The sequence below is a fragment of the Pelobates fuscus genome, chromosome 9 (genome assembly GCF_036172605.1).
Source record: "Pelobates fuscus isolate aPelFus1 chromosome 9, aPelFus1.pri, whole genome shotgun sequence".
NCBI classification, from domain to species: domain Eukaryota; kingdom Metazoa; phylum Chordata; class Amphibia; order Anura; family Pelobatidae; genus Pelobates; species Pelobates fuscus.
Window position 1 is genome coordinate 10,513,842 of NC_086325.1, and position 60,948 is coordinate 10,574,789.

The window sequence follows — 60,948 nt, forward strand, 5'->3', positions numbered from 1 at the left end:
ACGACAATCACCGCCAGGTAGGTAAAGCCGCCGTTTAGTAGTTAATCCCCCTTCTCCAGAAATGCAGTTTTAATTCAGCCGATCGTCAAACTCCCGAACGGAGCATACGAACACGGCAACTCCCGATCAGCAATCCAGTCGAACTCCTTCCACAGCTAAAAATAACGAAAGCGCTGTTCCAATAGTAATTCCCCTTCCCCACAAACGAGACAGAATTTCCGTATTGAGGGTCAAACAAGATCTGGCTTTACTGTGGGCTACCCGCCCGTATTTATGCGGGTCTCCCACTTGGTGGACACTCCCCTAGGGGACCAAATGGAAGACTGTAATTACAGTAGGACAAAAGTACATTCCAGACATACAGTCACAGACTTCTCCCACAATGCATTATGTTTCCCTCCCCTCTGCCCTGGAGATAAGTGGGAAGTAATGCAATTGTCTCCAGGACAAAGGCACATCGCCATTTTAAACATAAACACAGAAAGTACATAAAAATATATAACTTTATAATAACCGAATATTCGTATCATTCGTATCACATATCCCCAGATAGCCTGGATCTGAGGGCATATTATTGACGAATAGCGCTCAGATCCTATGCGTATAGTTCCATCGCTATGGAGGCAAAGTTCGTACAGTCCTTCGGTATGCGATTGACTCCATGGGAAGGCTACCTGAGGTCAGTACTTTCGTATGCAGTAAAGCTCCCGAACATCCGGTGTTCGTACGTGATCGTCGAGACAGCTAAGCAGAACGAGTGTCCATTTTTAGTTCCATGAAATCCGTGCTGAACACCACTGGGCTTTCGTGCGTTTTAAAATGGCCGCTGCCTCGTGGTCGACATACGAACGATGACCACCCTGAAGTCGGTCTAATTGAGAAGTGTCTGCGGTTAACCACAACGTTGGGATCAAAAGGTTAACCAGCAGCACACTTCTATTCTGGGTGGCCATCCGTTCGGTAGCTTTGTTCGGTTAAATTAGTCATTCGTACGGTTGGGCTATGGGAAACAGCCATTATATGCACGGACAGCCAAATAGACGAATCCACCATAACAGACAAACGGATAGTTTTGTCACATTATTAATATTGATTATATTGCTTTGTTACAGCTTGCAGTATAGCTATAGATTATTTTATTACAATGTAATATATTATTATTATTGATTATATTGCTTTGTTACAGCTTGCAGTATAACTATAGATTATTATTTTATTACAATGCAATATATTATTAATATTGATTATATTACAGTATAGCTATAGATTATTATTTTATTACAATGCAATATATTATTAATATTGATTATATTACATTGTTATAGCTTGCAGTATAACTATAGATTATTATTTTATTACAATGTAATATATTATTAATATTGATCATATTACATTGTTACAGCTTGCAGTATAACTATAGATAATATTGATCATATTACATTGTTACAGCTTGCAGTATAACTATAGATTGTTATTTTATTACAATGTAATATATTATTAATATTGATTATATTGCATTGTTACAGCTTGCAGTATAATTATGGAATATTATTTTATGACAATGTAATATATTATTAATATTGATTATATTGCTTTGTCACAGCTTGCAGTATAGCTATAGATTATTATTTTATTACAATGTAATATATTATTAAAATTGATTATATTGCATTGTTACAGCTTGCAGTATAGCTATAGATTATTATTTTATTACAATGCAATATATTATTAATATTGAGTATATTGCTTTGTCACAGCTTGCAGTATAGCTATAGATTATTATTTTACTACAATGCAATATATTATTAATATTGATTATATTACATTGTTACAGCTTGCAGTATAACTATAGATTATTATTTTATTACAATGCAATATATTATTAATATTGAGTATATTGCTTTGTCACAGCTTGCAGTATAGCTATAGATTATTATTTTACTACAATGCAATATATTATTAATATTGATTATATTACATTGTTACAGCTTGCAGTAAAACTATAGATTATTATTTTATTACAATGCAATATATTATTAATATTGAGTATATTGCTTTGTCACAGCTTGCAGTATAGCTATAGATTATTATTTTATTACAATGTAATATATTATTAAAATTGATTATATTGCATTGTTACAGCTTGCAGTATAGCTATAGATTATTATTTTATTACAATGCAATATATTATTAATATTGATTATATTACATTGTTACAGCGTGCAGTATAACTATAGAATATTATTTTATGACAATGTAATATATTATTAATATTGAGTATATTGCTTTGTCACAGCTTGCAGTATAGCTATAGATTATTATTTTACTACAATGCAATATATTATTAATATTGATTATATTACAGTATAGCTATAGATTATTATTTTATTACAATGCAATATATTATTAATATTGATTATATTACAGTATAGCTATAGATTATTATTTTATTACAATGCAATATATTATTAATATTGATTATATTGCTTTGTTACAGCTTGCAGTATAACTATAGATTATTATTTTATTACAATGCAATATATTATTAATATTGAGTATATTGCTTTGTCACAGCTTGCAGTATAGCTATAGATTATTATTTTACTACAATGCAATATATTATTAATATTGATTATATTACAGTATAGCTATAGATTATTATTTTATTACAATGCAATATATTATTAATATTGATTATATTACAGTATAGCTATAGATTATTATTTTATTACAATGCAATATATTATTAATATTGATTATATTGCTTTGTTACAGCTTGCAGTATAACTATAGATTATTATTTTATTACAATGCAATATATTATTAATATTGATTATATTACAGTATAGCTATAGATTATTATTTTATTACAATGCAATATATTATTAATATTGATTATATTACATTGTTACAGCTTGCAGTATAACTATAGATAATTATTTTATTACAATGTAATATATTATTAATATTGATTATATTGCATTGTTACAGCTTGCAGTATAACTATAGATAATTATTTTATTACAATGTAATATATTATTAATATTGATTATATTACATTGTTACAGCTTGCAGTATAACTATAGATTATTATTTTATTACAATGTAATATATTATTAATATTGATTATATTGCTTTGTCACAGCTTGCAGTATATCTATAGATTATTATTTTATTACAATGTAATATATTATTAATATTGATAATATTACATTGTTACAGCTTGTAGTATAGCTATAGATTATTATTTTATTACAATGCAATATATTATTAATATTGATTATATTGCTTTGTTACAGCTTGTTGTATAATTACAGTTTATTGTTTTGGATATGTTGCCAGGAAGCAAATTTACCTTTCAGATATTAAAGGGACAAAATTGGCACTTTAACTCTTCCATAAAAATATAATTAGTTAAAGTAGGCGCTAATAACTTTTAAAGCATAGAGACAGACTAACTAAAACGCTAAAACAAAGCAGCAGCTTAACGTACACTAGCCCAATAAATACACGCCACAGAATTTTTTATTTTTTTTTAAATAAAGGTGCGCTGTGTCTTTAAGAAGCAAACCCCATATATATGTATGTAGTGCAATTACAAATAAAAACAATTGTCAAGGTTCAAAGTGCTAAATGTGCAGATCCAGGGACCCTCATTCAGTGTTAAACTCCTTGAAAATGGATCAACACTAAATGGAGGGACAGCACCAGGGGACTTCAAGTACTATAACCACTTCAATGAGATGCAATAGTTATAGTGCCTACAGTGTCCCTTTAACATTTTGGGCTATTGTTTTTAATCTGCAGAGCCCACATTACTCACTGGATAAGGAATGATTGCTTTCTTACTAAGCTGCCCAAGTAATCAGATTATTAGATCCTCGTTTTAGGTTTTTGGTATTTGTATCTACACTCCAGGATACTGACACAATCGTTTTATTTCAATTACTTTTTAATAGTTGAGCTGTATGAATAGCACAGCGCCAGATATTGGTAAGCATTGCAATTCTTATCGTATCAAGTTACAATTATTTGGAGACAGAATGTTAGGTTATTAAAGCTAGGAATGTGTTTTGGGATGATATGGAAGCTTTTTTTGTGTTTATTTGTGTTTATAGAATACATAAAATATTCGAAAATTGAAAAACAAAGCACCAAATAGTAAAGAGAGTCACCGGAATAACAGCAGGTGGCAGTGTTAGTGTATGTTCTGGGTGAATAGCGCAGGTTGTAAAATCAGGCTGATAAACAGGCAATCCTGGGTCATATAATAATAATTATTTTATCTGTTATCCATGGAATTCCAGAAGCTTGGGGCAGTGTAATCAGTGTCAGGACTATCTGTAGTTGGTGTTAAGAAATGCCTCAAAATCTCATCTCATCTCACTGAACTGTAAGGATGGGAGGAGGTAAAATTATCTAAATCACAGAAACTACAATACGGCAAAGTACCGCACAGGTGAAAGAGAGAGAGGAGAATGAACAGAATAATAGAGGAAAAAAGATAGAAAATAGAAAATAGTCCATGGTTCGAAAAGCAGTAAAGAAAGAGAATAAGAGCAGATAGTACGTCCGTTATAGTCTGTCACGTTTATCGTAGTAGGAGTGTGTATGTAAGCAACATGACGTCAGTTAAGGAGTTCTGTGTCACATGGCCAGGGGTCCCATATTGGTTTGGGAAGCCAGACGTAGGGGTCCAGAGGGATGAAGGAGTTGAGAAAGAATATTAGCTATTTTACGTCACAGTGAAGCTACTCGAGGGTCATCTCACTAAGTTCCCTTAAAACAAAATCCAAAGAAAAATAAGTTACTTGCGCTCTCTCCTTAATCCCCATGTATATTTAAACAAATGGAGGTCATTTAGTTACTCCAATGGCCATTGGAGGGAATGCCCGCCTGCCAACGTCAAGGCAGACCCCCCTAGACAGGTCCTGCACTGACCCTTCACCTTGCTTCCTTGAGCTTCTTGCAAAGATATCTCTAATGAGACAGAGAGGGGTATTTTTTTTATACACCCCTATATACTTATTAACCCTTAATAGGGAACACATTGAATGGGCAGCAGCATTGTAACAAAGCTGTGTGATACAATAGGACCGTATATTGTTCTACTGTTTGATATGTTTTGGGATTACAATGTTGTCTGAAGCTGTATGTACTGTATGTACTGTCTAATAACAAAGATCTTCCTACCTGAAATCCTCATAGATAGTAAGCTTGGTTTCCCTGCCTATACTGTGGTAAGTTAATGCACTTTACTAACTTTATCGATTTTGAAATGTATACTATAGCGGAGAGCTAGTCTTTCACAGGTTAACTCCACTAAAGATCCTAGTGAGGCTCAGGAACAAGTAATAAAATACCATATAACAATAATCTCAGCAAGCAAAGTAATCCACGAATATCCCAATACGGATCCCAATGACTGGACGACACACAGCATCAGGAGCAGAACTAACTTTTATCCCACAGCCTCCTTTTAAAAGATTCTCCCATGCAAGGGAGGGATTTGCAGTAATTAGGACAGTAGCCAATAATGTGACAGTTACCTCCCACACATCTCCTCCCCTCAGTGTGACACATAATCCCATTAAATGTGCTGTACTTTTCCCAAAACCTGGATGTACCCTAAAACAAGCAGATAGCCTAATACTTAGGGTACCCCCAGGTAACCCTGCTCTGGGTGACTAACATACCTAAAATTCACCCAGATCGGACCAGGGGTTCGGGAGTTAGGTGGAGGGTAAAGTTTGACCGACTGCACACGAGGTGGTATCTGAAAAAGGCTCCATGTGCTTTGGCCCTGCGGTCGGTCTCCGTTCGGCAGTTAAATCCCATAGTAATCCTTGCCATCCACAGCTAATATTACATTCGTCTTTATTCCCTTGTTCGGTACATTGTTTTTACCGAACGGGGGGCTGACTAGTCCCTCCATTTAGGAGTTATGGAACTCTGGAGGTCTCAGCGGTGTTCGGGTGTTTGAGTGTCTGATTTGAGTTCCAGACACTCGATGCCCAAACACCACTGAGATTTTTGTGCGTAAGATGGCCGCCGCGCGTGATTCGTATGCCGAATGGCGACCACACAGGCTTAATTAGGCTGCGGTTTAGAAAGTGTGAATGCTTAACGAGGCGCATACTTCTCACTGGGGTGGTCTGATGGTTTGGTAGTTTCATTCGTATGAAAACTACCGAACCCTCATACGGAAATTACACACACTTTTCCTATACACATCGATACAATTATACGAATGCATTTTTACACGAATTCTATAGGACAGGCTTAATACAATCTGCTACAGACATGTTACAAATCAACCGAATACATAGAACTAAATGCAATTTTTAGGACAGCCCAATGCCATCCGCTACATATAAATCTTCTAATTTGCTATAATTGACAAATACAGACAAAGGAAAAGTTGTTCCCAATCATCCCTAGAGAAACTAGCAAAAAAAATGTGTGCCACCTGGTGAAATATCATGAGTATGACACAGGAAGACATTATTTTATCACTGAGAATTAAATGATTAGTTTTCATTTTATTCAAGTAAAAAAAAAAAAGTTTCCTGAACACTATCCCAAATCCGTATGCACATATAAATAACAGGAAGTTTTTTTTTAGATTAAAATTTTTTTTATTTTGCAATAGTAAAAAATAAAAGGGGATACAGAAAGAAGAAAGAAGGGGTAGGGGATGCACAAGATTCCATCGAATCATTCCAGTATAATATGTAGCATTTTACATTATGGAACATCACATCAACAATGCTTACATGTTTTTTTTTTTTTTTTCCATGTACAGTGTTCCAATGAAGAAATTTTTGCAAGGGGGGGAGGGGAGGGGGCGGGGGGGGGGGGGGAGGTGCAAAAGGGAGAAGCGGGGTCGGGGGTAGGGATATCAGAGATTACAATAATACAGCTTGGCATGCATTGTATGTAATACAGAACCTTTGGTATGTGGGTTACATTATATGCAAATACAGATCATTACAAGCTTAGGTTGTTTCTGGAATTGTAGTATTACCTTAATTGTATAGCTCTTAGTCAGAAGCTGAGGATGTTGGGCTGTTAAACGGCCCTCCTTGGTGGGCCGAGGAGGGTGGGTGCGTAAGTTGCCCCTCCCAGTATGTGACCCATGGGGCCCAGGTTGATAAGACACATAACCTTTGTGTCGCCGTTTGAGCGGAGAAACACTCATGGGTGTAGTACTGGTGAATTTTGGCCATGAGTAGGGTCTTAGAGGGGCAATTTGTCTGCTTCCAATAATTTGCGATTAGGTTTCTCACCGCTAAAGCCGTGAGCGCCATGATAGTTTTAACTCGTTTCGGTATTAAGTTGGGATACGTTAAGAATATGCCTGTTTGCATGTCTAGGGGCGGTCCAGTGATACCTATAGTTTGCAGGATAGTTTGTGCTTCCTGCCAAAGCGGCCGGATACGGGGGCATGACCACCAAATATGCATCATTGTGCCGCTTTCTGTTCCACACCTCCAACAGAACGGGGGGACCGTTTTGTACATTTTGTGAAGTCTCTGGGGCGTTAGGTACCACCTATACACTAGTTTTTTATGTGCTTCAATATGAAAATAGCATTGTGTGAGTCCTTTGAGTGCATTGAGAGATTGCAGTATTTCCGTGTTAGAGGTTGTGTCACATTCTATGAGCCACTGTGTCATAAATGTAGGGGGCGGAGGCGGTGATGTTCGCAGATGTTCAATGTTAAGAGGATGTCGTCCGCAAACATGGACAATTTATATTCAGACTTACCTACCGCTATGCCCTTAATTGTAGGTTGACATCTAATTATATGTGCCAGTGGCAGGACAAATAGTAGCTGGGATAAGGGACATCCCTGGCGAGTTCCATTTGTTATTTTGAATGGGGTGGAGAGGAAACCTGCATTGGAAACGTGAGCTGTCGGGGCATTGTAGAGTGCCATGATACCTAGGATTATGGCCGTAGAGAAACCAAACACTCGTAAGACATGTTGCATATAGTTCCAATTAAGCCTGTCAAAGGCCTTCTCTGCATCCAGTGCTAAGAGAAGGCCTTGTCCGTTCTTGGTGTGTGAGTGAGATAAGATGTTCAGGATCTTCCTGGTATTGTCTGAGCCCTGTCTCGTTTTGACAAACCCGGACTGGTCATTATGTATTAACGTAGGGAGAATGGAGGATAGACGGTTGGCCATGAGTTTAGCGTAGAGTTTCACATCCAGATTTAATAAGGATATGGGTCTAAAATTTTGGCATTGTGTTTGAGGCTTACCTGGTTTTGGGAGAGTGGAGATGTGGGCCTTTAGCATTTCGGAGGGTAAAGCTCCCTGCGAGTAGCAGCGGTTGAACAGTGTGGATAGGTGTGGTGATAGGACAGACACAAAGGTTTGGTTTGGGCCAGGCGCTTTGTGTTTGGGAAGCTTCTTAATTGTTGCGTCTATTTCTTGGGTAGTAAATGGGGTGGTGAGAGAGGTTATGTCGTCCGGGGAGAGTTTAGGTAAATCAGTTCGTGCTAAGAAGTCAAGAATATCTTGTGTGGCTGGCGGTTCTATCTTGGGGTCATCCTTAAGGTTGTAGAGCTCGCTGTAGTAGGCTGCAAATGCATCTACAATGTTTTGAGGGTTGGTGAGTTTTTGTTTTGTCGCTGTGGTAATGTATGCTATCCTGGAATGGGCTGTTCGAGCTCTAAGACGTGCCGCTAACAGTGCTCCCGCTCTGTTCCCTTGCGAGAAAAAATTATGTTTGTAGCGCTGAAGTATGTGGGTGGTTTTGGCCAATTCTATGTTTCTGAGTTCTGTATGCAGTATAGAAAGTTCATGACGCAGTGTATGCGTGGGACTTGTTTTATTTTTGTGTGTAAGGTCAGTGATCTTGGCGATTAGAGTGGAATAATCTTTAAGTCTCTGCCTTTTAGCGTAGCTCCCTGCTCTTATCAGAAGGCCTCTTATTACCGCTTTGTGGGCGAGCCAGACAGTGGTCAGGTCTACGTCGGGGGTGAGGTTCGTTTCAAAGTAATCAGTAAGATCCGCCTTGATTTGGTCTGCAATTTTAGGGTCACGTAGCAGGGAGTCATTTAGCCTCCATGTTCCTTTGCCCGCAGTGGCACATCTTTCTGATAAGGTTAGGGTGATTGGGGCATGGTCTGACCAGGTTACAAGACCTATTGTCGTCTTTTGGACCGCTTGCATGAGCGTGGTTGGGATTAAGAACCTGTCAATTCTAGTATATGTATTATGTGCTAGGGAATGGAAGGTGTCATCTCTCTCCAATGGGTGGAGGACCCTCCAAGGATCTAGGAAATTGTGTTGGAGAATTTGTTCGCACAGCAGTGATGAGGTTTTGTGTGATCTACGCGCAGATGCTTTGGTTAGTCTGTCTGTGGATGTGGAGTCTAGAGAACAGTCCAGGAGAAAGTTGGTATCTCCTCCGATTACCGTAGTTCCAAATCTATGTGCACTCGCTAGGGCGAATATTTTGTCCGCAAATTCCACTTGGTTAGTGTGTGGGCCATAAATGTTGATGAGCGTGTAAGGTTCATTGTTTATATAGCATTGGAGTAATAAATATCTACCGTGTTTGTCACCTGTTTTCTTAATTAGCGAGAAGGCTTTTCCAATCAGAATCGATACCCCTCGTTTTTTCTTTTTGTAACACGAATGAAAATCGAGGGGGTATGCTATAGAGCAGAATTTGGGACGTGCACCCCACTTAAAATGGATCTCTTGGAAGAAGGTGACTTGAGCTTTGTGTTTTTTTGCTTCTTCCAGTGCTAGTCTCCGCTTATGAGGTGAATTTAGGCCTTTCGTGTTCAGGGATAGGACATTAAGTGTCATTGAGATGGAGGAGTGGTTGCTGTGTCAGTGACTGATGGGGATAGAGTCGACAGCGGGGGACAACCAGTGTCCCTAAAATAGAGCGTGGATCGGTGTGTCGGTGTGTCCCTGCATGATGCGATGAGGGTGGGCCGTGTGGGGGCCACAACATCCTCCTGCAGACAGGCTGGGCATATGTGACCTGTACTAGCATTGTACGTTTGCATTTGTGGTATAGATACATACTGCTCACAAGTATAGAGGCAGTCATTGTCAGTGTATTAAATGTTAGCAAAGCATTTCCAGCAGCGTGCAATAATTGTTTGTGGGAAAGGAAGTAGGGAAGGAGGTAACAAGAATATAACAGGTATTGAAACATATTAATATAAAAAACTATATACAGAAAACCGCCGGTTGGGGTGCTCTGGGGCATAGGCGGTAGTGAAAAGGCTCTGGTGAGCCTAGTGGGGTAGCGGGAGTTGACAGTGTCACGATTCGGGGAACCCAACACGCTAACACACACAAAGACACACACACAGAAAGTGTGCAGTACCGGTCCTTAGAGTGGCCGGGCTAAGCACACACAGAATAGTCAGGAGACAAGCCGAGTAAGGGGAACCAGAAAACAGAATAACGAGAAACAAGCCGAGGTCAAAGGGTAGGAGAAAGTCACAAAGTCAGTATAACAAGCCAGAGAGTACGTAACCAGAAATCACACGTTCAGTATCAATACTATAAAGCAAAGACCACAACAGGGCAGGGAGGAACAGGAAAGGTAAGTATTTAAACCATCAGGTTAATTCTGATTGGATAATTTCCAATCAGAATTAACAATCACACGTGGGAGATATCTAAACCTCCCACTGTGATTGAGGCACTGTGCCTTTAATGCCGGGTCAGGTGACTGACCCCGGCGTGACATATCTTTGGCAGTCTTCCAGCTTGCAGCGTCATGCATGCTGCCGCTGGGGGGCGTGGAGGAAGACGCGGGCGGCATCCGAGGCTGGAGGGATGCCGCTCGCCGAGCCCACGTGGAGAAGGGGACCGCGGACGGCTGGAGGGTGAGTGCCGCGAGCGGACTGCAGCCTCCCCTTGCAGCCGCCCGCGGGATCCTGACATTACCCCCCCTCGAAGACCGCCCAGAGGGCGGGAAGCAGAAGGCTTCAAAGGAAACCGGGCATGAAAGGAGCGGACCAAAGAGGGAGCGTGCAGATCAGAGCACGAAACCCAAGATCGGTCCTCAGGGCCGTACCCCTTCCAATCCACCAGATATTGCAGCCGACCCCTAGAAACACGAGAGTCGAGAAGGGCAGCCACTTCGTACACATCACTGGGGACAGCGCGAGGGGAAACAGGCCACCCGAGGGGACGAGAGAACCGGTTGCAAAGCAAGGGCTTCAAAAGCGAAACGTGAAACGTGTTCGGAATGCCCATGGAAGAAGGCAAGTCCAGGGAGTAGAAAACGGGGTTAACCCTACGTAACACCTTGTAGGGACCAAGGAACCTGGGAGCGAACTTCATCGAGGGAACCTTGAGGCGGAGGTTCCTGGAGGACAGCCATACCCTATCACCCGGAACATAGGAAGGGGCCGCACCCCTATGGCGATCAGCAAACTTCTTCTGAGCTGCCGCTGAACGGGACAACGCAACATGGACCTGATCCCACATCTTCCGCAAAGAGGCGAGGTGCTGGTCCAAAGCGGGCATTCCCTTGTCGGAGAATGCACCGGGAAGGACGGTAGGCCGAAACCCATAAGCAACCTCAAAAGGACTTAAGCCAGTAGACGAATGAGACACTGTATTCCTGGCAAATTCAGCCCACGGAAGGAGGCGAGACCAGTCATCCTGGTGCGCATTAGTGAAGCAGCGCAAATACAATTCCACAGACTGATTAGCACGTTCGGCTGCACCATTAGATTGCGGGTGATAGGAGGAAGTAAACGACAAGGAGACCCCCATCTCAGCACAAAAACCCCTCCAAAACCCAGAGACAAATTGAGGACCCCTGTCAGATACTATATCTTGAGGTACCCCATGCAAGCGGAACACTTCCTTGGCAAACACCTGAGCAAGTTGAATTGCAGAAGGCAGTTTCCTAAGCGGAACAAAGTGTGCCATTTTAGAGAACCTATCCGTCACAGTTAATATCACTGTCTGACCATCGGAAGGAGGAAGGTCTACAATAAAATCCATGGATAAGTGGGTCCATGGTTTCTTGGGTACCGATAGAGGCATCAGGAGACCCTGGGGTCTCACATTAGGGGACTTACACTGTGTACAGACCCGACAAGCCTGCACAAAATCCACTACGTCTTGCTTGAGTGAAGGCCACCAGAACTGTTGAAGGAGGCCCTTATAAGTCTTGGTAACCCCCCGGATGACCAGCAGTTTTGGCGGTGTGAAATAAAGATAACAACTTCTTTCTGTCATTCACTTTAACGTATAGTCTGCCAACAGGCGTCTCAGGGGGTGCTTGAGTTTGGTATGTCTTAATATCATCAAGAACAAGAGACGAAACAACCAAACGGGTAGCAGCTATTATCTGAGATGCAGGTACAATAGGTTCAGGGGTCGGGTTAACAGATTCTAGAGGTTCATACTGTCGATAGAGCTTTGGCATTACGGCAACCAGGTCTATAGGTAATAACGTATTGGAAGCGTGAAAGAAATAGAGACCATCTAGCCTGCCGGGCGGACAACCTTCTAGCATCAGCTATATAGGAGAGGTTCTTATGATCTGTTATAACCATGATTTTGTGTTTAGAACCCTCCAATAAGTACCTCCATTCCTTAAAAGCTAACACAATAGCTAATAGTTCCCTGTTCCCAACATCGTAATTCTTTTCCGGATCAGATAACCTTTTTGAAAAGTAGCAACAGGGATGGAGGGGTTCGTCATACGATGACCTCTGTGACAGTACTGCTCCCACACCTGATTCAGAAGCGTCCACTTCCATAACAAAGGGAAGAGAAGGATCAGGGTGGCGTAGTACTGGAGCAGAGGCAAATGCCTTCTTGAGAGTGTCGAAGGCCTTAAGGGCTTCAGGAGTCCAAACCCTAGGGTGTAGACCTTTCTTAGTCAGCTTCGTTATAGGGGAGATAAGTGGTGAAAAGTTTCTTATAAATTTCCTGTAATAGTTGGCAAATCCTATAAAACGCTGGATAGCCTTAAGACCTTGGGGAAGCGGCCAGGATAGTATGGCTTCTAATTTAGCAGGATCCATACTGAAACCCTGTTCGGAAATTATATATCCTAGAAATTGCACCGAGGTCTGATCGAACAAACATTTTTCTAATTTACAATAAAGTCCGTTCTGTAATAACCTTTCAAGCACCATCCTAACATGATTATGATGTGTCTGTAAATCAGGGGAATATACAAGGATGTCGTCAAGGTACACCACGGCACAGACATGCAATAGATCCCTGAGGACATCGTTTATGAGGTCCTGAAACACAGCGGGAGCAATACACAGTCCAAAAGGCATGACTAGATACTCAGAATGTCCGCTACGTGTATTGAATGCTGTTTTCCACTCATCATTCTCCTTTATACGAACAAGGTTATAAGCCCCCCTGAGGTCTAATTTAGTGAAGTATTTAGAACCTTTGACCCGGTCAAACAACTCCGTGATGAGGGGAATAGGGTAGGCGTTTTTAATTGTTATATTGTTCAGGCCCCTGTAGTCTATACAAGGCCGTAGGTCACCCTCCTTTTTGGCAACGAAAAAGAAACCAGCCCCAGCAGGAGAGGAGGACCTTCTGATAAAACCTTTACTTAAGGCTTCCTGTATGTACTCCTCCATTACCTGGTTCTCTTTTTCAGAAAGAGGGTATACCTTACCCCTAGGCGGCATAGCACCAGGTAAGAGGTTTATGGCACAATCATATTCACGGTGCGGGGGTAGTTTATCTGCCTCCCTTTTTTCAAACACCTTAGCTAGGTCTGCATACACAGGAGGAACATAAACAGATAGTGGTTTGGCTGTGGGTACATTAAGCAAGCCAACAGGACAAACACGAGTCATACATTCCCTTTGACAAGATTTCCCCCAGGAGAGAATCTCCAAACAACCCCAATCAATCATCGGATTGTGTTTAACCAACCAGGGGAAGCCCAAAACGATAGAGGCTGTAGGGAGTTGATTATTTGAAAGGACAATCTTTCCTTGTGCAAGGCACCCACAGACATAACCAGTTCTTTGGTCTCATGGGTCACCAGAGGTTTCACCAGTGGTCTACCGTCTATGGCCTCCACAGCCAAGGGAGTGACCTTTTGGATCAGAGTCAACGATGTGGTTTTAGCAAAACACTCATCCATAAGATTGTCAGCAGCCCCTGAATCTATCAAGGCTTTGGTAATCACGGTAGTATTTACAACAAAAAGGGTAACCATAATAAACGGTCTAGTAATGGGGACGTGAGGGGTAAACGACATAACACCCGAGGCCGACCCCTCTATAGGCCTTGGGTGCTGCAGTTTTCCCCGCAATTCAGGGCAGGTTCTTAGAAGATGTCCCCTTTTCCCACAGTAAAGGCATAACCCTTCCCTTCTTCGGTATGATTTTTCTACCTCAGTTAACCCAGTAACACCCAATTGCAAGGTTTTAGGAGGAGGTTGGCTAGAAGGGGGTAATGCCAGTAACGCAGTACTGGGTAAAGCAGGTAACATCTGTGTATACATACGCCTCTGACTACGTCTCTCTCTAATACGATTATCAATACGGATGATATAATCTATAAGATCGTCCAGAAGGACAGGCAATTCCCTGGACGCTATTTCGTCCAGGATGTAAGCGGCCAAACCCTCCTGAAAGGCTGTAACGAGGGCATCATTATTCCAAACCACCTCAGCTGCTAGAGTGCGGAATTCGATAGTGTAATCCGCTACAGATCTGTTAACCTGTCGGACCCTAAGCAGAGCTTTGCCAGCAGAAGCAACCCTACCGGGTTGATCAAACGTGCGTTTGAAAGCTGTCAGAAAATCTGCGAAGGACATAGGAGATGTATTCTCCCACATGGGGTTGGCCCATGCTAAAGCTCTCCCAGACAAGTGGTTTATCAAAAAGGCAATTTTAGTTCTGTCAGTGGGATAGGAACGTGGATTCATTACCAAATGGATGTCAATTTGATTGAGGAAACCACGACACAAAGCTGGGTCACCACTATAGCGCTGTGGCGGTGTCATATGGACTACATGAGCAGGAACGGGTACTGGAGTGGCAATAGGTTCGGGCACAGCAGCAGCCACCTCCTGGACGGCAGGCTGCAAGTGTGCAGTACGAACCAGTATGGTCTGTAAGGCTTGAGCAAACTGATCCATACGGTGGTCCAAGCCATCCATTCTAGCCTCCTGATTAACTAAATGCTGGGGTATGTCAGCAGGTTCCATTATGGCCCTGTTGTAATGTCACGATTCGGGGAACCCAACACGTTAACACACACACAGACACACACACAGAAAGTGTGCAGTACCGGTCCTTAGAGTGGCCGGGCTAAGCACACACAGAATAGTCAGGAGACAAGCCGAGTAAGGGGAACCAGAAAACAGAATAACGAGAAACAAGCCGAGGTCAAAGGGTAGGAGAAAGTCACAAAGTCAGTATAACAAGCCAGAGAGTACGTAACCAGAAATCACACGTTCAGTATCAATACTATAAAGCAAAGACCACAACAGGGCAGGGAGGAACAGGAAAGGTTAGTATTTAAACCATCAGGTTAATTCTGATTGGATAATTTCCAATCAGAATTAACAATCACACGTGGGAGATATCTAAACCTCCCACTGTGATTGAGGCACTGTGCCTTTAATGCCGGGTCAGGTGACTGACCCCGGCGTGACATATCTTTGGCAGTCTTCCAGCGTGCAGCGTCATGCATGCTGCCGCTGGGGGGCGTGGAGGAAGACGCGGGCGGCATCCGAGGCTGGAGGGATGCCGCTCGCCGAGCCCACGTGGAGAAGGGGACCGCGGACGGCTGGAGGGTGAGTGCCGCGAGCGGACTGCAGCCTCCCCTTGCAGCCGCCCGCGGGATCCTGACAGACAGACCCTACAACCCTGGTGCGCTAGGCAGTGTGAGACAATCGCTTTATTTTTTTGTTTGTTTTCTTTTTTTTCTCTTTGTTTGTTTGTTTGTTCTTTCTTCTCTCCATTTTTTATTTTTTTATTTTTTTTTTTATTTTTTTTTTCATTTTTTGTTGTTCTTTTCCTTCCCTTCCCTTTTTTTTTTTAATTGTTTTTAATTTTTTATTTATTTATTTATTTATTTTTTTGGTTCTTGAGTTTGCGGGGCAAGGTGATCTCATGGGCAGTGCGGGTCGGAAAGTGACACGGCCCAAGTGACATGGCTCAAGCCTACCCTGGTGTGGAGTATGCAAGGCAGCTGTAATACAGCAACCACTCCAGCGGCGTCAGTGGCGGGGGACACGTGTTTTCAAGAGCGTATGAGCAAAGCATGAAGCATGTTCAGATACATCAGGCAACACATGTTACGGAGTCCCATATATCGCACTACAATCCAGTCCCCCCATACTTGGAGCGTCGCTGCCATGGCCGGGCCCCACCCAAGGGCCCCGGCATGGCAGCAAGGCCCAGCCTCAGACACCTCCTCAGAAACACCAGGAAGTGAGGCGCTGATGAGAGGGAAAGAGCGCGAGACCTATACAAATGTAACGGACAGTATACGTTAGGGAGCCCTAGAGGTTGTACAAAATTCCGATCCCACCATACCCGGTGCGTCGCTGTCGTGGCCGGGCCCAGGCCAAGGGCCCCGGCATGGCAGCAAGGCCCAGCCTCCGGCATTTACCCAAAAAACACTGATTAATAAATTATCAGTAAGAGGAAAAGAGCGTGGGACATACATAGATACATCAGGTAGTTTGCGTTAGAGAGTCCTGGGGATTACACAGAAATTTAACCCCGCTATACACAGTGCGTCACCGCCATGGCCGGGCCCAGGACAGGGGCCCCGGCATGGCAGCAAGGCAAGCATCAAATATTTTCCCAAAAATAATCATGAAAAGAAAAGAAAACAAAACACAACAAAAAACAAAGGCATTTGCGCGGTGAGAAAAATTAGCCCACAGTCAGACATGAGATCAGAGGGCAGGAGGGGAGCAAACGGCATGTATAGAGGGCATGTATATCGGGCTAGTGCGCCCAATTATGATAGAAAAAAAGGGGAACCGTTCAGTTCACTTATCTGCCGACACCATGTTCCAATCTGTGGAGACCTTCCTCGGGGACCGTGATCTCTGCGGTTTCGCTTGGGCAGCCTGTCCAGGCGTATGCGATAGGGCAATGTTCCATTCTTGCAGGAGCTTCATGCCTTCCTCGACAGAGGTGATGTGACGGTCAGCTCCATTACGGCGGATGGTCAGGCGGGCCGGGAACCCCCATCTGTATAGGACATCGGCGTCTCTCAGGGATTTGGTGATGCAGGCCAACTCCCTTCGCTTCAGCAAAGTTGCGGCGGACAAATCGGTGAAAAGGAGTACGCCTGTGAATCCTTCTGGTGGAGACTTTGTGCTTCTCGCGGCTCGCATCACTTTGTCCTTGCTGGTATAATAATGGAATTTCGCAATGGTGTCTCGAGGGACCGAAGCTGGGAGGGATTTCGGCTTCGGTAGGCGATGTATGCGGTCGAGGAGGCAGTCCTGGAGCGTCAGATCAGGGACTAAGGCCTGGAACAGGCGGACAGCATAGGCTGGCAAGTCTTGCGGGAGGACCTCTTCAGGGATGCCGCGGAGGCGGATGTTGCTCCGCCTGTCCCTATCCTCATGGTCCGCAACTTTGTCGGTGAGGTGATCTAATTTGGCCCCCAGCTCTGCATAGGCATCCGCCAGAGTATTATGGGCGGAGATGAGTTCCTCCGTCTTGTCTTCGAGGTGCGCCGTTCTATCACCAAGCGCCTGAATCTCCATTTTTATGTCTCGTGACATCTTTGTCATATCGGCCTGGAGAGATGTTTGCAGGGCCTTAAGCATCTTGTGGATGGATAGATTGGTTGCGGGTGTCGCCGCTGTCCCGATATCGAGGTAAGGTCACTGCCATCCGAATACGCGGAAGGTGAGTTTGGCGTGCCGGCGCCATCTTGGGCCTGTGCGCGTGGCGGTGTCAACGCCGAAACCTGTAGTGCCGTCTGCTTGTGTCTTATTTTCTTGGCAGACTTGGATGCCATGTTGCTCACAAGTATTGCTGTACGTTTATGCGGGAGTCTGGGGAGCTCACTGCTGTTCAAATCGCTGTGCATGGTTGATGTCTCACGGAGCTAACAGCTCATGCAACCGTTCTGTTGAGCTGTCAGGCCACGCCCCCAACAGGAAGTTTTTTTAATGTAGCGACTGGTTAGCAAGCGCTGACTAGCCGTCACATAATTAACCCTTGTCCCTGCTATGGCAGTAATGGGCAACTAGTTCTTCAAATTATCATTTACCTGCAATAAGCAATGAACGAGAATTTGCAAATGTCAGATACATTCAGTTTATCCATGCAGTGCAAATCCCTGTGCTTTAACCCCTTAAGGACACATGACATGTATGACATGTCATGATTCCCTTTTATTCCAGAAGTTTGGTCCTTAAGGGGTTAAATTGGTTCGAAAGCGAATATTAGTGATTTTCCAAGAGTTTCCGAATGATTTTGGTAATCTTCACTGGGTCATGTCCATTCGGACAAAATCCAATCCTTAGTGAAAAACCCTGTATATGCTCAAAATAAAATATAGGCTTTGGATTCAGTATTCCAACCAATAGTTTTCGTTTCCTGATAAGCCTTTAACTGCCGTATTTAAATCGATCAGAACCAATGAATGGCTGATTGGGAGCCGATAAGCTGCTAATGGACACGATTGACTGAAATTAAATTGAGTCCTATATCAGTTGTAGAGATTTCTGTAAAAGTGCTGGATATCTGACTTTTAACCCTTTTCCTACCAAAATTAAGCAAACACATTTTTTTTATTTTAATTTGAATAATTAGACAATTATACAGGAAATATTTCTCGTCCAGGTATCCTACATTCCAACATGGTCTCCAAACATGTGGTTCCATCTGCATCAAAAATAATTAGATCTGCAATGAAAGAAATGTCACTTCAATTACTACAATGCTGGAATTTATTTATAATTTGGAAATTAATTAATAAACTAAATAGAGCTAAATTGTGACAGCCAAACATTTAAAGTTTAAGAAACACCTGTCTATGTTTATAAATACAAGAGATGTCAAGAATAGAGGAGACCTATGGTGGGGAGAACAGTATGGGTGAAGGACAACCCTAACTTTTATTAATGAACTAAGGTGATGATAACAAAGTTCATATGACATACAAGTGTCAAACAGGAGAGCCATACAAAACAAAACAAAGCAAGACCCCTTAGACTCCAATGTGATGGATAAACCCAGGACAAGACTATTTTGAGTCCTAGGCAAGACCAGCAAGATGCACCCCCCCAAAAAAAAAAAAAAATTGTCAACATTTTGTCTCATTTTCTCCTCCAAGCCCCTTTGTGTCTAATTTTCCCACCAACTCCTTTGTTTGCCACCCCCTTACCCAGACCCTTTGTGTCTCTCTACCCCCAGTGCCCTTGTGGGTCTCTTCCCATCCTTCAGCCCCCCAGTGTCTCTCTTCACCCAGCTCCTTTGTGTGTCTATTTTCTCCCCCAGTCCCTCTGTATGTGTCTTTGCCCCCCCCCAGTCCCTCTGTGTATCTCTTTGTCCCCCAAGCTTTCTGTCTGTCTCTTTTTAACCTAGCTCCTCTGTGTGTCTCTTTGTCCCCCCAGCCCCTCTGTGTGTCTACATAACCCCTCTAAGCCCCTCTGTGTGTCTCTTTGTCCCCCTAAGTCCCTTTCTGTGAGCCTTGTTACCACCCTCCGCCCTTTGTTTGCCTCTCCTCTTCCTCAGCCCTCTATGTGCTTCTTCCTCCCCCCTCAGCACTCTGTGTGCCTCTTCTCACTCCCCACCCCAAGGCGGCTACTTAGTCTGCCTAGCGGTCATGCCGACCCTGGTCAAACCTCCATTAGAGGTAGGAAAAAATACAAAGACCACCAACAGAATGCAACTTGATAAAATCGCTTATCGAAATTGAGGGAAAAAAGCTGTAAATCTGTGACAGAGAGATATTATATTCTGATGTTTATTTCAAGTGCTTTCCATGCATAAAAGTTATACGAGCAAAGGTCATTTTGTATTGATTTGTACTGAGATCTCATGATGTAATCCAACTTTCTAGCATTATAATTAGTAGATAGTGGGTGGGGGCATAGGGAGGTTTAAAACCTTCCTAATAGTAATATGAAGGACTTGTTGACCCTGTAAGAGTTTTCATTGATTTATCAGAATGATTTTTAATGGGGAAGCTGCCTAGCAAGTACATATTTAATACTTTGCACTGCTGAGGATTATTTTTGCATAATCGTATGCTTTAGCCCTGGATGGTACACGTTTATTCAGACCTTAGTGAATAATCATTAAAAAAGAGAATTTAAACAAACACTTTTCTGTTGGAAAAAGTTGTGGAGAGATAGATAAACCCGTTGTGTCTCAGAAAATAAAATGGTGTTTATCAAAAGAGAATGTTAGGGTGCAAAAACATAAATAAATAAATGAAACATTCTGATAGATTTAATAAATTGTAACAGCAAAGTGGATTTAAATGTGTCAGAGACTTTACTAAATCTACCCATTATGTTTACATTGTGTTGCCATTTTTATCAAACTACATTCCTACTAGCCAGATAAAAGATTGGAAAAGCATTAAGAATTGCCACACATGAAATCAAGCTTTTATAGTCTACACAGAGACATGCACATCAATGAGTTAATCTCCAGGAGAAGTCATTGTTTGTGTGGGAATATAGGCCCCTTCCTGGCTCCTTCAGATTGTGAAATAAACACGGTGTTTATCTAGAAACTCCAGTTGGCCAATAGGACGAGTCCCATCAGTGAACTCTGGAATCTGGAAGCTAGCACTTGGCCGCAGTCCATATTAACACTGTGAAGAATTTCACCCAAACCCCAGAGACATGGAGTCACTGAGCTTCGGAACAATTCTCCTGACTGCCTTGATATCACTTTTAACATTGTATTTAATATGGGGCCACGTATCTACAAGACGCAAACTTCCCCCCGGTCCCACCCCTCTGCCGCTGTTTGGAAACCTCTTGCAGGTCAGGAATGGACAGATGGCAAAAACGCTGATGGAGGTTAGTCTGACCTATTACAACATGTGAACACACCTTTAACCCCTTAAGGACCAAACTTCTGGAATAAAAGGGAATCATGACATGTCACACATGTCATGTGTCCTTAAGGGGTTAATTGCATTCGGGAAAGAGGCACTTGTAGCTAATTCACTAAATTGTATAAAAAGTATTTGAGTATCTTTCACAAGTAACATCTTTAGATCTGGTGAACTAATCCTTAATGTTTGTATTTCCAAAATGTTATCAGTTAAATAAAATTATTAAGATATTGCAATGCTCCATTATTTAGCTGTACTTCACTGCATTAAGTTTAAAGAAAATAAGGAGTTCGGGCCACACCAAGAACATACATTTCTAACCAGTTTTGCTGCCATAGAAACCAAGATGTATTCAAATTACATGTTAAGTTACAGCGCACACATAAAAATTTTTTTTTTAAATTTCATAAGGCTGCTTAAAATTATCTATCTCACCAAACAATTATGGGGATTCAATTCCACCGTATGGCCATATTGTGTTAAGTACACCATTACGTCACGGTACCCCAATATCGGTGGGTCCTACTCTAAAATTGTTAAAATTAGCGTATGATTATTGGTAACCTCCTATTACTCCCCATAATAATTCCTCCTATTACTCCATATTATGCTCCTATATCTCCTCCTATTACTCCATATACCACCTCTATAAGAAATCCTCTTATTACTCCATATTATGCTCCTATAACTGCTGCTATTATTCCATATAACCCTTGTTATAGCTCATCCTATAACTCCATATAATCCTCCCTATAATAACTCATCATATTAATCTATATTATGCTCCTATAACCCCTCCAACTACTCCATATTATGCTCCTATAACTCCTTATATTACTCCATATACCACCACTATCATAACTCCTCCTATTACTACATACAACTCTCCCTATAATAACCCTTCCCATTACTCCATATTATGCTCCTATAACTCCTCTTATTACTCCATATACCACCACTATCATAATTCCCCCTATTACTCCATACAACCCTCCCTATAACTCCTCCTATTACTCCATATAACCCTCCCTATAACTCCTCATATTACTCCATATAACCCTCCATATAACTCCTCCTATTACTCCATATAACCCTCCCTATAACTCCTCCTATTACTCCATATAACCCTCCCTATAGCTCCTCCTATTACTCCATATAACCCTCCCTATAACCCCTCCTATTACTCCATATAACTCTCCCTATAACTCCTCCTATTACTCCATATAACTCTCCCTATAACTCCTCCTATTACTCCATATAACCCTCCCTTTAACTCCTCCTATTACTCCATATAACTCTCCCTATAATAACTCTTCCTATTACTCCAGATTATGCTCCTATAACTCTTCCTAGTGCTCTGTATATCCCTCTCTATAATGCACCTGATTGCTCTATACAGTGGTGTATCCTGGTTTTGTGCTGCCCTAGGCAGGACAAAACTCAGGCGCCCCCCTCCCACCCACGCCACCCTCACCCAACCCTCCCCACCCGCGCCACCCCCACCGAACCCTTCCCCCGTCCCGCCTTCTAAATACACACACACACACATTCACTGACAAATACGCATACACTAGGTAACAGAAACACACTCACTAGCAGACACACACACAGTCTAACAGACACACACACAGTCTAACAGACACACACTTACAGACACACACACTGACATACACACACACTAACACACACACACAGACCCACACACATACAGACATACACACACACACACACATACAGACATACACACACACTAACAGACACACACACAGACACACTAACAGACATACACACACTAACAGACATACACACACACAAACACACACACAAACTAACAGACACACACACAGACCCACTAACAGACATACACACACTTACAGACATACACTTACAGACATACACACACACACTAACAGACATACACACACACACACACACTAACAGACATACACAGACATACAAACACACTCAATCACTCACATATTTAATACATTTTTTTTTTTTTAATTTAACCCCCCCAGCCTCCTTACCTTTGGGAAAGCTGGGGGGGGGGGGGATATCTGTCTCCCTGGTGGTCCAGTGGCTGCTGGGCAGTGCGGGTAGGTGGGCGGCCGGCGAGGGAGCACTTCCTCTGAGCGGTCTGCTCAGCTCCCTCGCGCGCCGCAGAGTGATGCTGGGAGGCGGAGCCGGAATATGACGTCATATTCCGGCTCCCAGCCTCACTCTGCGGCGCGCGAGGGAGCTGAGCAGACCGCTCAGAGGAAGTGCTCCCTCGCCGGCCGCCCACCTACCCGCACTGCCCAGCAGCCCGCCGGCCGCCCAGCATGCCTTGTTAGCCGCAAGGCTAACAAGGCATTTGGGGGCGGCTTTTTTTGCCGCCCCCTGAAAAATGCCGCCCAAGGCAAATGCCTTGTTTGCCTCGCGGCAAATACACCCCTGGCTCTATATATGAACTATTTGAACTATGAAGTCTTCCAATGTCTCTATACAAAGCCTCATATTCCCCTTTATATCCCTTCCTATAATTAAATCTAAGTTTGTGTAATTAATTGATTTACAGCTGAGTAAACAATATGGCTCTGTTTATACCTTTTACTTTGGCCTGCGTCCGGTCGTTATATTCTGTGGTTATGAAGCTGTGAGGGAAGCACTCGTTGATCACGGAGAAGATTTCACAGGTCGTGGTGAGCAGCCCACCGTGGACAGAGTCTTCCAAGGTTATGGTAAATAATCCTCCACAACCGTTTGACTTCACCAATTGTCCTTCTTAATTAGCTGTTCATATATGACTTTCTATTACTGAAAATAAATCCATAAAATTTAAGAGTTATGGTGGAAGATAACAAATGTAATTATGTACAATTATACTGATAACGGAACGCGATATTGGAACAGGATTCCCAGAATGCTATGCCACAATATGCAAATTATCTCACAGTGTATAACTCTCAGATCACAGCCTACATTTCTGTTGGCTTTCTTAACCTTTCCGTTTTATGTAATCAGCGGGCTGATACTGTGAAAATGTATGTAAATACGGACTGGTATAAAGAGGTAACCAGCAGCAATCAGAGTTTTGATATGAACATTAGTCTAGAACTGGTAATAGTTTGCAGGATAGATCTGAATAATCTTATTCCGTGATGCAGCAATAACCTGATGCTGTCTTCAATAAGGGATCATTGAGCACTATATATTCCTGTGAACCCACCACCCTGTTACCGAATGTAAGACCCTGTATGCTAGGGCAGGTCATCTTGCTATGAAAAAATTATTAGATTGCTACCAGGTAGAATATTTTTCAGTTTCTATCATTCACATAGTTAAAAACGTAGCTTACAATCAAAGGTGAATGCCCCAGATTATCAGATACTAATGTAAAAAAATGGTCACGGGGGTCCCGTTGTGATCATGTCCCTAAATCCCCATGGAATAGGAGATCTGAACACTGAGTGATGTAGCTCTCTCTTTCCTTCTTCCACCTAGATAAGATGTTAAACAAAAATGTGGTAGGCTGCAAAATCACTCACCCGCTCTTAGTTGGTGTAGTCTATCAGGCTTCTGTTGGGTTCTATATTTCTTCCCTTAAAAACCTTGCATCAACCTGACCATGTTCCCCTATCACATGACTGTGCTGGGTCCTACTGTGATACCATCAGGGGCTGTGATGCATTGGCTGACTGGTGGTACCTCTCACTGGACAAGGAGATTCATTTTGGGACGAACCGCAATTCAGCCGCATTTGGGTCAATCGGATGACCGAGCCAAAATTTACAGAATCACGAATGCACAATGACTGAGCATGCTTGGCTTGGGGTTTTATGATTCTGGATTTGTCATGAAAAAGTGACGATTTCACAATCACTAAATGTTGATTTTTTTTTACACTGACCAAGTGAGAAGTGACCAACAGAGGGAAAAAAGGAACAGTAGTAAAAAAGCTATATTTATATATTGTATATTGAATACATTTATAACAAATAAATATAGTTTTTTTTACTGCTCGTCCTATTTTCCCCCTATTTGTTGCATTTTCTCCCTTATCTGTGAACCAGGTGGGGGAAGGGGATACTCTATTAGAGTATTGCTAAATATATACATACAATTATATTATGTATGTATTTTGCAGCACACTGATTGACATTTTTTCATGCCTATTTTGATCTTCTGATTAGGTTCTTGGTATCTCGATTTTGAAATTCTGCCGAATCAACCGACCAAAATTTGTGTGTCCCAAAAAGTTTCTATTTTCAGAAAAAATCTTTGTCAGCCAACTTTCTGATAGCTTACATACTTTGATGGCACAGTTCATCTTCTCTTTTTGCACCCTGTACATATAAAATCTGAGGTTGTGTATTATGGCTAATACTATTCCGAGCAGCTACAGTTAAGTTATTTTTTGTTATCAATGTAGCTGGAGCACTAACTGTGCTCTATAGATGTGTGTTGTTATATCATAATGCAATGTATGTGTTTTCTTTGTGTTTAATGTGTTTTATGTTGATGAGATTTCCATAGTATGTGTGTGTGTTGTCATTTGAATTCTACGTACAGCAGGGCAGCACTTTCCAAATAGTAACTGTGGGGTGTACAAACCAACACCATTGAAGTGGTGGAACGCTATGAGATGTAACACTTACCCCTAAGGTAAAAGGCTACACAACATAAGTGGAGCTGGGGTAAAAAGAGACACACAGAGAGCTTGGCGGACAAAGAGACACACAGGGGGACTGGAGGAGAAAGAAATATAGAGTAAACACAAATATAGTGTAGTATGACCAGTGATAAATGTGAGTAGTGATACAAATGAATAAACTCACATGTGATAGAGCCTCTTGCGATAGGCTCAAATCTCATAGCCGACGTTTGCTATGGTGACAGAGTCCCACTAAATAACAGCAATAATCTAGTACAAGAAATCAATGATAATCAATCCGAGAGGATTTCCAGAAGTAAATATGGATGTAACGTGATTGAATTCTGACTGTGTTCCAGGATTAATCACGAGTGAAGGTGAACGATGGAGGCAGCTCCGACGCTTCTCATTATCAACTCTGAGAAACTTTGGTTTGGGGAAGAGGAGCATTGAGGAGAGAATTAAGGATGAGGCTCAGTCTCTGGTAGATGAACTTAAGACATACAAAGGTAGGTTGTAGTGTGCACTTACAACATGTTATAACCATTTCTTGCTTTAAAAAAATGGAATAATTTATATTGAGACAATTGTTTAAATATGTTATATGTTTCCTATGTACAGTAAGACCAAAATAATTAACCAGTGTAACTGGACTGTAAAGTTCGGGTTCATACCAAACATTAGGTTTTTTGGACCCAGGACCCGAACACGGACATATCACTGTATGTTCAGGTTGGAGTTCGGTGTTCAGCGATTTTATGGCTCATTTTGAAAGGCTGCAGGGCCGCCAATCAACAATCGTTTGACTCGTGTGCCCTTAGAAGCCCTCACAGCCATGCCTACTAATGGCATGGCTGTGATTGGCCAGTGCAGCATGTGACCCAGCCTCTATATATAAGCTGGAGTCGCGTAGCGCCGCACGCACATGTGGTCTTATTAGTGTAGGGAGAGAAGGACAGCTTAGGAAAGAATCCTGCAAATTAGTACATTAGTGGGGTGGGGTGCACTTCATATCAAATAAAAGAGTCAAATAGAGAGTCAAATAGAAGCTTCAAATACCGCGGTTACATTGGAGTTTTAAAAAGTAATTTTTATTTTGGTGCTAAATAGTACATTAGTGGGGTGCACTTCATATCTGAGAGTCAAATAGAAGCGTCTAATAGTGCGCTTATTGCGCAGTGGTAAACATTCTAATTGTTTTGCTGCTAAACTGCTGAATAGTACATTTTTACGGCCTGTTCTTCACATCTGAGAGTCAAATAGAAGCGTCTAATAGTGTGCTTACTGCGCACTTGTAAACATTCTAATTGTTTTGCTGCTAATCTGCTGCTTACATTGGAGTTTTAAAAAGTAAATTTAAAAAAAAATGTTTTGGGCACTAAATAGTATATTTGTGGTGTTCACTTCATATCTGAGAGTCAAATTGAAGCGTAACTTTGATTCAAATTTACTATATTGGTCACTTGTAATATTGTTTCATACCTACAACACTTGTTAAACAGATCTAAGTGATAGAAAACAGATTGATATTTTCTACACTAGAAACTACCAGATAACCAGCTGCTATATTTAACCCCTTAAGGACCAAACTTCTGGAATAGAAGGGAATCATGACATGTCACACATGTCATGTGTCCTTAAATAGCTAAGAGGTACTTCAACAATATTGTAATTCTGGGGCCATACCCTCACAAGTCAAACTGAGAGGTCAGTTTATAGGAAAAAGTGTTGCCTGGAGGAAATTCTAAAACAATTTACATATGTCCTTTGCAGACTTTACATGCTGGAAAAACACAGGTGCCAACTGCTGTGGCTTTCTGCCGAATGCATACTGGCAAGGAGGGCAGGGTTGAGGAGTGGGTGGAAGATGATGTGGAGGATGATGAGGTCCTAGACCCCACATGGAATCAAGGTCATGTGAGTGACGTGTGCAGATTGGAGGTAGAGGCGCTGGTCACACAGAGGCACCAGCACAGCATAAGAGGGAGCAGGGTGCAAAAGCGGAGCGGCCATCCCCTAGCACTCGTCGGCATGTATTAGCTTGAGAATCACCGTGGTAGGTGCAGAAACTGGCATCGAAAGTTGATATGGATGACATCCGCATGCAAAGTCGCCGCCACGGGCATGTGCGATTTGCCCGAGGTTCTCTAGAGTCAACAAAGTTCCTGCGCAACTATAATGTCAACAGCTATTCTGCGGAACAGAGTTGTCTTTTTTATATGTCGAAATATGTTGGGGGCTACCCCAATTTAACCCCTTAACGACGAGTGACGGACGAAGTCCGTCACTCAGGGGATTGCCTTAACGACGAGTGACGGACCTCGTCCGTCACCCGTTAAAATTAACCCCAGATCGCCGCAATCGCGGCAATCGTGGGGTTAATGGTGCTCCGGTCTGCCTCTGCATTAGAGGCAGACCGGGAGCACCGGATCGGGCTGTCAGAGTACATGTGCCCGCTCTGACAGCATGCCACAGCGGGCACATGTGCTCTCTATACTCACCTCCGCCTCCCTGCACTTCCTGGTTATGTGTGAAGTGCAGGGAGCCGGATCTTCAGTGATCCTGCCCCCTGGTGACAAAACAATAAAGTTAAATTAAAATCCCACCCCCCTTTACCCATTTTAATATAAAATTAACCCCTTCCCTGCCAATTGATCACTGACTACAGTGATCAATTGGCAGGGATTACATTTTACTATGATCTGATTTTTTTTTTAACCCCTGAGGGTTAATTATTTTTTTTTTTAACCCCTCAGGGGTTAAATTTATTTTATTAATTAATTTAAATTTTTTAAAGTTATAAATTTATCTAGCTGGGGAGGGTGGAAGTTAGTGGGGAATTGGGGGATTTAGTATTAGGCTAACTAGGGGTTAACGTTAAAAAAAGTTTAAAAATAAGCTTTAAAAAGTTAAAAAATTAAGTTAAAAAAAAGTTTTAATAACGTTTAAGTAAAAAATGTAAAAAAATAAACCCTTTACCCAGTCCAAATAAAAATTAACCCCTTCCCTGCCAGTCGATCACTGCCTACAGTGATCAAAATACAGATCACAGTATTATACTGTGATCTAATTTTTTTTTAACCCCTGACGATTAACTTTTATTTATTTTTTAACCCTCAGGGGTTAAATTTATTTAATTAACTAATTTAAATATTGTATAATTAAATATTTTGCTAGCTGGGATGGGTGGGAGTTATGGGAAAATGGGGAATTTACTGTTAGTGCTGCTTACTGCTAGTTAGGGGTTAACGTAAAAAAAAAGCTTAGAAAAATGTTAAATCTGTAAAAAAAAGTTTTACGAAAGTTTAGGAAACTTTAAAAAAATTAATAAGCAAAACAAAAGTTTAAAAAATAGTTTTAAAAAGTAAAAAAAGCTTTAAAAAGTAAAAAAATACATTTAATAACGCTCATTACCACTACACCTGGTACAAGCTAGCGGAAAAATGATCCCACGCTAAGGTTCAAAATATGCCTTTTAAAATACCCTGGGATGTCTTCTTTAAGAAATGGTATGGCTTTATGGGGTATTTGGTTTATATAGCCTGGTAAAATACTCTAAAATGGGACATGGGCACAGCGTAAAAATGTAAAGTTTGAAAAAAAATGGAATGGCTGTGTCCCAAATGTGCCCCTCCGATGTCCACATATACCTGGCAAAGGTACATACGGGGGTATTTTTGTACTCAGCAGACATAGCTGAGCAACATATGAAGTATTATACAGTGGTAGTACACATACGGTTTGCAAAATATACTGTGCAAACTCACTTTGTGTGTCAAAAAGTCAGAAAAAACGCTTATTACCACTACACCTGGTACAAGCTAGCGGAAAAATGATCCCACGCTAAGGTTCAAAATATGCCTTTTGAAATACCCTGGGATGTCTTCTTTAAGAAATGGTATGGCTTTATGGGGTATTTGGATTATATAGCCTGGTAAAATACTCTAAAATGGGACATGGGCACAGCGTAAAAATTGAAAGTTGGAAAAAAAAATGGAATGGCTGTGTCCCAAATGTGCCCCTCCGATGTCCACATATACCTGGCAAAGGTACATACGGGGGTATTTTTGTACTCAGCAGACATAGCTGAGCAACATCTGAAGTATTATACAGTGGTAGTACACATATGGTTTGCAAAATATACTGTGCAAACTCACTTTGTGTGTCAAAAAGGCAGAAAAAAACGCTTATTACCACTACACCTGGTACACGCTAGCGGAAAAATGATCCCACGCTAAGGTTCAAAATATGCCTTTTGAAATACCCTGGGGTGTCTACTTTAAGAAATGGTATGGCTTTATGGGGTATTTGGATTATATAGCCTGGTAAAATACTCTAAAATGGGACATGGGCACAGCGTAAAAATTGAAAGTTGGAAAAAAAAATGGAATGGCTGTGTCCCAAATGTGCCCCTCCGATGTCCACATATACCTGGCAAAGGTACATACGGGGGTATTTTTGTACTCAGCAGACATAGCTGAGCAACATCTGAAGTATTATACAGTGGTAGTACACATATGGTTTGCAAAATATACTGTGCAAACTCACTTTGTGTGTCAAAAAGTCAGAAAAAACGCTTATTACCACTACACCTGGTACAAGCTAGCGGAAAAATGATCCCACGCTAAGGTTCAAAATATGCCTTTTGAAATACCCTGGGATGTCTTCTTTAAGAAATGGTATGGCTTTATGGGGTATTTGGATTATATAGCCTGGTAAAATACTCTAAAATGGGACATGGGCACAGCGTAAAAATTGAAAGTTGGAAAAAAAAATGGAATGGCTGTGTCCCAAATGTGCCCCTCCGATGTCCACATATACCTGGCAAAGGTACATACGGGGGTATTTTTGTACTCAGCAGACATAGCTGAGCAACATCTGAAGTATTATACAGTGGTAGTACACATATGGTTTGCAAAATATACTGTGCAAACTCACTTTGTGTGTCAAAAAGGCAGAAAAAAACGCTTATTACCACTACACCTGGTACACGCTAGCGGAAAAATGATCCCACGCTAAGGTTCAAAATATGCCTTTTGAAATACCCTGGGGTGTCTTCTTTAAGAAATGGTAGGCCTTTGTGGGGTAATTTGAATTTTAAACCTGCGAAGATGCTTGGAAATTGCACTTAGGCCCGGCGTCAAAATTCAAAGTTCGGTAAAAACTGATATGGCTTGGTCTCCTATATGGCACTGTAGCTTCACGAAATAGTGCCATAGACATACAATGGGGGTGTCCTTTTACTCAGAAGACTTAGCTGAGCATTATTTTGGGGGTTTTAACTTAGTGGCACATATGAAATATACAAAATGCCCAGCAAAAATGCAATCCGTATGTAAAAAATGCACAAAATTATTTTTTACCACATACTTTGGCATGTAATGGTAAAAAAATGGGGGCATGTTAAGGCACAATATGCACCTTATGAGATACCCTGGGGTGTCTACTTTTACAAATGGTAGGCCTTTGTGGGGTTTTTTTGAACAGTCAAACTGTTATAATAACCCAAATGGAAGCATAGGCTCATTAAATCCGTCTCTCAAAATTCTACTGTGAATACTGAAAAGGACAGGTCTCCTGTATGGCACTGTAGCTTCACGAAATAGTGCCATAGACATACAATGGGGGTGTCCTTTTACTCAGAAGACTTAGCTGAGCCTAATTTGGGGGGTTTGAACTTAGTGGCACATATGAAATATACAAAATGCCCAGCAAAAATGCAATCCGTATGTAAAATATGCACAAAATTATTTTTTACCACATACTTTGGCATGTAATGGTAAAAAAAATGGGGGCATGTTAAGGCACAATATGCACCTTATGAGATACCCTGGGGTGTCTACTTTTACAAATGGTAAACCTTTGTGGGGTTTTTTTGAACAGTCAAACTGTTATAATAACCCAAATGGAAGCATAGGCTCATTAAATCCGTCTCTCAAAATTCTACTGTGAATACTGAAAAGGACAGGTCTCCTGTATGGCACTGTAGCTTCACGAAATAGTGCCATAGACATACAATGGGGGTGTCCTTTTACTCAGAAGACTTAGCCGAGCATAATTTGGGGTTTTGAACTTAGTGGCACATATGAAATATACAAAATGCCCAGCAAAAATGCAATCCGTATGTAAAAAATGCACAAAATTATTTTTTACCACATACTTTGGCATGTAATGGTAAAACAATGGGGGCATGTTAAGGCACAATATGCACCTTATGAGATACCCTGGGGTGTCTACTTTTACAAATGGTAGGCCTTTGTGGGGTTTTTTTGAACAGTCAAACTGTTATAATACCCCAAATGGAAGCATAGGCTCATTAAATCCGTCTCTCAAAATTCTACTGTGAATACTGAAAAGGACAGGTCTCCTATATGGCACTGTAGCTTCACGAAATAGTGCCAAAGACATACAATGGGGGTACCGTAAGGTAACGGATCACCTGGCACCCCGACTTGGTACCTCCGTTAATGGATGCTCCTAGTGCTTCCTGAGGACTCCAAGCACTCTGGCAGACACCACAATCACCGAATCCGAGAACCTTTAAATTCTCCCAAGCGTATGAATGCTGTAGACCATTGAATAGGAACCATACGAATAGGCTTGTACTCCTAGCAGTCAACTGGAACAGCATACAATAAATCCTTCCCCCAATAATGAGACGACACATCACTTTGAGGGTAAAACAGGAACTCTGGACTGGCTCATCCAGCCTGGCTTTTATTACACTAATCCACATACAGGCCACACCCAGGGGGAGGCATAAAATAACCAATCACATACATGGTTCAGCCCACACATCCCCTCCCCTCAGATAACATTAAACTCAATTATCCGGTACACTTTTTCAGCCAAGTTCTGTATGTACCCCAAAACCCGGGGGTACACCTTTAAATCCAGCATCGCTGGATAGCCCTTATTCAGGGGGACAACATATCCAAAATTCAAGTAATTCGGATGAATGGTTCGTGAGATATGGGGTTCCAAAGATTTGACCGACCGCATGGGTAAAGTATCCGAAAACAGTTCCATGCATTTTGGCCCTGCGGTCGGTCACAAACAAGGGAATGAAAACAGGCGAATTGCCTGTGTTATAGAGCCTGGAGAGGGTTTGAATGAATTCCCTTGTTTATGGGGCTCTTTCTACCGAACGGCGGGTCATTCGGTAGTTTCCATACGAATTTCTGGAAGTATGGAGGTCTCAGCGGTGTTTGCCTAGTCAAGTGTCCGATTTTAGTTCCAGACACTCGACGGCAAAACACCGCTGTTCGGTAGTTTAAGATGGCCGCCGCCACGTGTTTGTTTCCCGAATGGCGGCCACCCAGAGGACAAAGACCACACTGCACTGATTGGCAATTACCTGTTTGCAACATTGTTGCAAACGGTAATTGGAGGCACACTCATTCCTGGGTGGTCTGGTTGTTCGGTAGTTTCACTCAATATACTGAATGGAGTGATTCTACCGAACAATCAGATGAATGTTGCATACAAATCACCCAGGATACACTTAACACATCTATAAATACATATATAATATTACAGGCAGTACACTCGAATATGCTTCACAGTCTTAAAGGGACAGTAGTCCCAAAAGTCCCAATATGTCCATAGATGCTGTTAAAAGGGCCAGTAGCAGCAATATACAGTACAATATGCCCCAAATAACCCAGGGGCCATAGTCAGTAGGTAGGAGGCTAGCAAACAGGCTTCTCCAGGGCCCAGTGGCGAGGTTGGTTTCGCCACATTTCTCCCCTTTTCCAAACAGACTAACAGGGTACCTGACCTCTTGCCGGTCAGTGCCCTTGTTAGTCCAGCAGCCCACCCACAAAACAGAAACAGCAGTACAGCCCACCCACAATAAATGGTTACTACACCTGAGTAATGGAAAAACTTGTCCAGGTCCAGGTGCCTCACCCCGGCTGTGTGGGGGACTGGTAGGCTGTTTTGGTGGGTTGCTGAGTGGGCAGAGACCAGCGGTACTCTGCCCTGGTGCCAGCACTACTACAGGAGTAGTCTGGTTGGAGCCTGGTTGCTGGAGACCGACTGTCTCCCCTTTAGCTGCGCAGCTCTGCTGCTGGAGACCGACTGTCTCCCCTTTAGTTACACAGCTCTGCTGCTGGAGACAGACTTTCTCCACTTTGGCTAAACAGCCCTGTTGTGGGGGGGCAGGACCGACCGTCCCTACCCCCTGTGCTGGAAGTGCAGAGACCACGGTCCCATCTGCACAGGTGTGGGGCTTACAGTCTCCCCCTGGTACATTAAGCTGCCGCTGGGGAGAGGTGGTAACCAGCTCCTCTCCCATTAGAACACTCTGCCCATTGATGATCCGCCGCTGGGGAGAGGTGGTAACAATCTCCTCTCCCATGCCTACTTTCAGTCTTTGTGGAGGGAGACCGACTGTCTCTCCTCCCAATTCAGTGTCCTGCTGCTGGGGAATAGAGACTGGGCTCTCTATTCCCAAAAAATCACGCTGCTGCTGGGGGGTAGGACCAACTACCTCTGCCCCCTGTAACTCAGCCTTCCGCTGGGGAGGGAGGACGCTGCTCTCCTCTCCCTGCACTTCACACTGTCTTCCCGGCATATCACTCTGCTGCTGGGGGATAGGACCAACTACCTCTGCCCCCTGTAACTCAGCCTGCCGCTGGGGAATGGAGACTGGGCTCCCAATTCCCTGCAATTCACACTGCCGCTGGGGAATGGAGACTGGGCTCCCAATTCCCAACAAATCACACTGCCGCTGGGGAGGGAGGACGGCCCCTTCAGCTCCCTGTAACTTGGGCGCAGAGACCACGGTCCCATCTGCGCTGGTGTGGGGCTTACGGTCTCCCCTTGGTGGGTTAGGCTGCCGCTGGAGAGAGGGTGTAACAAGCTCCTCTCTCTGAACTGTAACCTGCCGCTGGGGAGCAAGGATGGCCCCTTCAGCTCCCTGTAACTTGGGCACAGAGACCACGGTCCCATCTGCGCTGGTGAGGGGTTTACTGTCTCCCCTTGGTGGGTTAGGTTGTCGGTGGGGAGAGGGGGTAACAAACTCCTCTCCCTTACACACCTTCAACCGCTGGGGAGAGGGGATAACAGGCTCCTCTCCCTGCACCGTAGACTGCCGCTGGGGAGCAAGAACGGCACTTTCAGCTCCCTGTAACGCACACTGCCGCTGGGGATCTGGGCCGACTGCCCAGCATCCCTGTAGGGCCGGTAGAGAGACCGCAGTCCCATCTCCACCTGCCATCTGTGGGTCTTCCCAGGACCAATCCGTGAGGCCCCTCAACATTTGTGAGTAAGGGCCACCTGCTTCCCCACCTGGCAACTCTGGCTGCTGCTGGGGATCTGGGCCGGCTGCCCAGCATCCCGGTGGGCCCGGTGGAGAGACCTTGGTCCCATCTCTACCTGCCTGTTGTGGTTCCTCACAGGACCAGTCTATGAGGACCCCCACTTCGGGTTCCTCCCGCCGCCTCAGGGAAAGACGGCTAACCTCCTCGGATGCAGCCTCTACTCGGCTGCTGTAACGCTCCTGCTGCTGAGCATACTTCCTCTCTTTCGCCAACCGGAATTCTCGGTCCAGCCTTGTGTTTCGCTCAGCCATGACCTGGTTCCAGATCACCCGGCGTGTCTCCATGGGTATATCATCCCCATACTCGGCCACTCGCTGCCTCACCTCGGCCAGCCAATCATCTCCAGAGCCAGAACCTTCCATACTAGTCTGCTCCCAGGGGCGCTGCACGACTGCTAGCGTTGCCCTCAATTTGTAAATCCAAACGTACTGTGTCTCCGAGCTGCTTTACCTCGCACTAGGACGCCCTCCCACCGCTGCCACCAATGTAACGGATCACCTGGCACCCCGACTTGGTACCTCCGTTAATGGATGCTCCTAGTGCTTCCTGAGGACTCCAAGCACTCTGGCAGACACCACAATCACCGAATCCGAGAACCTTTAAATTCTCCCAAGCGTATGAATGCTGTAGACCATTGAATAGGAACCATACGAATAGGCTTGTACTCCTAGCAGTCAACTGGAACAGCATACAATAAATCCTTCCCCCAATAATGAGACGACACATCACTTTGAGGGTAAAACAGGAACTCTGGACTGGCTCATCCAGCCTGGCTTTTATTACACTAATCCACATACAGGCCACACCCAGGGGGAGGCATAAAATAACCAATCACATACATGGTTCAGCCCACACATCCCCTCCCCTCAGATAACATTAAACTCAATTATCCGGTACACTTTTTCAGCCAAGTTCTGTATGTACCCCAAAACCCGGGGGTACACCTTTAAATCCAGCATCGCTGGATAGCCCTTATTCAGGGGGACAACATATCCAAAATTCAAGTAATTCGGATGAATGGTTCGTGAGATATGGGGTTCCAAAGATTTGACCGACCGCATGGGTAAAGTATCCGAAAACAGTTCCATGCATTTTGGCCCTGCGGTCGGTCACAAACAAGGGAATGAAAACAGGCGAATTGCCTGTGTTATAGAGCCTGGAGAGGGTTTGAATGAATTCCCTTGTTTATGGGGCTCTTTCTACCGAACGGCGGGTCATTCGGTAGTTTCCATACGAATTTCTGGAAGTATGGAGGTCTCAGCGGTGTTTGCCTAGTCAAGTGTCCGATTTTAGTTCCAGACACTCGACGGCAAAACACCGCTGTTCGGTAGTTTAAGATGGCCGCCGCCACGTGTTTGTTTCCCGAATGGCGGCCACCCAGAGGACAAAGACCACACTGCACTGATTGGCAATTACCTGTTTGCAACATTGTTGCAAACGGTAATTGGAGGCACACTCATTCCTGGGTGGTCTGGTTGTTCGGTAGTTTCACTCAATATACTGAATGGAGTGATTCTACCGAACAATCAGATGAATGTTGCATACAAATCACCCAGGATACACTTAACACATCTATAAATACATATATAATATTACAGGCAGTACACTCGAATATGCTTCACAGTCTTAAAGGGACAGTAGTCCCAAAAGTCCCAATATGTCCATAGATGCTGTTAAAAGGGCCAGTAGCAGCAATATACAGTACAATATGCCCCAAATAACCCAGGGGCCATAGTCAGTAGGTAGGAGGCTAGCAAACAGGCTTCTCCAGGGCCCAGTGGCGAGGTTGGTTTCGCCACACCGTTGTACTCAGCAGAAGTAACTGAACACATAATAAAACTTTGTACAGGAATAGCACACACCAACTTTACAAAATACACATGAGAAGTTCTTTGTTATAAGTTTGTGTGCGAAAACCCCCAAAAAACACAATTTTACTCCAATATTTAGCAGAGGTTGGCGGTAAAATGGCTACGTAGAAAGTGTCAAAACAACCTTAGGTAAATAGCCTGTGGTGTCTACTTTATATAAATATATACTTTTGTGTGGCAATTTTGTTTTCTTTTATGGCTATAAAGCTTACAAGACAAACATACCAAATTCTAAAATCGCTCCATATTAAAAGTTTATTTTACTCCTTGTGCTTTGTGACCTGTAACTACCAAAAAAAACCTGAAAATCCCAGACACATTATATATTCTGTAAATCAGAACAACTAAATGAATTTATTTTTAATTACTTGCCTTAACCTGCACTAATTAGGCACACATTATTATTGCAAAAACTGTAAAAAAAATCGAATTTTTTCATTTTTTTTGCATTTTTCTGTATTTTTTTTATAATAAATAAGCATGTATATATATATATATATATATGTTACATCAAATGAAAGCCCTTTCTGTCCTTTAAAAAACGGTATATAATATGCGTCGGTGCAATAAATTAGTCAAATGCAAATTGCAGTTGAACGCAAACACCAAAAAATGCCGTTGTCACAAAGTGAAAGACAAGCTTCCGAAGCTCTGTCCTTAAGGGGTTAAATATATCTGTATATATATATATAAATAAAACAGTGTTGGCTACCTCATCCTCCTCCTCCATCGCCACGGTCACCGCCTCCTCAACCTATGGGTCACTTTGTATAAACTAGGTACACATTAGCAAAGGCTTGCGAATGCCTTTTCTCCATGCATCAGGACTGCAAGAAATGCACCGCAGGCCGCATATGTTACTTTATTTGTATGTCCCAATATTTTGTTGGCTACCACAATTAAAAAAACCAAAACATAAAATACAGTTTTCGCTACCTCATCCTCCTCCTCCATCGCCACGTTCACCGCCTCCTCAACCTATGGGTCACTTAGTATAAACTAGGTACACATTGGCAGATACTTGTGAAGGCCTTTTCTCCATGCATCAGGAGTTGAGCATTTCTCCATGCATCAGGACTGCAAGAAATGCACCGCAGGCTGCAAATGTTACTTTATTTGTATGTCCCAATATTTTGTGGGCTACCACAATAAAAAAAACACAAGAAAACATAAAATAGAGCATTGGCTACCTCATCCTCCACCGCCACGGTCACCGCCTACTCAACCTATGGGTCACTTAGTATAAACCAGGTACACATTAGCAGAGGCTTGTGAAGGCCTTTTCTCCATGCATCAGGAGTTGAGCATTTCTCCATGCATCAGGAGTTGAGCATTTCTCCATGCATCAGGACTGCAAGAAATGCACCGCAGGCCGCAATTGTTTCTTTTTTTATATGTTCCAATATTTTGTGGGCTACCCCAATTAAAATAAAAAATGTATATATAAAAAACAGTGTTGGCTACCTCCTCCTCCACCGCCACTTCCACCTACACCGCCACGGTCACTGCCTCCTCAACCTATGGGTCACTCAGTATAAACTATGTACACAATAGCAGAGGCTTGTGAAGGCCTTTTCTCCATGCATCAGGAGTTGAGCTCAGTTTGAACAATGAAAGAGAATACCCTGCACTCCAACCCTCTCTCAAATGGATAATTCCGGTGATCCTCCTGACAGCCATGCTTTAGATTTTGATTTATGTTCTTCCAAAGCTAAAATCAAAGATTCCATCTAGTGCTATTTTATGGCTCAGCTGTATTTTTAATTTTTATGTTATTTTAAGTGATTTCCCTATCCCTCATTTGTTCTACTCTTACCCCCATTTTACTTGCTTTTGCAGCTCTCTAGCTCTTTCAAGGAGTTTTTTAGAGGGATTTTTGTGGCCAAAAGTTCGGGTCCCCATTGACTTTAATTGGGTTTGGGTTCGGGGTCAAGTTCGAGCCCAAACCCGGACTTTTTTTCAAAGTTCGGCAGAACACGCTAGACCCGAACATAATAATATCCGAACAACTCTAGTGATAATACATTAATCTTCCAGTACTCTCCAGGTAAGTCCTGGGATGTAAATATTACTATTACCCAACGTACCGTATATACTCTAGTATAAGCCGACCCGAATATAAGCCGAGGCCCCTAATTTTACCCCAAAAAACTGGGAAAACTTATTGACTCGAGTATAAGACTAGGGTGGAAAATGCAGCAGCTACTGGTAAATTTCTAAATAAAATTAGATCCTAAAAAAATTATATTAACTGAATATTTATTTACAGTGTGTGTATATAATGAATGCAGTGTGTGCGTGTATGAATGCAGTGTGTGTATGCAGTGTGTGTATGAATGCAGTGTGTGTATATAATGAATGCAGTGCAGTGTGTGTATGAGTGTGTGTATGAATGCAGTGTGTGTGAGTGCAGTGTGTGTGTGTGTGAGTGCAGAGCATTGGTGGGGGTGGGCATTTTATTAATTATTATTATTTAAATTATTATTGTAATATATATTTTTTTAATGTTGTTATTATATTTTTTATTATTATTATTTTTTTGTATTTTTCTTTTTTTTTTCGTCCCCCCTCCCTGCTTGTTAGCTGGCCAGGGAGGGGGGCTCTCACTCCCTGGTGGTCCAGTGGATGGGCTGTAGGAGGGGGGCTGTCAGGAAGCTGTAACTTACCTTCACCGCAGCTCCTGTCAGCTCCCTTCTCTCTCCTCCGTCCGTACAGCTCCCAGGTCAGCTTCCTCTGCAACTCTCGCGGCCGCGCGGAGCGTTGCCACGGTAACCCGTGGCAACGCTCTGACCCCGCGGCTCTCGCGAGAGTTGCAGAGGAAGCTGACCTGGGAGCTGTACGGACGGAGGAGAGAGAAGGGAGCTGACAGGAGCTGCGGTGAAGGTAAGTTACAGCTTCCTGACAGCCCCCAGTCCTTGTCTGTATTATGGCAATGAAAATTGCCATAATACAGACAACTGACTCGAGTATAAGACGAGTGGGGGTTTTTCAGCACAAAAAATGTGCTGAAAAACTCGTCTTATACTCGAGTATATACGGTAATTATACTCACCCAACAAACTCTGTGAGTAAACGTATGTTGCTGAGAATAAAATCTGTGACTGAGATCTAGAAGTTAGAAGAGGTAGGTAATCTTCGGTACTCCAGATGTTCTAGTCTACATTTCCCCTTGTAGTCCACAACATCTGGAGTGCAGGAGGTTGCCTAACCTTGAGCTAGAGCAATTGTCACTATTTCAGTAAACATATATATATTTTTTTTATTATATGTTTGTCACATACATCTCTGTATTTTTAATAGTTTGTGTCATGAAAGCAATGTCATCCAACAGTCAATAGATTCTCCAAGTCCTTGTCCTAGCAGGACCAAGAACAATCAGTAAGAGACTGCATATGTCCTCCACCTGTTATGGCATGGTGGGGCAAGCAGTCCATAATATAAGGATTTTGTTTAATGAATTGTTTAACTATTCTAACACTCTGTGGGTCCCTGAATTTTGAAATCATTGGTGAAGTTTCTTTGTATCTCTCTTCCCTTTAGGACAGTCAATTGACCCAGCTGTTCTAATTTCCAAAGCTGTATCAAATGTCATCTCCTCGGTGGTGTTCGGTAAACGCTTCGAGTACACTGATAAAAAGTTTCATAGGATGCTTGATATATTTACCGAAACATTTGAACTGATGAGTTCCACCTGGGGACAGGTAAGACTATGACAACAAATTGACATTCTACTGTTATCATCTTACTGTATTCCAACACAGGACAATCCCTTTAACATGTTAAACACGTGTCATTCAATATATCATTTCTGCGTTGGCCACATTTGGAAAGTAATTGTTTTAATAGAGTAGGATTTATGAGTTTATCTATATGGTTCTTCCTGTATTCACATTTACAGGGGAATTGACTGAAACTATTTTTTTGTCCTGAAATTTTTTTTTTTTTAAATGGTGTAACGGACCGTTTTGCTCACCAGAGGTTAAAAACCGTTTAGGCGATATTCCCCTTTCCAGATGCACCGACAGCTACTGTAAGCACCAATCCCCCGAACTGAAAACACATGAACCCTGGAAATATCTGAACAGAAAAACCATACGAAAGGGTTACACTCCTGGCAATCGGCATACAATCCAAATCCCCCAATAACGAGACGACACTTCGTTTTAAGGTCAAGCAGAATCTGACTGTCCTGGCACATACAGCCTCTTTTATTCCCAATCCACAACCACAGTACAGCCCACAGGGATTAACAGAACAACCAAACAATCCGTACAATACACACAGACACTCCCACACAAAATCCTCCCCTCTGCCTGTGATATGATTACTGAACACAATGGGTAATCTCATTATCACAGGCAGATAAATACTGTTTTTACACATTATTTATAACTTCTAAAATATACATGTCACAAACATAAAACATACATTTTCATAATCAGCATGCGAGAAATAAATACATACTCAAAAATGAGGGCAATCGGTTCAGGGGTTAAAAAGTTATATGGAAGTCCTTTAGGACCGACTGCAAGCACAATTTCATGCCCAAAACGGTTCCATAGATTTGGGCTGTGCAGTCGGTCTATTTCAGGCTGAAAAAATGACTAAGTCCCATTCGAACGAGCGTTCAAATCTTCGAACAGGACTTAGTCTCTGCGGCTGCAAAATCACCGTGGGTGAAGGTAAGGCTCAGCGGTGTTTGCGGAACTGTGTAGCTGATTTCAGTTCCATGAATTTGGCTACACATACCGCTGACCGCATGGAATGAACCAAGATGGCCGCCGCCACATGTTCATTTTTCGAATGGCAGCCACTTCGACTACTTCGGCACTTTGACGGCATTCGAAGTGCCAATTTAAAAGTACAAACCCTTTCTCTGGGAGTTAAATGGCCAGCAGCAGCACACCAAAAATCCATTATGCCTAAATCTTGTAATTAAAGGGCCACATCTTCCCAGGCCATAGTCAGAAGGCAAGAGGCGGGCAAGCAGGCTTCTCCAGTGCACAGTGGCGAGGTTGGTTTCGCCACAAATGGAAATAATGTTCATGTATACATGACATTTGCACAGACGTTATTCGGCATGTGCTAAAACTTTTATATAAACCTTTGTACAGACGATATTCGTCATGCACTATAACCTTAAACTAAATAAGACACGGACACAGTTAATTCTGTTGGAGTATAAAGTCCACAGCTTTTATTAATTAAATTATTAATTAAATTATCATAAATTAACATAATTAACATAATTTAGGGTCATTGTCCAACTATACATTAAATTACTATACCCCCCACACAGTACCCTTGACAATGACCCTACCAATTGAACAATATATAACAAATAACAATTCACTTGAAACACGGCCTACCAAAGAGGCCCCACATCATATTGTTAACTGTAGGGGTGTACCTCAGACACCCCTACACCCACAGGTTCGTCGCCACCGAAGAGCTAGAACCAACCAGTCCTTAATTCCATCAGGCCTACACCTCGGCCTGTCCAGTCCAAACTCTACGCCAAATTCCAATTTCTACTATGCCCTGTTCCGCCGCTGTGACTGAAACGGAACTGCTAAACCGAGGGAGGGTGGGTGGGACAATTTACAGGTAAGAAAGGCTCTGGTTAAAATGGCCCCTATTCTAAAATGGCTGCTCTTTATACTCCCTGTCTCCGCCCCCAAGCTCCATTAAATTAAGCCAACCCCCAAACACTAGCACCTGCCCACTTCCTGGCTCTGTCAAGGCCCACTCCTCCTACTGCGTTGTTCCATGGGCTTCATGACATTTGCACAGACGTTATTCGGCATGTGCTAAAACTTTTATATAAACCTTTGTACAGACGATATTCGTCATGCACTATAACCTTAAACTAAATAAGACACGGACACAGTTAATTCTGTTGGAGTATAAAGTCCACAGCTTTTATTAATTAAATTATTAATTAAATTATCATAAATTAACATAATTAACATAATTTAGGGTCATTGTCCAACTATACATTAAATTACTATACCCCCCACACAGTACCCTTGACAATGACCCTACCAATTGAACAATATATAACAAATAACAATTCACTTGAAACACGGCCTACCAAAGAGGCCCCACATCATATTGTTAACTGTAGGGGTGTACCTCAGACACCCCTACACCCACAGGTTCGTCGCCACCGAAGAGCTAGAACCAACCAGTCCTTAATTCCATCAGGCCTACACCTCGGCCTGTCCAGTCCAAACTCTACGCCAAATTCCAATTTCTACTATGCCCTGTTCCGCCGCTGTGACTGAAACGGAACTGCTAAACCGAGGGAGGGTGGGTGGGACAATTTACAGGTAAGAAAGGCTCTGGTTAAAATGGCCCCTATTCTAAAATGGCTGCTCTTTATACTCCCTGTCTCCGCCCCCAAGCTCCATTAAATTAAGCCAACCCCCAAACACTAGCACCTGCCCACTTCCTGGCTCTGTCAAGGCCCACTCCTCCTACTGCGTTGTTCCATGGGCTTCATGACATTTGCACAGACGTTATTCGGCATGTGCTAAAACTTTTATATAAACCTTTGTACAGACGATATTCGTCATGCACTATAACCTTAAACTAAATAAGACACGGACACAGTTAATTCTGTTGGAGTATAAAGTCCACAGCTTTTATTAATTAAATTATTAATTAAATTATCATAAATTAACATAATTAACATAATTTAGGGTCATTGTCCAACTATACATTAAATTACTCTACCCCCCACACAGTACCCTTGACAATGACCCTACCAATTGAACAATATATAACAAATAACAATTCACTTGAAACACGGCCTACCAAAGAGGCCCCACATCATATTGTTAACTGTAGGGGTGTACCTCAGACACCCCTACACCCACAGGTTCGTCGCCACCGAAGAGCTAGAACCAACCAGTCCTTAATTCCATCAGGCCTACACCTCGGCCTGTCCAGTCCAAACTCTACGCCAAATTCCAATTTCTACTATGCCCTGTTCCGCCACAGCACATGGCTTGACCTCCTTAAGCGCATGTGCGACCCCCACCACACCTAAACAGGGCCTGCTCAATACCTTCGTGGAACCCAAGGTTCAACAAATCGTTCCCCACGTCTGACAGGTGTACACCGTCCCTCCTGAAATACCCAGGTAACATGCCCTCCAACTCTCTGTGACGCACCACTACGCCCCCAGAACGTCTAATAAAAACTGACATAATCTTATTAACCTTACCCCTCGATTGAGCTATTGCAGCCGGGTCCCTGGCGTGCCGCCACGCAAATCGCGGAACCATTTCTGACCACACCACCACCACGCCAGGAACCAGCTCCCTCAGCCGATCTACATCCCTTTTCATCCTTCTCACCAATTCCCTTTGCGGAATCCCACCTAAGTCGTTCCCTCCTCCATGAATCAATACCACATCCGGGACCGACCCACCAACCACTTTCTGAAACAAGAAATTACACAAACTCTGCCAACTTGCGCCCCTGAAACCAAACCAACATAGAGTCACTCGTTCCAAAGGAAAGCCCAGCTGTGATCCGCTTCTGCGAACTGCGGCTCTCTTCTCCGCCCAGTACACATACGAGTGGCCCAGCAACCAAACTTTCAAACCTGAAAAGAGACAAAATTAGTGGCAGAACAAAGGCAACGTCCCCATCCCCAGATACTTGCACCCTAGCAATTACACCAACTTATCAGGCCTTACATACGAGCGGAATCGCACGGACTCCCACCTCCCTATTTGCTTGATCTTCTCGTCCCCCAAACCTAAACGCGCAGCTTCCGTCGCTGCCCCAATGCGAAAGGAGTGCGTCCCAAATTGACTCGGCTCTAAGCCCATTCTCTGCAGACCCATTCGAAAAACCCGCAGAAACTGAAATCTCGACAACGCTGAACCATCGGCGTGTAAAAAGAAACAACTCTTACCTTCTGGCCGCACCTCACAGTACCTTTTGCCACAAGCCACCGGGCAAGCCTCTGACCCTGGCAACTCATACAGTACCACCGCACGTCCCTTGCCGTACACGTCCGTTTTAGACCGTCGCAGCCACATCTGCACCTGATCATTACCTACGACCACGTCTTTGAACATCAAACCGCCGTTCCCCGACTTGTTGGCACTCACCAGCTCACTAATGCGAAAAGCCCCCAAAAACGCCCAGACAAACGCCCCGGAAAATAGTGTCACTTCGAAAGGGGAATTACACAGATCGATCAACACACTTAACAGGTTTTGCAAGACCGAAAACGACACTGGTCGCCTCGGGTCCGCGAGCCTCTTACCCTTCTTAAAGCCCTTCAAAGCCTGGCGTATTAGAAAATTCTTCGTAATGTCCTCCCACCCGTTGAACTTGAACAAAAACGCCATGGCAGACATGCACCTATCTATCACGGCCGGCGACGCTTGTTTAGCAAACAAGCGACACAGTACCCATAACAGCACATCCACCCTCTGCCCTTGCGAACTGTCACCCCCTACCTGCTGTACCGCCTCGTCCCATTCTTTCCAAACCTTGACATAGCCTGACCAAGTGCTCGGCGCAAGGGAATTCTTTATACACTCCCCAAGCATGCGGTCCCGAGCTGCCACATCTCGCCAGGGCAAGCCTGCCCCTGTGCCAAAGCTTCCGGCGCCGCTTCCCGAAATCGTTCCCACTGAAAACGAGAAAGCGCATCAGCTACCACATTCAACATACCAGGGATGTGCCTAGCCCTAAACACCAAATTAAAAGACATACAAAGAAGGACAAAACGCCGCAGCAAACACAAAACAGGGGGGGACGACGCCGACAAACTATTGAGCGCCTGTACTACCGCCATGTTATCCGAGTGAAATATAATATGCTTGTTGGACAACACCCGCCCCCACAAACTCACCGCTACCACCACCGGGAATAGCTCCAGAAAAGCTAGATTTTTAATCAGCGAGCTTTGCCTCCAGGCCTCCGGCCATGGCTCAGCGCACCAGTGACCCCCCAGGTAAGCCCCAAAGCCTACGCTACCAGAAGCGTCGGTGTATAGACCAACAACCTTCCCTGATGCCGCCGGCTCTCGAAAAATCACCGTTCCATTAAAATCCTGCAAGAACCGGTCCCACACCATTAAATCCGCCTTCATATCCGCCGAAACCCTAATGTAATGTGACGGCAGACGCACCTTACTCGTAGCTTGTGCGAGGCGCCTACAGAAAACCCTCCCCATGGGTATGACCCGGCACGCGAAATTAAGGCTCCCCACCAGCGATTGGAGCCCGCGCAGTGTCACTTTCTTGGCCCTCCCTACCGTGGCCACCAGCTCCCGCAGCCGTGATAATTTGTCCCCCGGTAACCTGCATTCCCATTTACAGGAGTCAATTTCTAAGCCCAAAAAACTAAAGCACGTCGTAGGCCCCACCGTCTTGTCCTCCGCCAGGGGCACCCCCACTTTATGCGCTACCCACTGAAACACGTCCAATATCTGTTTACAGCGGTCCGAATCCCGCGGGCCCACGCAAAGAAAATCATCGAGGTAATGCACCACCGCACCCTCTGCCGATTCCGTCCGCACAACCCACTCCAAGAAGGTACTAAACTTCTCGAAATAGGCGCACGAGATCGAACACCCCATAGGCAGGCACAGATCAACAAAATATTCCCCTTCAAAACAGCAACCGAGCAGATGATGGCAGTCCGGGTGTATCGGGAGCAGTCGAAATGCTGCTTCCACATCTACCTTTGCCATCAGCGCACCAAGCCCCAGCCTCCGAACCAACTCGACTGCCTTGTCAAATGACGTATAAGAGACGGAGCTAAGAGCCGTGTCGATGTCATCATTCACCGAAGCCCCTTTCGGGTACGATAAATGGTGAATCAACCTGAATTTGCCTGCCTCCTTCTTGGGAACCACGCCCAACGGGGATATTCGCAAATCGGGCAATGGCGGTGCCGAGAACGGCCCCGCCATCCTCCCCAGTTGCACTTCCTTACTTAGCTTGTCCCTCACTACCTCTGGGTGTTCCCGCACTGACTTAAGATTCCCACACAACGTACCAGGTTCCCTAACTACGTAGGGAATAAAGAACCCTTCCCGAAAACCCCGCCACAAGAAAATAGCATCTTCCCTGTTAACGTATCGCCTTAGCCAAGGCAACATCACGTCTATTTTCACCGGAGACGCTCCCAACGGGAGCTGCGGTAGCTGCCGCCCCTGCGGGACCGCTTCCCCCGCCAGACTTACCCTTTTTGAAGCAACGGTTGACACCGTGGGACCCCCCGCAGCCTGAGCATTCGTGCCGGAACCTGCAATTATTTCCCCATTTGCAATGTCCTTCGTTGAACATCCAACAGAAACCTTTCTTTTGCCCAGCCGACCCGGCCCCTGAGGCCGTGCCGGCTGCCCCAGGAAAGGGCGCCGCCTTCTGGGCCATCATAAGGCGCATCCATAACGGCAGGTCCATTTGGTCCCACCGCATGTTCGCATTCGCTGCCAGCCGCTGACGAAATTGTTCGTCGTACCTCCACCAAGCCAAACCTCCGTAGGTTCGGTACGCATCACCTATCCCATCCAAATAACAGAATAATTCTGAGCAACGCCCCGGAGCCTTCTCCCCGATTACGCTAGCTAGAATGCAGAAGGCCCTCAACCAATTCCCAAAGGTCTTAGGTATCTTGCGATACCTCCGCCTTTTCTCCTCTTCCTCCTTTTTAGCATCCTTCTTATCCTCCTCCTTCAAGTCTAAGAACTCCTCTAGGGGAAGGAGGGAAAATATCTCCACAAACTCACCTTTCCATATCTTTTCCTTCACTTCCACCTTTAAATGACATCCGAGGGGGCCCGCGAAGGACACGTGCACATTCTGCCGCGCCGCATCCGGGACATCACCTACCTCCCGCTCTTCACCCCCTCCTTCCAACCCAGACAAATCAGCCCCCGCTCCCGACTCACCTCCGCCGTGCGCGGACAGCTGTGTAACCCCGAGCCCTGTAGCTATGTCCCGACTACTCTCTCGCGCCCACACTTTCCCGAATTGCGCAGGCGACCCCTCTTTCCCAGACCAAGAATCTAAAAATGTTCTTAAATCATTTAACAACTGTCCTGGGTGTCGTGTGTGTAGGAACTCACCACTCGAACCTCTGGCCGTAGCTGGCAGCAGAGGCGCCGTCCTTCCGTCCACCTTTTCAGGCACCGGAGAATCCCGTTGTCGCCGACTCCCATCCGCCTGGACTCGCCTCGAGACCGTAGGGGTATTGCTCCGAGACCTGTAGGGAGAAGGAAATCTGGGTAGTCTGTCCTGAACCTTCCTCACCCGCCTTTCCTCCCTACGTTCCTCCCAATCCTCCTCAGCAACGCTGCGTCTCGCAGGGCGACTGCCCTCACGAGATGATCCCCTCCACCGATCACTAGGCCTCTCTCCCGGCGAACCCGATCTTCCCCGCTGACTCCTCCTCCTGCTATCCCTGGAATCACGCCTCCTGCAACATGAGCCCGCCAAGCTGCACCCGCTCCGCGCAGGTGATCTTTCCCTGCTCCCTGAACTCCTTGCTCTGCTCCTCGAAACGCTGCGCCTGACGCCAGAGAAGCGTCGTTCTGCTCTCCACTCACTCCCTGCGGCCTCCCTGTCATGAAGCTGACCCTGGGAGCGGCCAGATGGGCCCTCCCGCCTACCGCTGACATCCCGAACCAGCTTAACAGTTTGAGCACCCTGTCCCTCAACTGTCAGTGCCGAGCCAGGCCTCTCCTCGGCCGTCTGCCCCATGTCAGATTCATCTCCGCTATCCTGGCAGCCTGCCGTGTGCCCAGACCCACTCGCTCCTTGTGAGGTCCCCTTATCCCTGCATCTGTCTCCCTGACCTGCCTCAGCCTGAGACGTCCCTGCCCTCACACTGCTGTCCTGGCCTCCCCCCACGGCTTGAGGGGCCGTCATACATCCGCCATCACCATCACACCCCTGCCCTCCAGCATTCGCACTAGTGGCTGACTCACCGGGACGTGTCCGCTTCGTGCCGCCGCTCATATGACTCCCAGCCGGCCTGGCCTCCGCCCCGGCCGTCTTCCGAGATCCGCCCGGACCGTTCCTCCTGCCAGCCGCGGAACCGCGTGGCTTAGATCCATCCGCCACCATGCGCTGTGCGGCCGTCCTCGCCAGGCCGCTGCCGCGCCCACCGGAGCGAGCCATGCGCCTGCCTGGCTCTGTTGACCGGGGCTCACCCGGACCGTCGGTCACCCCACTTCCCGCTGAAGGGCTCCTCCTCCGCCGCGCTGCAGGCCCAGCGCCTGGGCTCAAACGCTGAGGTGGTCTCGTCCTCCTCGCCGGTCGACGGGCCGGTACCGCAGGAGCAGGCCCGGCAGTCCCCAACTGCTGATGAAGCCAATCCAGTCCTCTGTCCTTCACCGCTGCCCGAACACCATCCAGAATCTCATCTAGCGACGCCATAATCCTGCAGAAACGACAAAGAAAAAGAACCTCGCCGACCTGACACAATTTACAGGTAAGAAAGGCTCTGGTTAAAATGGCCCCTATTCTAAAATGGCTGCTCTTTATACTCCCTGTCTCCGCCCCCAAGCTCCATTAAATTAAGCCAACCCCCAAACACTAGCACCTGCCCACTTCCTGGCTCTGTCAAGGCCCACTCCTCCTACTGCGTTGTTCCATGGGCTTCAATATGTACAACATCATGCTATAGTGATGTCTGTGATCCTTCTGTTACCAGCAAGACTCTGGAATGAGTTTGAATTGGTCAGGGAACGTCAGATTACAAGTATAGGAAGTATCTCACTATAAATTTTTATTTACTTTGAAAGTGACTTTTCACTTAAATAAATTATTTAATGAAATATTTTAATCTCTAATTTGACACATGACTTCCTTCCTTGTGAAAGGACCTAAAACTGTTTTATACGTGATAAGTATGGAAAGCAAGTCTGGAAATAGGAAGCAAATCGCAAGTGGAAACACACTACAGGAAAAGATCAAGTACACAACAAACTAGAGAACCGAACAATGATATTATGTCTTGTAAACAAGTTAAAACATTGCAGGGATGACACACCACAGGGGGCACAATACAAAGAATACATATTTTAGAGAAAAGGTAGATAAATAGTAGAGACAAAAATTGACTCCAGCAAGCCTTTGAAAAGTGACCGGTGAGAGACAAAATGCATCTGGTTGCCAAGTTCCAAAACAGGCTGAATGTCCGGTGGACGTGAGGAATGTGAAAGAGAGCCTGCTGTGGATGTGAGTCTTGGATCTCCGTCAAACACGGACCCCAGTAGAGGTATCAGGCACATTTGAACATTGAATCTCTAAGTATAATTTTAATTATTAAAGGGACACTATAGTCACCGGAACAACTTTAGCTTAATGAAGCAGTTTTGGTGTATAGAACATGCCCCTGCAGCCTCACTGCTCAATCCTCTGCCATTTAGGAGTTAAATCCTTCTGTTTATGAACCCTAGTCACACCTCCCTGCATGTGACTTGCACAGCCTTCCATAAACACTTCCTGTAAAGAGAGCCCTATTTAGGCTTTCTTTATTGCAAGTTCTGTTTAATTAAAGGGACACTATAGTCACCTGAACAACTTCAGCTTAATGAGGTTGTTCAGGTGAGTGCTACAGCTACCCGGAGCCTTTTTCTTGTAAGCACTGTATTTTCTGAGAAAATGCAGTGTTTACATTGAAAGCTTGGAACACCTCTTGTTGCAGTCAATCAGACGGCCACCAGAGGGACTTCCGAGTTCAGAGGCCCTAAAAAGGCCTCTCGTCCGATGCATTCTGGGTGAATGCATCAGACGGGCTATCAGCACACAAAGCACTGTGAACGCGCTTTGTGTGCTGATAGCCTGTCAGCACTGCTGTGGGCGTGGCTTAAGCTGACAGCTTCAGCTTCAGCTAACAGCTGAAGCCCGAACCCACAGGGACACTTACTGTCCACAATAGTGGTTGAAGGGGGGGGGGAGACCTACTCTCCTTCCCCCCCCCGGCCCCCACCCCTGAGCGGTGGGTTGGGGCCCTAAAATTATCGATAAGGGAGGGGGACCTACTGTCTCCCCCCTGGCCCCCACCCCTGTGCGGCGGGTGGGGGCCCTAAAATTATCAATGAGGGGGGGACCTACTGTCCCCCCCCCAGCCCCCACCCCTGAGCGGCAGGTGGGGGCCCTAAAATTATCGATAAGGGAGGGGGACCTACTATCCCCCCCTGGCCCCCACCCCTGTGCGGCGGGTGGGGGCCCTAAAATTATCAATAAGGGGGGGACCTACTGCCCCCCCCGGCCCCCACCCCTGTGCAGCGGGTGGGGGCCCTAAAATTATCAATGAGGGGGGACCTACTGTCCCCCCCCGGCCCCCACCCCTGTGCAGCGGGTGGGGGCCCTAAAATTATCAATAAGGGGGGGACCTACTGTCCCCCCCCTGGCCCCCACCCCTGTGCGGCGGGTGGGGGCCCTAAAATTATCAATAAGGGGGGGACCTACTGTCCCCCCCCGGCCCCCACCCCTGTGCAGCGAGTGGGGGCCCTAAAATTATCAATGAGGGGGGACCTACTGTCCCCCCCCAGCCCCCACCCCTGTGCAGCGGGTGGGGGCCCTAAAATTATCAATGAGGGGGGACCTACTGTCCCCCCCCCAGCCCCCACCCCTGTGCAGCGGGTGGGGGCCCTAAAATTATCAATAAGGGGGGGACCTATTGTCCCCCCCGGCCCCCACCCCTGAGCGGTGGGTGGGGGCTCTAAATACAAAGGGGGGGGGACCCTAGTTAACCCTCCCCCCCCCAAAAAAAAAAAATATATATCTCCCTACCTACCCCCCTCACCCTAAAAATAATGAGGGGGGAACATTAACTAAAAACCTGTAAAAAAAAAAAAAAAAAAAAGAGATAAAAAAAACTTACCATTCGATGTTTTCTTTTTTCTAAAATCTTCTTTCTTCAGCCCCAAAAAAGGCCACATAAAAATCCATAATAACCGACGCATTTAAAAAAAAAAATAAAAAAAAAAAAACTAGCGCAAAAAAAATAGTCCATCTTCACCCATGGAGGGCTCCGCGCAGACTGAGCTCTGCAGGGTGGGGAAGGCTTATAAATCCCCTAGGAACACTCTGATTGGGGGGTTTAAACCAATCAGAGTGCTCTTTGTAATTTTACAAGTGGGAAAGTTCTTTGGAATTTTCCCACGCTTGTAAAATGACACAGAGCACTGTGATTGGATGGATTTCAAGCCATCCAATCACAGTGCTCTGTGTCATTTTACAAGCGTGGGAAAGTTCTTTGGAATTTTCCCACGCTTGTAAAATGACACAGAGCACTGTGATTGGATGGATTTCAAGCCATCCAATCACAGTGCTCTGTGTCATTTTACAAGCGTGGGAAAGTTCTTTGGACGCTTGATGGCTTGGATGGATTTCAAGCCATCCAATCACAGTGCTCTTTGTCATTTTACAAGCGTGGGAAAGTGGAACTTCAAAAAGAACTTTCCCACGCTTGTAAAATGACACAGAGCACTGTGATTGGATGGATTTCAAGCCATCCAATCACAGTGCTCTGTGTCATTTTACAAGCGTGGGAAAGTTCTTTGGAATTTTCCCACGCTTGTAAAATGACACAGAGCACTGTGATTGGATGGATTTCAAGCCATCCAATCACAGTGCTCTGTGTCATTTTACAAGCGTGGGAAAGTTCTTTTTGAAGTTCCACTTTCCCACGCTTGTAAAATGACAAAGAGCACTGTGATTGGATGGCTTGAAATCCATCCAATCACAGTGCTCTGTGTAATTTTACAAGCGTGGGAAAATTCAAAAGAACTTTCCCACGCTTGTAAAATGACACAGAGCACTGTGATTGGATGGCTTGAAATCCATCCAATCACAGTGCTCAGTGTCATTTTACAAGTGTGGGAAAATTCCAAAGAACTTTCCCACGCTTGTAAAATGACAAAGAGCACTCTGATTGGCTTAAACCCACCAATCAGAGTGTTCTTAGCCTTATTGCAGGGCGGGGCAAGGCTTTATAAGCCTCCCCCCGCCCTGCGGAGCTCAGTCTGCGCGGAGCCCTCCATGGGTGAAGATGGATTATTTTTTTTGCGCTCGTTTTTTTTTTTTTTTTTTAATTGCGTCGGTTATTATGGATTTTTATTTGGCCTTTTTTGGGGCTGAAGAAAGAAGATTTTAGAAGAAAGAAAACATCGAATGGTAAGTTGATTTTATCTCATTTTTTCTTTTTTACAGGTTTTTAGTTAATGGTCCCCCTCATTATTTTTAGGGTGAGGGGGGTAGGTAGGGAGATATTTTTTTTTGGGGGGGGGAAGGGTTAACTAGGGTCCCCCCCCTTTGTATTTAGGGCCCCCACCCACCGCTCAGGGGTGGGGGCCGGGGGGGACAATAGGTCCCCCCTTATTGATAATTTTAGGGCCCCCACCCGCCGCACAGGGGTGGGGGCCGGGGGGGGGGCAGTAGGTCCCCCCCCTTATTGATCATTTTAGGGCCCCCACCCACCGCTCAGGGGTGGGGGCCGGGGGGGACAATAGGTCCCCCCCTTATTGATAATTTTAGGGCCCCCACCCGCCGCACAGGGGTGGGGACAGTAGGTGGGGGCCGGGAGGGGGACAATAGGTCCCCCCCTTATCGATAATTTTAGGGCCCCCACCCGCCGCTCAGGGGTGGGGGCCGGGAGGGGGACAGTAGGTCCCCCCCCTTATCGATAATTTTAGGGCCCCCACCCGCCGCTCAGGGGTGGGGGCCGGGGGGGGACAGTAGGTCCCCCCCCTCATTGATAATTTTAGGGCCCCCACCCGCCGCACAGCAGTGGGGTCCTCGGGGGGACAGTTGGTCCCCTCCATTGATAATTTTAGGGCCCCCACCCGCCGCACAGGGGTGGGGGCCGGGGGGGGACAGTAGGTCCCCCCCCTTATTGATAATTTTAGAAAGCGAGCTGAGCTGTCAGTCAGACAGCTCAGCTTGCGAACGCGCATTCCGCGCACATGCGCGGTAAAGCGCTCAGGTTCTTCATAGGGCGGCATTCAATGCCGCTCTATGAAGAACACGATTGGTGCAGCGTGAAGCGCGCATGCGCACCACATCGCGAAGACGCTTCTCTGTGAGAAGCGTCCTATTGGGCCCCGCGATTTCGTCATTTTGACGAAAAAGGGGGCGCGGCCTAGCTGGGAGCTCGGCGCTGGAACGGAGGTAAGTTTTTAATATAAAAACACCTCGAAATTTTTTTTTAATGAATGAAAGTACATATAAAAGCAAGAAGGAAGGCTGGGGGACCTGTCTTTCTTGCTTTTATATGGTGACTATAGAGTCCCTTTAAGATTTTCTTATCCCCTGCTATGTTAATAGCTTGCTAGACCCTGCAAGAGCCTCCTGTATGTGATTACAGTTCAATTTAGAGATTGAGATACGATTATTTAAGGTAAATTACATCTGTTTGAAAGTGAAACCAGTTTTTTTTCATGCAGGCTCTGTCAATCATAGCCAGGGGAGGTGTGGCTAGGGCTGCATAAACAGAAACAAAGTGATTTAACTCCTAAATGACAGTGAATTGAGCAGTGAAATTGCAGGGGAATGATCTATACACTAAAACTGCTTTATTTAGCTAAAGTAATTTAGGTGACTATAGTGTTCCTTTAATAAAGGTTGCTTTTATGTACTTTCACATGTGGAGCATTTCCTCTTTTTGATGCCTACTGTAAATGAAATATCTTCTCAAGGTAAATTCCAGATCTATTATAAGGTGCTAGACTGGGAGGAAAGTCCTATAGGCACAGAGACAACTTCAGCTCATTGAGGTCTGCGTGCAATGATAAACTGAAATAATTACATTGCAGGGTTAACTTCACCTCTAGTGGCTGTCTACTAGACAGTCACTAGAGATGCTTCCAGGTCGTTAAGCAACTTTTGGTCACCTAACTGACACTGGACATCCTCCCACTCTGCATGAGGACATCCAGCATCAGCTAAAACTCTATTGAAGAAATGCTTTCCTATTGGTTAATCCTAATGCGAGCACGGTGCTTGACGCAAATGCTCATTAGATCCCCAACGTCAGCTGATGTCAGGGGAGAAGCAGCGGAAGCGGAGCCTGACCCAGTGCAGAAGGACTTCGGCAAAGGAATCAGGTAAGTGACAGAAGGGGGAGGGTCAAGGGGCACTATGTGGGTAGGGGCACTATATGGTACTATACGGCTAGGTATACAACTTAGCATTCCTACCACTATAGTTTACCTTTAAAGCTACAGATACTACTTAAACCACAAGACCACTATTATAGGTGGTGTAATTGTATGAAGTCAATTAACTGCTTGCAAGATGCATTTTAGAATATTCAATTCCTTTTATAAAAACTGGGCAGAACTCTTCCTGCAAAGAACAACATTATCTGGATCATTTTAAAGCTGGTGTAGCAAACAGTCAAGGTGGGCTGAATGAATTAATATTAGTCAATCTGTGTTAATATCTTTTTTTTTTTTTTTTTTTAAATATATATATTTGCTTTATACCGCTAATAACTTTACACTGTTGCAGTACTATGTGATACTTTTTAAATTCGCATTTTTAGTGCAACTTACAACGGAAGATATAATAAACCGCTACATACAAGATGCAATTAGACTGTACATATAATGTACTCACCTGCTACATGATTGCCATTAGGTCACTCTTAGATGGGATTGTCCCTTTAACTGTCCCTTTAACCCGTTAAAATTGTCACTGTCATTAGGTCACTTTGCTCCTACATGGGACTGTCCCTTTAACCCATTAAACATGTCGCTGTCATTAGGTCACTTTGTTCCTACATGGGACTGTCCCTTTAACCCGTTAAAATTGTCACTGTCATTAGGTCACTTTGCTCCTACATGGGACTGTCCCTTTAACCCATTAAACATGTCGCTGTCATTAGGTCACTTTGTTCCTACATGGGACTGTCCCTTTAACCCATTAAACATGTCACTGTCATTAGGTCGCTTTGTTCCTACATGGGACTGTCCCGTTAACCCATTAAACATGTCACTGTCATTAGGTCACTTTGTTCCTACATGGGACTGCCCCTTTAACCCATTAAACATGTCACTGTCATTATGTCACTTTGCTCCTACATGGGACTGTCCCTTTACCCATTAAACATGTAACTGTAATTAGGTCACTTTGCTCCTACATGGAACTGTCCCTTTAACCCATCAAACATGTCACTGTCATTAGGTCACTTTGCTCCTACATGGGACTGTCCCTTTAACCCATTAAACATGTCACTGTCATTAGGTCACTTTGCTCCTACATGGGACTGTCCCTTTATCCCATTAAACATGTCACTGTCATTAGGTCACTTTGCTCCTACATGGGACTGTCTCTTTAACCCATTAAACATGTCACTGTCATTAGGTCACTTTGCTCCTACATGGGACTGACCCTTTAACCCATTAAACATGTCACTGTCATTAGGTCACTTTGCTCCTACATGGGACTGTCCCTTTAACCCATTAATGTAACTTTCATTCAGTCACTGTGCTCCTATATTTAGAGTATTTAACATGTGATACAGTGAGGTGGTGCACATTTATCTATTTGAGTAATTGTATTAACCTGTTTTGCATCTGATTGCAGATTCAGGATATGATTCCTTTCATAATGAACCATATTCCTGGACCTCATCAGAAAATCACCACTTTATTAGAGGAGCTGAATGCGTTTATTGCAGAGAGAGTTAAAATAAACCAAGAAACGTTGGATCCTAATTCACCGAGAGACTATATTGACTGCTTCCTATTAAAAATGGAAGAGGTACGTAAAACAGATAGGGTTTCAACTGGGATCTACTAATTCTTGCTTTGAAGCTACTATTTACCAGGGTTTGTCCTACAGGCTTAATTTTGTAAAGTGAGAATTCAAAGTGTTTTTCAAATTTAAGGCAAAAATAGCCAAAATTAAAGCATTACTGACTTATATTTTAAGTTTTACAATATTGGCCTTAAATTTGAAATGAACTTTGAATTCTTACTTTTGTGAATAACCCTTTTTGTCTAAAGGACACCTGCCGGGGGTCTTCATGTTTGAAAGCTGTGAAGGTAAGTCCTTGATGAACACATTGCAATACCCATATAATATTGATACATGTAGAATCTGAATAAGTTCCTACTCAAACATGTCTGTGTATGAGTTCACCTCCCATGGTCTGATTGCTGGACCCTTTTTAAGCCATAGTAAGATGCTTATTGGGAAGGGAAGCACCGCAAGCTTCTAGTCTTTAAAATCACAAATATCACTTACTTAAAAAATAAGAAGATATGAAAAGATACCAGGAGCTACTGTTAATTCACAGATAATCAATAGTTAATGTCAATACTCACATAGTATTTGGGAATATAAAGTACGTTCTGCAAACATACAGTTACAGACATACTAATTGTTAACATAGGTGTTATCGTAATTAAAATATTGTTTTTCATACACTTTTGATCATTAACTTGTCTATATTACTCTCTATGCTGCCTGTCCCTCGCAGCCAAGTGATTGATTTGGTTTCTTCATTTCATTAATTACTCTAAATGTAATATCTCTTGCACCCTACCTACTATGAGAATGTCCAATATATACGTTTAAATCTTAAATATGAAATTCCATATTTGATACATTTATTGGACCTTATACTTCCAGGAGAAGAACAACCCAACATCAGAATTCCACATGAGAAACTTACTGCTAAGTCTCAATAATCTGTTTTTTGCTGGTGGAGAAACTGTGGCTACAACATTAAAGCATGGGTTTCTAGTTCTTCTCAAATACCCAGACATACAAGGTAAAACAATGTCCTATTTAAAGACAAGTTGTCACATCCTGCTCTGTTCTGCAGAGATGTCTGGCTTTGGCTTCTGGTATCCAGTACTCTTTTTACAATTCTTGTTTAGTTTTTCTTGTTTTTTCTGGTTTTCTATTCCATGTCTGGTTTTCTTTATGCTGGGTTTTCTGGGTTCATTCCTGTATTCCGCTCCTGGAATTCCCAGGCTCCTGGATTCCTTTAAATGTTTGTTTTATGTTGCCACACCCGTTCCTTTTGCATTAATCCTTTTGTTTCAGTTGGTTCCTGCAGGCAGTTGCTCCAAGTCTTCTGCCCATTTCTTGCAGGTAAATGCTGTGTGTGTGTTATTATTGTTTATTTAGTCATGCATGAAAGATCCATCTGTGTTTGTGGTGAAGATTTTTTGAAACCTGCACTGTTGTCATGAAACACGAGGACTGAGATTATATTCAGAATTACACTTTACAGTTCACCTAAATGAAAGGAAATATTTTGGATTTATATTCAATGTGTCTGTTGTGCGATGTTTCTAATTCCTGCTTTGAACCATGTCATTCTTTGGTCTTAATTTCAGCCAAGCTCCACGAGGAAATAGACCGTGTTATTGGCCAGGACCGCAGCCCAACCATTGAGGACCGGAGTAAGATGCCTTACACAGATGCCGTGATCCATGAAATCCAACGCTTCAGTGATGTTATCCCAATGAACGCACCTCATTCAGCAATAAAGGACACAGAGTTCAGGGGATACACCATTCCTAAGGTGGGATAGTTACAAAGTTCCATAAAGAATCTCTCTACAAATCACAACTGGTGTGGTCTGACTTCATATGTAGCCCAGTAATTACTAACACGTTCATAAAGAAAAGACTTGCTGACTAGATGTTAGAATGTTTGTGTATAGGAATCTGCTAGACATAACAGTTGGAATGTTCAATATAAAAGAATGTGCACAACATGGTTAGAATGTTCTTTTTACCTTCTAGGGCACTGGGGTGTGTGCTCTCTTGTGCTCTGTCTTGGAAGACGCCAGATATTTTGCTACTCCTCAAAAATTCAATCCCAACCACTTTTTGAATCCTGATGGGTCCTTCAAGAGAAATGATGCCTTCATGCCTTTTTCTACAGGTACAATTGCAAATCTATGAGTCTGGTAGTAAACTATTACAGTAATAAAAGTCTTCTTCTAACATCAGACCTTATCTCACCATTTCATACTCACACTTGGGTCTCACTTACATTCTAGCCAATAGTTAATAGCAGAAATGTATCATCTCCCGGTAAGCAATTTATCTTATCAAAACAATTACATTGTCACCATTAAAGTTTTATTGAACATTTTTATAAGATACTTAGCATTGAGCATATTGAATTCAATGGAATTTATCAATAACCTAATTCTTGAAATATTGCCTTGAAGATTTGAAGTCAGAATGCCACCGCATTCCTCCAGCTCTACCTAAACCAGAAAGTAAAACTCTTTCTATCTGGTTATCTCTTGATCACCAAGTCTTATTTTTTTTTCAGAGAGGTTTGTGTAGAGCAGGGCAGTGAGAACCCAATGGATCTGGATAAAACACATAAAAAAAGACACGTGGGAACACATGAAACTTACAGATTTATTCACTAAAATAATAATTAAGAGTGAATTAGAAGAGAATTTAAAATGTAAGGCTAGAATTTCAAAATGTAAAGCATAGCTGACTAACAGGATTTTTATAGGAAATTGATTCCACCATATGGTCATATTGTGTTAAGCCAACCACTACATCATAGTACCCCATCATCGGTGGGTCCTACACGAATTTTAGCATAGGGGATAAACATGCTTGTGTGTTTGCATAATATTATAGTCAGTAGTCTCTGGAGCAAGGACAAGGTAAGTTAATACATTTAGGAATTAGACAACCTAAAAGGTATTTGACTACAATTTCCTTATAAACCTTCACAATGCCTGTCTTTTTGCAGGAAAGAGGATGTGCCTGGGCGAAGGTTTGGCACGAACAGAACTCTTCCTCTTCCTCACCATCATATTGCAGAACTTCACCTTGACCTCTCAGACGCAGTTTACAGAGTCTGATATTACCCCAAGAATGGCAGGGTTTGCAAATGTTCCTATACCTTACCAAATGTCATTTGGGACACGTTAAAAATACACAATCCATAATGTAAAATAAACACACCATCTAAATATATGTTAGCATAATAGTATACAGCAAGCCAAGAAGAAGTAGAGAATTACTAAGGAACAAGATTCCATGACTCCATCAGATCTAGCCAAATTAATTCATATCATGATACGTCTGATACGCAGTTTGTTAATGATTGCAAAAACAGATTTACATTGGTTTACTTGTGTTCCATGTAAAATGTCAGCAATGTAGTTATTTATAGAGTCATATAAGCCCGTAGAAGAGAGCAGCCTTGCCTTGAGGCCAAAAATAGTTCTCAAATCTTTATTTAAAGGATAGAAAGTCCATAATTAGGGAATAACCTCTGAGACCAACAGCTTATTTACACGGAAAGGGACTACAGCCCTATAGTTCCTGAATAATAATATAATATGATTAAAAATCAGAATATCAATATTTAGGACTCATGAAGAGCTAAACTAGGTCCCCCTCCTTGAATATTATAATTAGGATCCCCATCCACCAACAATGGGTGTTGACACTAGATCTTCTCTCCTGAATATTATAATCAGGACCCCAAACAGACTGGCCGAATTCAGACTGGAATTGGTTCTATTAAATCTACAAGTTGCCAATGCGGTCAGAATTTGGTTATTTTCTGTACAGAAAACATAAAACGCTTTCTAATGAATAAATACTATTATACAGAATGCATAATTCTCTATGGACCTATAATATAATAGGAAAAAAAAAAACATGATCATCTATGAAACCTATAATAACACAGAGGATGTGAATATTCAGTAGAGCCCAAATATTGTAGAGGATATAGAACAGCCTTTCACTTTCAGTTATACCGTCCATAGAATATCACAGTTAATCTTGTCTGCAGTCCCTTATTGTAGATAGGTCACCCATTCCTGTGCACGAATGCCATTCATTGCAATGTGTCAATTGGCAAATGATTTAATGTTATTAAAAAAAAAAAGTACTATAGGTCGAATGTGCTTTTAAATACGTGTGTTTTTCAATATAATTATGCAGCTGAATACTGGTGCTTCTATCCACAACGTTATACCTGTGAGAATATAATATAAACTTGTGGCGCATTGAGAACTCGCAATCCAACTTCCATGACATCCTTACAAGCAAAGGGCTTCTGTGTAGAG

General features: G+C 43.9%; 1 protein-coding gene across 1 annotated transcript; it reads left to right on the forward strand.

Annotated features, from left to right (window-relative positions):
* The first annotated feature begins 20,713 nt into the window (after window positions 1-20,713).
* On the forward strand, window positions 20,714-60,709 carry LOC134572275 (cytochrome P450 2G1-like). Its single transcript, XM_063431145.1, has 9 exons — window positions 20,714-21,011; window positions 23,607-23,769; window positions 26,042-26,191; window positions 40,420-40,580; window positions 56,457-56,633; window positions 57,507-57,648; window positions 58,223-58,410; window positions 58,634-58,775; window positions 59,616-60,709. The coding sequence occupies exons 1-9, from the start codon at window positions 20,832-20,834 to the stop codon at window positions 59,795-59,797; spliced, it is 1,485 nt and encodes a 494-aa protein (XP_063287215.1). The 5' UTR covers window positions 20,714-20,831; the 3' UTR covers window positions 59,798-60,709.
* The last annotated feature ends 239 nt before the right edge of the window (window positions 60,710-60,948 follow it).

Coding starts and splice junctions, on each gene's coding strand:
- LOC134572275 (XM_063431145.1), top strand. CDS start 20,832: ATGGAGTCACTGAGCTTCGGAACAATTCTCCTGACTGCCTTGATATCA. Junction 40,581..56,456: donor TGAGTTCCACCTGGGGACAG/GTAAGACTATGA, acceptor ATCTGATTGCAG/ATTCAGGATATGATTCCTTT. Junction 58,411..58,633: donor GGGGATACACCATTCCTAAG/GTGGGATAGTTA, acceptor TTTACCTTCTAG/GGCACTGGGGTGTGTGCTCT.